This window comes from Patella vulgata, chromosome 1, assembly GCF_932274485.2.
Source record: "Patella vulgata chromosome 1, xgPatVulg1.2, whole genome shotgun sequence".
Classification (NCBI taxonomy): domain Eukaryota; kingdom Metazoa; phylum Mollusca; class Gastropoda; family Patellidae; genus Patella; species Patella vulgata.
The window spans coordinates 72,033,528-72,105,616 of record NC_065879.2 but is presented as its reverse complement, the minus strand read 5'-3'; the positions used below and the strand labels follow the sequence as shown (position 1 = coordinate 72,105,616).

The window sequence follows — 72,089 nt, the reverse complement described above, 5'->3', positions numbered from 1 at the left end:
CAGCAATGAACTGTTCCACTGATTAAGAGATCTAATTAAGGTAATGATTATTGTTAAAATAGCTTATTCATTATAATATAGCTTGTTTTTTTAACATCAAAGCAAAAACATCAACTCAGAGTACAATTTTTGTTTTGACAAATATTTGTAATATTTGGAGATAATATTGAGATTAATACTTGCTTATACGGTGGCTGATAAGGGACATGAAAAATAATATAATTTGTTTTTTTTTAATATTCACCCAAGTCAATTTTAATATAATTTGTTTTTTATAATTTTCACCCAAGTCAACTTTAATTTTTGCGTACGAGGGGCGACAATTTTGTCTGGCAGTTTCGATCAGATTTTCAGAAAATTCGAACTCAATCATCATTAGGGCGTAACGGTGATATATTCAAACGTTTTTTTTTAAATCGGATACAAATTGTGACCTCTAGAGGGACCACAAGCTAAAAACGAGATTTTTCGTACAATCAAGGGTCGTAATTCAGATCCGACAAGCGCGAATATCGAAAGAAACCAGATGATAATTGTGACCTCTAGAGTGTCCACACGCTAAAAAAAGTGACTTTTCGTACAATCAGGGGCCATAATTCATGAAGTTTCAATCCGATACATGCCAATATCGAAAGGAACCTAGATCTTTTGGGGATAAACCTATATTTCAAGTCTCGTCAAAATCGGATAAGATATGGCTAATTGAGATGACTTCTTCAAGTTCACTATCATTCAGTCAAACATTTTGTTATACGCTGTAGCCTGAATGGGATATGGAAGAATCTATTTTAGCTATAGAGAGGGTATATAAGTAGGGATAATAAAATCACCAGACCGTAAAATCTGTTGTTATAAGCTGTAGTCGAAATGGGACGTCGTCTAAGAGAAGTAGGACTCGGTGCACGACGACCTTATGTTGGAGCTATCCTCAGGGAGCGTCAGCGGCGTTTGATATGGGCTCAAGGACACTAGACATGGAGAAGAGTAGACTGGCAAAGTGTGCTCTTCAGTGATGAGAGTCGCTTTCATCTTTATCACGTTGATGGCCGTCAACGTGTGTGGAGACGTCTTGGGGAACGTCTTGCATACTGCTGCGTCTTCGAAACGAATCGATGGGGTGGGGGAAGTGTAATGGTGTGGGGAGGCTTCACATTTCATCACCGGACCGCCCTACACATTTGCAGGGGTCGCGTTAATTCTGTAGCCTACCGTGATGATGGCCCATGGGGGACACACGCGCTACTGACATCTGTGTCGTACTTTGGTTTTGACCCCTTTGACTCTGTTCCCCTGATTACAGATTAAACATCCATAAGTGTACAAATGTGTTGTTATTGATGTGTTCCCATTTGAATATTGTTCACAATAAGAAGCAAAATAAATAAGATATGTTTACAGGATCATTGTGTTATACGAAAAACTAAGTGATGCGTTTTCCATGGCGCTCAGTATATATTTCAAATACAAAGAGGTGGCGGTGGAGCTGCTGACAGTTGAGTTAATAATAATTAATAATGATTTATTCATTTATATAGCTCAACAGAATCCCACCAATAGCTGTGCTATGGCGTTTTACAAAGCTTAGATATCGATTTTGTATTTCTTTAAAAATAAAGATAAATTACACATATGCAGAGTAACTCGAATATAGATATCAATAAAACACACACATCTACACATTTTGAAACAATCTGATTGTATAAGAAAAGTTGAAATAAAATAAAGATAAATTTAGGACTTTAATTTCAGTACAGAAAACTGTTTACTATTATCTTGCATAGATTTACCTTGTATAAAATTAACCACCAGTCCTAGTTGTGTCAACTATGTGACGTTTTATTATGTTTCTTCTGCAGGTTCCTTCATCACCATAGCCATTATAGTTTTTGGAGCCAAATATCCTCAACTTACACCAAATGGTATACCAAACTACAGACAACATTTTCATTTTGGTTTTGGGTTCGAGGTTATTTCTGCTGTCATGTGTTATGTTTGTTCGGGCTTGTTATTTATGGAGTTGAGGAATAATATCATTTTATAAGTGTAAAAGAAGCCTCGAAATATTATTTTATGTTCATCAATCTAAAAGGCTGTTGTTAATCCTTATTAGCTTATATATCTTTAGAGGTGCAATTTTATATTTGTTTTAAATAAAATATTGGATGATGTTCATTAAAACTTTTACGTGATTTAAAAAGACACTTTTGACATATCAAAACCAGTAAATTACTATTGTAATAATGTGTCTTAATAATTGACAGTTTTATAGTTTTAAGACAACGTAAATATATGTTTTGTAAATAAATAAAGTTTGGGATTATAAGATAAGCATGTATGTATTTAAGCCCAGTTTCGTTTTGATATAATATATATGTACAGATGTTATTTGTTTGTTTTGTTCTATATATCATTCGGACCCCAGCTTAAATAATTATATATTTATTATTTTATCGATGGCCTCCAGTCTAAAAAAATTCTAGTTATCTCATAATTAATACTGCACTAATTTGATCGGTTCACGTTTACCAAGAAATTAGACCTTCACACGCGTCATTTCACTGCGTCTCTTCCCGATTCAAGCCAGTGTTATGCTGATCTAAACCACAGGAACCTGTAACGCGGCAAATATTTTTAAAATAACATTAAGATATGACTAAGATATGTCTAAAGTCTGTTACGTCCATGTTGGTAAGCGAGATTATCAATCAACTGGTCTGGTACCAATTTCTAACCCAGGGGCAAATAACTCGTCTGAAACCGATTCTCTTTCAGTAGATATAAATACCAAGGCGAGAAATTAGATAACTGGGATCAAAGTTCACTACTCTAGACTCCATCAACCAGTGGCAATACTCACTCAATTTCGCTAGGTAGACAATCAGTCTAAGATGACTTTTGTGAAATTATCCACGTGAGCCAACAAAGGACAGTGTTATTAATTGCTTGTAACGAGGACAATCAGAAAAGATAATGTGTTTTAAAACTGACGAGGACTCAATGAACTTCAAGGCTTGGTGATGGTATTAATTTTTTATTGCAAACAGTGTTGGAGATAAAATACTTCCCTGAGGAACTCCCATTTCCTCAGAGAATATTGATCCCAGTCGTACCTTAAATGACCTATCGTCCAGGAAATTTTTAATGAAGATAGGTAGGCCGAGGTTATGGGTGTCGCGCATGATACCATGTTTCCACGTAGAATCATATGCTTTTTCCAGATCGAAAAATATTGCAACGATATGTCCCTCTGGATGAAAGCATCCCTGACAAACGTTTCAAATCTGACGAGATGACCACGGTTGTTAAACTCGAGGTACCAAACAAGCCTTCAATTGATCAATTTCTAGTGAATCACGAAGCTCGGCTATTGAAGAAGTATCATTGTAGCATCCATCATTGTGGGACTTAAAAGGGATGATGAATTGAATGAAAATGTACTGGCCAGAGAATTAGCACTATCAGGAAATATGAAGGTGGTATTATCAACATTTAGATGGTTAACTGATAATCCCATGAATCCCAAGCCGGCTATGCCCTTGGTTATTAAAAATGGTGACACTTTCCATAGGTCTCGATAAGGACATTCAATTAAGAAAAACCTCCCGTCTTGGTGAACCATGGGCGAAAGTAATGTGTTGCACAAAAAGGGCCCGCATGCCAAATCCCCACTCAGTTACCAGGATTCCACTCTCCACCGACACGGGTCGTAAAACACGACAAACACGTTGCCCCATTACAGGGATCCTATTAGTCGCCGTTTACGACACGCAGGACGTACGAAGGGTATATTCTTACCCCCCCCCCCTCCCTACACCCCATAAACTCGGAAAGGTTCATTCTATAGAGCTAAAACGACCAAAGCAGATTGATCAAAGTGGGCCATTCTGACCTCCCGTCTAGGTGAACCATGGACCAAAGTAACGTTTTGCAGAGAAAGTGCTCGCAAGCCAAGGACTCCGCTGTCAACCGCCACGGGTCGCAGCTGACAGCAAACAAATTGCCTCACTACAGGGATCCTTTTAGTCGTCTTTTACGACTCCTTATCAACACTCCTTATACCCCAGGGTGTCACCACTCCCTAAACCCCAGGGTGTCACACTCCCTAAACACCCGGATGGGTCATATCAAGAAACAAGAGCATCGCTAACGCAGCAATATGCATCCACATTCCTGCTATGATTGATATGGTACTTTTTAAAATGAAGTGAATGAAATATGAAGTGACTGTAATATGATAAGAGGCAAGGAAAGCTAGGCGTCGGGTTTGTTTTGCCAGACTAAATATTAACAAAAAAAGTGGGTCTGACAGCGACCCAGGGGGCCGGGGCATGCACCAAAATAAATAGTTGCTGTCTTTGTGGTAAACCAAATAAATATGCGAAGTTCCAAGATGATCCATTCTGAATTGCACCCTTTAGACGATTAATACAAGAATTGGATATGGAAAAATATAAATACATTGTAGGTACCACACTGTTATTGAAATGATTGATATGCTGAATTCGAACAAAATTTGTTAATTATTACCAACTGTAGAGTATTTACAGACAAAAAATTAACAAAAATGTAGGTGTGCTACCACGCTCCTGGTGGTCGGGACATACAACAGTTGCTCTCCTTACAGTATAAGGAATAAACATGCCAAGTTCTATGATGATCCATTCAGAATTCCAGCCTGTAGACAACAAACACACAAATTGGGCGTGGTTCTGTCCCTGGGGGCTGGACATGGACCAATATAAATACAGTAGGTACAACCTTATGATGGATCATTACGAATTAGCGTATCTTTGCTTTAGTGTGTTACGTTTAAATTTGATCGGGAGACGTGTTCGTCGACGTCAACATCAACTGACAACGCTCTAAGAATTGGCCGTGGCACTGCAAGAGGAGTGGGTCAGATTGCCCCAAATCGTGATTGGACGGTTTATTAGGAGCATGCCACGACGAATTGCTGAATGTCTGAGGAAAGGTGTAGCAATTACTCATTATTAAGACAAAAATCAAAAACGTCCATTTTCACTTTTGACGGTGTATCTCTTTGCGAGTGAAATGGGGCCGTCAGATAAGCCGCCCATATGAAATGTTTATGTTCATGTAAAGGCAATTGGCCTGTTATTAACATACACTGGTTACCTCTAATAAAAACAGCAGTGTATTTCCGCAGTTTTGTATTGTTTCTGAATATCCCCTACTTTTTTTGAAGAGTATATTATTATTTGTTGTATATACTCTACTACCTAAACTCAGCGGTAGTAAAATGTGCAGGTATTCTCACCATAGTTATCTCCCTTTGTGCTGGTAAGTAATGTTTGACTTCTGAAATGTTCCGTGTTCGAGATTTCAGTCAATCCCGATATATATCAGCTGAGTATTCCTAAAAAGGCTGATGGTAGACCCCTAAATTACCCCCCTTTGTTTTTATTCCTCCTCTTTGGCATTTATGAATGTGTATTTTCTGTAGTGTATTGAGAACTATTCGTGGTTAAATATAAGACTTATCTCCCTTGGATTAACTTATTTCCTGGAGGTTTGGAAACTAGTTAAAGATGCATTATGTAAGAGCTGAATCTATCTATTGCAGGTTTATTTCCACTTCTAAAAATGTTATTTAAACTAGTATCTGGTTTCGATTGTTAAGTACCGTTGCTATAATTATAAACAATCAACAATACATCTTTAAGTAATTAATTGAATGAAATTTTTTGATATATTCATTTTTCTTTATCTATTTTTGAGCTATTATAGCAAGAACGGTCAGCTCGTTATCTAAATCTTACATAATGTATCTTAAACGTTAATTCGGGGAAATAAAATTCAGTAACGTATAAACTGCAAGACGTCACGCGATCTAGTTGAGAATAGATGTTATTTGAAGGGGCGTAAATGTGGGGGTGGGGTGGTGGGTTGGTACACCCGCTCCCCCCCCCCCCCCCCAGGAAGAAAAATAGTCGGTCGCAAAATCAGTGCAGTCGGTCGCAAAATAAGAGCAGTCGGTATCAAAATAAGTGCTCACTGCATACGTCACGCTACTCACGCAAAACTTTAGTATAAAATAACCTTGTCAACTTATCATGTTTGAAAAAATGTTGTGTTTCACTCTTATTCTGTTGTGAGTATGTTTGCCTATGAACAAAATTTCCCCCAGGGAGAAAAATAATCGGTCTCAAAATAAGTGCAGTCACTGCAGTCGGTCTCAAAAGTATGCATCGGCGACTCAATGAATTAATGAGGTAAACAAACAATGCCAGAATAGATCCCATGTATTTGTGTGAATCCGTAAGCCTAAATTGCATTCGTCACACAAAACTATAGTATAAAATAACCATGTCTGCTTGTCATGTTTGAAAAAATAAAAATGTTTGTCACTCTTATTCTGTTATGAGTATGTTGTTCTATGAAATGTTTTTCCCTCATGGCAAAAAAATAGTCGGTCTCCAAAAAAGTACTCACCGCAGTCGATCTCAGACTAAATGAATTAATGAGACAAACAAACAATTACAAAACAGGCGAAATTGACAGAAAGGCCACAAGATTTTGTCTCATTTCTTATCCTCTTGTTAGCGAGAATTTGGTTCCATTTGCCATGACAATGACTAAAGTTTTCAGGCCCAGTTCCGAAAAATTAAAAGCTCGGTTACATATCTGAATTTTTTTCGCGCCTTCGGCGCTGGATTCCGTTATAACATTATTCTTCTATTCCTCTGTTTCTTATACTGTCTCGGCACTATCATATTCACGATTATAGTGCTCTCCCCGTTATACTGGTGTGTGGATCGTGGGGCGTCAGACTATACAAATGTTATGTCAACTCCTGCGAAACAGGCGGAATTGACAGGGGCAGATCTCGAGATTCTGTCCCATTGGCTCACATTTTTTGGCCTCTCGTCCTCAAGATTTTCTCCCAGCAATGACCTCAAATGCTAGGATATTGACTCAATTTTTCAAAATTTTCTCAGGTTGCTCAGTGTTATACGCACAATCATCATATATGACATAAACTTTATGTCAACTCTAATAAAACTATATAATTATACAATACTGTCTATGTTCTAATGGGGCGCTTAATGTTATAGCCAGTATTTTGTTGACATTCATTGTGGGGTGGGATTGTGGATGGCGCCCTAGATTTGGAACCACCCCACCCCACCCCCTATTCCCAGCTTCTAGATCCGCTCAGCACATGGCCCCTAGAAAACTCGCACCTGTGGTGCGCGGTTCCTGACTGCGTCACTCGTACTGGGGGATGTGCATCAGTCGGTCGCATTTTGGCTAAACACCCCCCCAAACAAAATCGTTATGTACGCCCCTGGTTATTTGCGTAAGGAAAGGTTTGTGGTGTCATTATTAAAGTGTCAAATAAATGGGATTTAACGTCCCGCTCTTCTACTCCAACCGATCTAAGGAAGTAATGGCAATAGTACGAAACTGTTGTCCGAAAACTAAAAGATAGCTTACTGTCCCCGCAGCGGGTATCTTAAATCAGAATGGCCATGCAATGGGCTACGGCCTACGCTGTAAAGGATTATTTTACGTGCATGCCTATGTGTGTGTACACGAGACCTCTTTTTCGTGTATCGGAACAATTGGACGCTATTTCCCACATCGCTGACAGTGCAACCCCACCAACCGGGTCTTCTGGGTCAGCGAGGCAACGCCTCACTCAGTAAGCCTTTATTTAACAGTCATAAACAAGTTGGTATATAAAATTCTACTGATTAGCACTGAAAATAATATTATGGTATTGCAAATTTACTGTTGTCCTTTTACCCCCAAGTCACACCATAACTGATATATTTTATTACATGAATCGTGCAGGTTACTCCATCGTCATCTCCATTGCACTTTATGGTAAAAACAGATATTATTTTCACCTTGGTTTTGGGTTCGGGGTTATTTCTGCTATCATATGTTATGTTTTTTCGGGTTTGGAATTCCAGGAGTTGAGGAAGAATAACATTTTATAAGTGTAAAAGAATCCCCCAGAATAATATTTGTTTTAAAAATGCTTCTGTTAATCCTTATTAATTTGTTGATCTTTAGAGGTGACATTTTATACATTCGTTTTAAATAAAATATTGAATGTCTTTCAGTATCTTTTTGGTTCTGTCAGTTAAAATGAAGTTGTAGAAATCTGACTACCACCACACACACCCACATCCACCGGGTCTATAAGGTAATTACTTCGAGACTACTATGTTCATAATATTGGTCAGTTTTACAATTTTAAAATTATAATTGATCCTTAAAGGCTCAATACCACTCTTGTTGTAACTGAATAATATGTCCCAATCTTTATTCTGGTCAACAAATTGTACTATTTTAGAATATTTCAATTAATTGATGATACAAATTTCATCTTAACACACCTTATTTAAAAATTTTGAAAAATTCAACATAATGGTTTGAAACGTCTAACGTAAACCTTTTCAAATGAAACTTCGATTTAAAAATATTTTCGAACCATCTGGACAAGTAAAATAGGATGTAATGGATAATTTACACAACAGGTAGGACACTTAAACATCTAGTACTTAGATAGAGATATTATTTATTTTCTGGAGCTTTCAAGCCAGCAAGAGTGTTATTGTCCCATTAAAGGGCCAATCTCGACCATATTTTAGAGAATACAACTGCTTAATTTTGTGTTAAAGCCCTTAAAATTCCCCACCTTAGGGCCGAGCAACTAACCCGATATACGTGATACGTTTTCGAACAACTTAAACCCGCCAGTGTTCACCTGGAAATGGAGACAGGTGTCCCAAGATGTATTATACGGTGTATGGATAAACCAGACTTTTATTTTATAAAAATAACGTGTAGGTGAAATTCACCCTTCGTTATCAAGTACAGCACGTGGGTCATGCACTGTATAGACCTGTAAAGGAACGTCAATGAACTATTAGTTCGCCCAACGAAAAGATTGACCGGAAATCTTAAAGGGTTACGTGTCCGGATAAGCAGTTTTGACGTTCACGCCAATACGACTCAATATTTGAGCTGAAATTTTGAGTCAAGGTGAAAACACCATTCCTCGATATTTTCGCGCTTAAATTTTATACACACCCAGACTTTTATTTCTGAGACTGTTAAAATCGGAATGTTCCCTTTAATGATCTCTTTATTATATCACCAAGCGTAACACTTCTAACATCAGCTGTCTGAGTGTCAGTCATCCTGAATAAATGTTAGATCTTTTATAGAACAGAAAACCAGAATCATAAACCACAAGTGGTCGAAATTTGGTACGCCTAAAATGATAAACAAACAATACGGGGGGTCCAAACGGCGAGTTGAATTTCTCTCTTTATAGGGAGCCACGGTGGCTAGGTGGTTAAGGCGCTGGCTCGCTAGCCTGGAGGTCGGGTGTCCGATCCCTGCATTGGCCGAGAAAGTTCATCCCGATTTTCCAACGTGGTATCCCCTTGTCAGTGATGCAGGACGGAGGGCCTGACAAGGACAGCTGTCTAGTCCTTCGGATGAGACAAAAAACCGAGGTCCCGTGTAAACATTGGAATGCACGTAAAAGATCCCTTGGCAGTTGGAATTCGATATAAGAGTAGGCGATAGTGAAGCTGCCCGGGCAAAATTTCCCTCATAGCACACTGTATGGCGTATGCCCGTCTTCATTAGCCCAGTATAGGAGCAGAACAGTAGGACGTTAAACTCCATTTCATTTCATTTCTCTCTTTATAAAGCTCAGTGTGTATGTATGCCTACGTAATTTGGAGGTGTAACGGCATCATGCATTCTCAACTGTCAAATTCCTTAACAGGACCCCGCAAAACCTCTCCTGTAAAAACTCATGGATCCGCCCCTGCAATATTTTCTTTGATAGGCATTTAGTAATTGAACATATTTACACAAGGTACAATTGTATGGATACACAATTACTGAGTTTAATACTATGCGACCTTACGATGAGGGTTCTCTCGTCTTTATCTGCAAGCAAATATTAGGATTACTGTGGTGAGTTTCTTTTCAAGATTGGACTTGAATGTACGTAGGCCACTCGGCCAGTTATTCATTGCCACGCAATTTAAATTCTAATTACTCATAATCAGAGGATCCACCATTTGCTTTATTAATGATATCAGAACAATCAGTGCCAAGCTTATTAAATTCCTAGTATCTGGAACAGATGCAACCAGCGAAAGCATAGTTAAAGAGCTTTAACCAAGTGATACCACATCTTGCTTAATTTTATCTGTAAAGTCAGAATATTAATAATTATGTTCGAATATACAGAAGATTTTGCGGGTTGGAGACAAGTTTGTCTTTCAAGTAAAGTGATTTTTCAGCTGTTAAAGATTTTGCTGTTGGTAAGTAAAGGTTGTAAATATTAGTGAAACCTGACAAGACTAGACACCTCGAAGATTTGGTAAAATATTGTATTAATGGTTCGGATTCAGATTTAATTAGTAAAGTTGTTTAGACCCATTGGGGGTGTGGATGATGATCATAATTTTCATCCTAGAAGCGCGTCAGTAATCGCTCGCCTTTCATAAGATCTGAAAACGGACATTAGCACTAAATGATAAATAGGCTTAATTATACGCCATGCCATATTTCGTATTATTGAACTGTATTAAAAACATTAAGGATATCGTTAACATCTCTCAGTTTAAGAAGGAATCTAGATTGGACATCCATTAAATTCAGATAGAGTAATTGCTGATATGCCTAATAGGATGATCTCTTTAGACTCTTTGTGAGCCCGCAGGGAACAACACAACTGTTTCAAAGCAGTGTTTTTCGGGATTCAAATCTCCAGCCTTATGTACTACTTATAAAACTATGTATATGGACTATGTCTTAGTCTCAAATGAAATTCTTTTAAAGTTAAGGCTAGTTTCGCATAGTTCTGAACGTAGTTGCTGAATTTTGGAACCACATAGCTCTAACTGACAATAACCAGATCAACTATATACTTTTCGGTATCTGGTAAAATACAAATTAGGTTACAAATAATCGATAATAAAATAATATTGAAAAAAAATATTTTGATAAAATTCGCAGGTGATGAATGACTTTGGTATATTAATCGAATTTGTCTCAATGAACTTCATTCTTTAACGGAATTTCTTCAAGGACCTTAAATGTCGGTTATTAAAATAAGTTAACTTAAGGATATAATTCAAGAGCTAAATTTTCCTATTACAGGTCTTTCTTTATACCTTACATTTACTAACATGACAAGACCATAATCAATTCTGGATGTCATTGGACGCTCAAGGTTTTAACCAGAGTAGAACGGTTCGGTCATTTAATGTTTTAATTTAAAAATGGAGAAGCAAGGCAAGACTACCAAAATATCAGTTACGATAATATAAAATAGATGCACAATTCTTGATAATCTGGATATCCGGTTGTCTATCCCGATGTTTTCCTAGAAAATTCTTCGTTGTTACCCCTTGTCACTGATGGATGGCGGTGGGAATAAAAAAAAAACTAGGTCCTGTGTACACATTGGTAGCGAAAGGACACTTTTCGCGCCAAAGATTCTTTATAACCCCAGAGAGAGAGAGAGAGAGAGAGAGAGAGAGACCCGTGCTATGATGGGGTTCTCCCAACCACGCCGCCTTTGCTCGTGTCTAAATCTTTGAGAGTTTTTACCAAACAATAATGTTTCCTACAAATCTTGAGCAAGCGAATTAACGAAACAAGTAACAGACATCGCTTCTGTTGATTTGGGAAGTTCCAGTAAAAATAAATATTTATGGTAAGTTTTTATAAATAAACAACTTTCGGTTATCATTAAAAGAATAAAAACACTACATGTTAACGAATGCTCTTCCACCCCAACTGGGAGACCAATGACAGTTGTCTAAACTCACAATATCTTAGCAACGATAATAGGCAATCGTGCAAAACATTAAATCCGCTACAACATAATTAACGAATCTTCCGGGCGTTTGATTTATACTGGCTTCAGGGCAACGTTCGGATAACTGAACAATTTGTCATTACATTTAACAGCAAGTTTTTGCACCCCCTATAACATGAATAAAGCAATCATGGCTTTAATGCGGTTTCCAACTTGCATATTCATATTCTAGTCTTCATTTATACTTCATAATGGCATCACTCAACCATTTTGTTCCTCGCGCAAAATCAGTGGACACCACGCCTCTGTTTAACAGTTAATAACTCTATGACCATTTGATTCTTTCCCGCGTGCTCGCGTTTATTAATTCCATAAGATGAATATCAGCACCGAATCACATTTGACTTTAAGACACCTCCCTCTACGACCCATTATTCATTTCTACAATACTAAAATGTCAAGATATAAGAGCTATGTGGATTTGATTTACTCGTTTATTAAGGGCATTTAGTTTGAACCAACGGGATATATCCATCAATAAGCAACACGTCATAAACCCGTGACGTCCATTAAGACTTAACAAACATACACGAGTAAGTAGTCTTCCTAATATGAAATATGAATACACAGTATTCTAATTGACACTCTCTCGGTTATTGATTCATTAAATACTTATACTCCCCAAGCGCTGGCCCGCTAAACCGAGTTTTCTAATGGACACTCTTTCGGATATTGATTCATTAAATACTCATACTCCCCTAGCGCTGGCTCGCTAAATGTTCCTCGGTATTTTCTAGTGCGGTTCCACCTTGTCAGTGATGCAGAACGGGGGGGGGGGGGGGTCTGGAAAGGAGCAATAGGCCTATCTAGTCGTTCATATGGGATGTGGCTGGTACGTAAAAGAAAACTAACAACTGGAATTCAGTTCATGTCTTGATCAGCCTGGTAGGTGCCGAAAAGAATGTTGTCAAACCCCATTTCATTCCCTTAAGGGATGCTGGTGTTCATATTACATTGTAGCACAAATCAGAAATTTTCTCGATTCTGATTGGTCGAATGGACAATAAACTCCCTCTAAATTATGAAGACTTGTGCTCTAATGATCTTCCTCAACTTGAATCTTTATTGACAAATATCTTCAAGAAATTCTGCACATATGACTACCACACAATTATCATTATGAAAGAACATTCCTGAAATACATAAAACAGTAGAAAATAAGTCATAATAAAACCGTTATCAGATATCCTTTATTTTTCGCAACTAGGCAGTTACGGTATGGGCAATTTTGTTTTCTTTTTTGGTAGGCTAGCTTCACTCACCAATGTTTAGGACTTAATCAGGCGGAATTTTTAAATCACGCTTTGATCAAATACTGACCAGCATGATCTGCCCAATAATAAGTCATTAGTCATGAAAATTTATTAAGGGAGTCGAAAATAGTAGCTGAAATAGGTGTAATAAACATGAATTCTATGCAAAAATTGACATTGTTGACAACACGTCAATACATAGCAACCGCTATAAACCTAGACATCACAGTTGTAAAGGGTATTTTTAAGGACATAAGCATGGAAGATAATTGTCTGAACAAGAACTAACTACAAAATTGTGATAACAGTCTGCAAATCTGAAAACTTACCAATGTTCTTATGAAATTCCCGAAGCGAAGTCACCTTTGTTGCCAAGAGTTATTCCTTTTTGTCTCGGTGAACAGGTCGGAACTATTTCAATCAAGGCTGACAGTGACATTGTCGGATCAAAACACCGTAATAATACTAATTTCCTCTTCTTTTAAAAATCTCCAAACGTTAACAATTTGGCGATATCCGAATAACATTTTCTTTAATAATTCATTCTCCAGCGACGATCGAGACTCAAGCATTTTAAATTTGCAGGAAAGGAGGTAGGACGGACTGAAATGAATGAATGAATGAAGTGTGGTTTTATGCCACGTCAGCTCCTATGGGCTATATTGCCCCCAACATATGGTGACGTATATGAGACATATTAAATAATATCACATTAATGTATTAATATACATCAATAAAAATATGTATCACAATCAATATAATTAAAATTAAATAACATAAAATTTAATGCATATTTATATTTAAAATAATAATAAATCACGAAAACAAAAATATATACAAATTTTAATTTTCGATAAAAAATGTGTCTCTTTTAAAAGGTTTAACGTTTTACAATATAGTTCCGGTTAAGCAAATAATTGACGAAGTGACTGGCATCGGTAATAATTTGATCTAATATCTTTGAGATGCTTGCAATTGATCAAAATGTGTTTAACTGTCAAAGGAACATGATGACAGTGTTCGCATTCTGGCTGAGTCTCTCGCTTCAAGATGAACTTGTGTGTTAAAAAAGTATGACCTATGCCAGAGCGATACAAAAGAACTTCACCCCTCCTGTTAGTTCGACAGGACCTTGGCCAATCCCTCAAGAGAGGCTTAATGTGATGAAGTTTGTTTGTGCCTGCAAGGTCCCAAGAAATTATTTATAATATATTTAAAATCTTTATAAGGTGTTAAAAGTTCGGTTTGATATACATATGACTAGAAAGCCAGCAAAGGACTGTCCTGGTTTATAAGCTCGTAAGATAGTAGCAGACGATGAAATTCTGCTACTATCTTACGAGTTACTAATTGCTTGTAACGAGGACAGAAAACATAATCTGTTTTAAAACTGAAGAGGACGGTCTAAATCTATTGAGAATATCTTGAAAATGTACGCAAGCACGTGGCCAAATAACGCCTTTTTTTAAAATGAATGTAAAAATGTTTTCCTAAATAGTTCTGGAGAAAATCCCTAAATATTTGAGCTACAATATCGATAAACAAGTCCCTGTTTCGTATTTATCGGGGGTTTACTGTCCATTTAACCATGTTTGAATTATCCGTTAGAACAATTCGACGCTGTCGCGTCTCGTGTTGTAATGATTCAAGCATGGTTAATTGGACAATAAACCCAATCTAAATACGGAACGGTAAGTGTTTATCTCCTAATTGCAAGAAGCGCTCCAAAATGCTAGGTTCCTACTATCACGATTCGCGCTACGGTCGGTCATAGAAATCGTGTTGAACGTATCTGAACGTATCTACAGGTATCAGATCGTGGACTCCATAGGGACAATGCTATAGTAACACATAGCACGACAGTGGGAACCTAGCATAAGATTGTGTTACAAAAGCACATTGTTTAATCGTACCAGTCAGAGAAGTCCAGGTTTGCACAGGGTCCACGGAAAAAATTCTCAGATTATTACTCACGATAGAAAATATCTCTGATGTGCTTATTTCTGTTTTTCATGTTAAACATCACCCAGAAATGATATTGAAGACTTTATACAAAATGAGCTTTTTATTTTAGAAATTAAAATGTTGTCATTTGATACTCCTAACGGCCGGTTCATAGTTGTCAACGCTTATGTAATTTATAGCAGGGCAATAATGCTACTCAAGATGGACATGTTGTTTAGATCAGCATACCAAGCAATTAAAATCAGTGAACCAGACCAAACCCAAACATCCAAAATTTAGCACTTTTTCCTAGTTAGTCCTAGCACTGATTAATGTATTCCATGGTTTTTTTTTACAATATTTATTATATTCCATGTGCAGTATCTGTTGTGTTCACCCTTACTCTATAACTGGTATTTTGTGTTTAAAACTTGTAAATAGTATTATATACATGTTAGGAGATAGCCTAAATACTAACAACAAATTATATAATATGAAATTAATGAATTGTTGTTAGTTAGTTGTATTTTACGTACGCTTCCACCGAAGTGAGACCTGCCCAAGTATAAGTTCAATAATAATAAACATAACAGAATGAAACATTTCCGATAAAGAACGAATAGTAATAATAATAACAAAAGTCAAACATGTAGATGTTATACATATTTGAAATCAGCGAAACATACTACATATTTTGACAATACAATTAATTATAAATGAATTAGAAATATATACATTATTTACATAAATCATTCCGTAAATGGACATCAATTTGGTTAATTACCCTTATAATATCGAAGGCGAAACGACTGGTTTGTAAACTGTTTCTGGATTGGTTCGTAGACCTTATCTACAATCAAGGCCAGGGCAGATAATTCGAAATCATGGAAACCCTATGGATTAACCCAGGGTATAGTGGAGTAGAACGGAATGAAAACACTGGGGATACCGAGGAAGTATAGCACCAAGACCGTCCGACTACTGCTCCGTCAAGCGCCTCAAACAGCTGGGAACTGTTAAGTGTTTTAAAGTGAAAATAGATATAGGGGACATACAGTATTGATTGCTAAGTACCGTAGCTAGGATAATAAACATTCTACGATATATATTTTGTCAAAATTTCGAAAACGCATAACTTTGCAGATAATTTGACTGAAATTTTCAATATATTCGCTATTTCATTACCTATTTTAAACTATTATTGTAAGACCACCCAGCTCTTTATCTAATACTTACATAATACATCTTTAAGTAGAGTTATATACTTTCTGTATTAAATGAGGCGTCTCAGTACCAGGAGTCGCGTTTATTCATTGATTTACACTGCTAAAACTACGGCGGCCGTTAAGTGCTTATATAAATTTTTCGTTACAAAGAAATATTAATTCGTTTTAACGAAATATTAATTAATCGAATTAATTATTTATTTTAATGTTTTAAGCGATTTAATAAGTCCGATATTGACCCAAATGCTTCCCACCAAATTAGAAAAATAAAATATGCTAAAATCAATTGTCATCACAAGGTTTCCAGAACGGAATGTGACTATTGGCGGTAACTCTGAAACTGAAGGTCACCGGATACTGAAAATCGATAGGGACCATACATTCATGACTCCACTTGTTAACACTCAATTTAAAAAGTGAAACCATGGCTTCTATCGTGTATACAAAGTTTTCCGAATGGAGACCTCTTTGAATAAACGAGATAATTATTATAGCGGGGAGTAGTGCTCTTAAGAGAGTCGTATAAAACAGCCACCTAAAGGTTTAAAATTTATTCCATTCTTTACATGTTTTCGAGTTATATTTCTTTTTTAACTGAAGGGGGTATAATCCAACAGCCATAGATTGAACCAAAGGAGATCCGGTGTTTGCTGAAACAGTTCCGCAGGATTGTTCTAGGGTGTTGCAGGACGAAGGGCATGGCAAAGAACATCATCTAAGCGTCCGGAAGGAACGGAAAACCGGGGCCCCGTGTACACGTGGGTATTCTGGTAAAATCCACTTCTTAGCATACTGCATTGCGTATGTATTTTCCCGTCTTCATTATCCCGGAAGCCACGGTGGTTAAGTGAGTAAGACGCTGGCTCGCTAGTCTGGAGGTCGCGGGTTCGGTATTGGCCGAGACAGTTCATCGGAAATTTCCGGTGCGGTCTCTTTAAATGGTGTAGAACAGAGGACCTGGCAACAACTGTCTAGTCGTTCGGATTGGAGAAAAAAACAAAGGTCCCGTGTACACATTGGCGTGCACGTAAAAGATCCCTTTGGTAGTTAGAATTCGATATATTATGAGTAGGCCGTTACGCCGCTGTCCGAGCAAAATTTCACTCATAGCGCACTGTATGGCGTATGCTCGTCTTCATAAGCCAAGTCGGAGTTGGACGTTAAACTCCATTTTATTTCATTTCATTTTCTAGGTTGGTGCAGATAAGTTGAACCCCATTTAATTTAATTTAATTTCCTGTCACGTGAACCCTTGTATGGGTACAATAAGGCGATGTAAACATCAGTAAAAATTATAAATATATTTTAGTTTTTCATTATTTTAATAACACAGCACGAATTGTAACTGGAAAATAAAGAACGATACTCTAAAGTATCCATCACTCAAATTAATTATGTGGATCGACCAAAAGCAATAGTGACCTAGGCAAGATAATGTACACAGTTTTATAGACTTCCACACCAGATGCTAACATATGCTTGCAACCGATACAGTCAGTTATTAGCCACTTTTCTATTTAGATTGGTAAATGTCAACCCTAGCCTCCCAGTGATACAATAAAGATTATTTTATTAGATTACCCCAGCCAATGATTTACTACTCCGCTGTTAATAAGCTTCTTCGTAGCATCATCAAAACAAATGCGGTATTCGACTTGGTTACTAAAGATGGATTTCAGACGGTGTATGTAGGACATCTATTAGGTCATTTATCAACGTGAAATATACGTTTATAGAATCTGAACTTCTAAAGATGCGAAGATATTCCATTAACTATAGCAAACATTCATACCCTCTTTGATAAATCAGAAATATACACTGCAGTGCCAACATACAGTTTCTGTGTCAAGCTAGTGTACCTGCATTCTAATGGCCAATTTATCATAATATGGCAACCGGGATTGAATATTGTGAAGGTTCTTCTATATGAACCAACCACGTATACCTCTTTTCATTCATACGAGTTAAAACAATAGTGCCATAATAATTAACAACAGCTGCGACTTTACAATTTGGACGGGTAAAATTGGCTTCTTCTACAATGGGCGGAATGGTGAACTATCGTTTTAAGTCTTGTTAAAGATCGGTGTTAAGCATTGGGGACATACGAGGGCGAACCCTATCGATATTCAGCGTTCCGCGACGTTCCTTTCCGGAGTTAACCCCATTTAAAAAAAAAAAATCACGTGAACGCGATAGATAAGTTTTTAACAGATTTGTTTTCAAATTTGATTTAAAGAACGTATTGGGACACTGAAAGGATGAGCTCTGTTGGTAGTCAGCGTCCCAGAAGATGAGGCCCATTGACAGTCAGCGTCCCACAAGATGAGGCCTATTGATAGCTAGCGTTCCAGAGAATGAGCCGTATTGATAGTCAGTGACGAGTCCCAGTGACAGCCATCCTTCTACAGAATGAGCCCTATGGATAGTTAGCGTTCCAGATTTGAATCAAACTTTTCGAAGACCTTGTGAAAGCGATAGAGAAATGATAGTTACTAAGGCTCGAATCCAATATTCATTTAGTGCTTATATTTGTCCTGAGAAATGATACTCACTAGGGCTTGAATCCAATTTTTACTAAGTGTTTATATTATATAAAGTCAGTTACTAGGGTATAAATTACAATTAAAAGATCCCGAATTCAATTAAATTAAAGAAGCTTATTTTATTCTGAATTCAAATACAATATACGTGCTCTCGATCATAATTGGGTCATACGCTCGACGAACAAAACTTGTTGTTATTTATCGCAAAAAGAGAAAGATCTTTTTGTTTTGAACAGATTCCACAAATGGGGAAATTCAAATGCTACTGTTTTGACAACTTATTGCATTTTTTCTGTGTCGTTTAGCATAATAGCCAGAAATCATAAGTGGCAAATTCAAAATGATTGTTCAAGATCTCAGACTGGGGATAATTAATTGGCTAAACAGAATGTTTCTGTGTGAATGGTCAGTGGCGATATATAAACCACGCGTATAATTTATTCCTGGTATTATACCATTCAGAATTATTGTACAAGAACCCAGACTGGTGAAAAATAATAAACTAAATAGAATGCTTCCGGGAATGGTCATTGACGAAAGGTATTGAATTTCTAAACTGTCAGATATTATAACATAATCCGTTGCCTTAAACGTTTTCTCTTTAAAAGTTTCCTCGATACCCTAAGGCGAAAGTCAATATTCTCTCAACGGATGTTAATGTCAGAAATCTCTTAACTGTACAGATGGTCCCCATAAAATGGAGACAGGCGTCCTTTAGTAGCGTTCAAAGAAGCAATCGGTACTTATAAAGCAAACTTCAAACCTATGTAGAAATTTAATTTGATACAATAAGCCAATACGAACTGTACCCAAGCTGCAAATCCGAGATACCGAGCCTACCGCGAACCTATATAACATTGTTTTTTTTTTTCGAAATTATTTTATGTTCTTCAAGCAATAAAAGTCGTGCCTGGTTTCAAGTATTATAGTCCGCGCTATGGCCTACTCTTATATCGAATTCTAACTGTAAAGGGTTCTTTTACGTTCACGCCAAATGTGTACATGGGACCTCGGCTTGCCAGGCCACCCGTCCTGCACAACTAACAAAAGGAGTCCACGCCGGAAAATCTTGATTAACTTTCTCAGCTAACACCGGCATCGAACACGGGACCTCCAGGTTAGCGAGTCAACGTCTTACTCACTGAGCAACGGCGGCTGTCACTTTAATATTACAGTCATATCCAACCTACACAGAGGACAAATCAATTAATGTCAACGTACTACATACTGACATTTGAAATTCTCTTAATTTATATCTTTCGGATATAATTGACTTTCCGTTGAAATACTAGTATTCCAATGTATTGTAACTATGACAAACTCAACATTGTTAAACTGAATTTAAATACTAAAGCCGGAAGAAGTGTTACTTAATATGTTCGTGACAGTTTGAATCGTGGTCCAATTTCCGGGGGCTACAAGCCCAGTGGTTACTGTGTCTTAATGAAACTGATCTAGTCGTTTTACATGCGAACTATTTTTGATCAAATAGTAGACCTACTCTCCCAGATCGACACCAATTTACTACGTCTAGCTAGTTTTGTATGGCCGGATTGGACATAATCAGACCCCTGAACAATTACGCAACGAAAATGGAACGTTTCCAATAAAATTTTCAGTATAAATAGTTAGAAAGTCTTGTTTCGCATTGTTATTTCCAACAAGATTAGTGTGTATACATTAAACATGCCGTAAAGGAAAGATTGGACCTCTAAGCTCGCGGGGTTGGATTCAACCACCCAGCGTAACTATGCGTTAAGACAGCCCAGCTAGCCATACTAGCTTTGTTTCACTCCTAATATGGTATTCAACGAGCATAGGTTATTTTGTATTCATCCCCACAGTATAACGTAACAGCTTTCAAAAATGCGGAGTTTCAGTGTACTTATAAAAATATTCAATCTAGTCGAGCAGCGAGGCAGTAGCTGTCAGCGTCTAGCACAGTTATTATTCATGAAGTGAGTATTTAATGATTGTACTAAGGCCATTAATAAATAATTTATTACTTTACAACAGAATATATACATATAACATAGCAAGACTTAATATAATTAACAGTAAATAAGGCATGATATACATTATTATTACTCTACAAGCGTGATTCCCGCTTGTCAGCGGTGCGGAACAATGGACCTGGCACAAAGTATGGTGTATGCCCGTCTTCATTAGCCCAGTCGGAGCAGAACAATAGGATGTTATACCCCATTTCATTTAATTTTATTTATTATCTATAGAACATTTGATACCAGTACCACCTCTCATTTGAGAAGTTCACATAGCCGATATTTTTGCTTGTTTTTATTTGACATACGTACAGTTTTGATCTACGTGGAATTTTTAATTGTATATACTGGTCCCAAGTTCACAAAGCATTCTCAGACTTAAGTTTAAAAATTTACTCAACTTTCAATCACTGTTTATGAGAAATATCTTTAATCCAGAAACACTAAGCCTAGTACATAGTTTCTCTTTGACGTATTTGATATATTAAAACAACAAACGTTTTATAAAGGGCTATAGTTTAGTTAAAATGAGGGGAATAATTTTGAGTAAATACTTAACTTAAGTCTGCGAATGCTTTGTGAACTCGGGGCCAGGTGTCTTGTTACATACTTCAAGATCCGGTAGTTTTTAATATGTCCCGTATCCGGTGCATAAAAGTACGACTTTAAGCCCCATTTTATATAATTTCAACATGTCCTCGTACTGTCTAAAATAAAATAATCACCGGGGAGCCGGTACTCATGATTTAAGTGCATTCATTCATCTACATTCTACATTTTTGAAGATCCTCATCACTACCTTTTGCGATGCTCATTACATTCAAATGCACGAAAGGAAACTATTGACAAATTACAACACGATCATAAAAACATTAACTATCTCTTGTTCGTGTCCACAAAACACTGTACAGATGTAAACAACAATATTTGTAATCAAGTCCACAAGTTTATTGACATGTCAAACAGATTTTAATCTTGCTTATTAATTGTTTTAATTTACAATATTAGTTTCAAATTTACGTGATGATGTAACCTATAATATATATCGTACATTGCCATCCGTCTCATGATATGTATTTACATATATTTATGTATGTGTTTGCCATTTTAACTGTGTATATACACCCATTTTGTTCCTTTGTTTTAATATTATGTATGTATATTATCTAGAGCGAAGGGTTTTACATAGGCTAAGCCTGTTCCCCAATCTCATTCAGACAAACTGAATAAAATATGGTTTAAAAAAAAAAAAAATCTACATTCAACATAACCCTTCACATTCAGTTATGTGTTTCTGTCTGAGTCTTCCACCTTTTGAATCGATTTAGTCCAAAACTTATACAGTATGCCTAATAAAAATTCTAAAATCCTTACAACATAACATTCTGTTATCCAATGGCGCGGTTGCTTAAAATTGGGGCCCGGGCACGATTAGTAGCTTGTGACAAGAGCAAGTATAATAAAATAAAATGCTTCGTTGTTTCACACTGTGACGGTCTGTCTAAAAAAATAATCCCCGTGGAGAAGGCTTAAATGGTACCCATGATTCATCTGCATAACCCTACCCATACGGATTATTCACTTCTGCTACATTCAGTTGTGGATTATTGTCCGAGATTCTGAGTCTTCTACTTTTTAAATCGATTTAGTCTAAAACTTAAATTTCCAATGAAAAATTATAAAGTCCTTACCACTAAACATTCTGTTATCCGATCGGGGGGTTGCTTAAAATCGGGACACGGGCACCTTTAGTGACACGTGATAAGGGCCAATAAAGTAAAACATGATTCGGTGTTTCCCTCTGTGACGCAAAACATCGATAACTACAAAATTAATATTGATTTTACAAAAAGTAAACTTCGCATAAATCGGATTCGTATAAATCGGATCTTCGCTCAACTCGGATAAAATCGTTTGAACCCTTTGATCCTGCTCGTTTTTCTTATTAAATTTCTGCGCGTAAGTTGGATTTCCTATGTCGGATCTTCGCTCAACTCGGATCAAAATGTTCGGTCCATTTGATCTAATTCCGGCTTTTTTCCTTCGCCTAAGTCGGATCGGCAGTATGTTCAGAATTTGTGTTCAGAATTTGACTAAGTCAGTTTCGTCCCGATGATCTAAAACACAGTTAAGTATTCCATGCACACAGCCCCAAAATACTTCCCCCTATTATATCATTTGGCTCAAATCAGCCTATTTGACACGACGCAATTATAGAATTTTCCCGGAAAATTCGAAACTCGCTGTCTGCTGTACGAGACACTTTCCGGGAAAATATAGGACATTTTCATTCAAAGCTGGTGACAAAACGGAAGTTGTCTACTAGCTTCAAAAACGGAAGTTATCTACTCGCATGTACGAACAAATGTGCCTTTGAATCAATTATTATCCGGTTCTTGCAGCTTATTTCTAATCGAGCTAAGATTGAATGTCGGTCTTCGGCAAACTCGGATCTTCGCTTAGCTCGGATAAAATGTCCCCGCCCCCTGCCGCTCTCGATCGCCTTACTTATGACATAATGGGCGAAATATCTCTTAACGTTAAGATGACAGAAGGATGCTTATGATCGTCTTAAAATCAGACGTAGTGCCCATGTCGCCGAGCCTTGTAAATCCTTCGAGTTTTAGATGCATATATATATATATATTTGGATCAGTTACTGTCCCTGTCAACAAAACTTTTTGACGTGGATAGCGTAGTGAGATAGGGGACTGCGTATCGAGAGCGCGGAAAACGCCAACGCTCATGCTCTCGCTGCGCACACCGCGTCCCGACCAGACTCTTTCTGTGCCTAATCAGCCCCCTCTCTACGCAATTTTAGCTCAAGGCAGAGAACTCTGGATTTAACTGATGTGCACAGAATATTCTGCAAATTGTTTTACGAAACTTTCGGCTGAAGAAGGAGTAAAGATAGAAATTAACAGATGCGTTAAGTTGGACCAAAAGATTACAAATATTTCCGGCTATTCGAATGTCGTTGATTGGTTCCGGTAAGTCATGTGCGGATAAATACGTCCGATATAATAATAATGTCGTCCATGGTAACTGACACAACAAAAATATTATCACTATGGTTACTAACATTAACGTCACTTTATGTTGTTCGAGTTTACGTTTTTTTCTGGCACGGTCTGATGGAACCAATGTTAGTTGTTCCCTTTTAGCTTCCAATAAAATCTTGATTAACAAGGAATTACAAACAAATAAAACACAACAGGGAATAAACGTAAATATAGTAACGAACCACCAGTAATACCCAATCTGATAACTAGAATGCTGATTAAAAGTTGTATATTGACACCTATGGTCTCCATTTTGACTCTTAATGATTTCCATTTCGAAGAATTCGGGAAGGGTATTCCCCAAGCAGAAGATAAAAGTTAGAAGTGAAATAATTTTAGCTTTTTTCACAGTACACCATATTCTACCTTTAAGCGGGTATTTAACGCCGATATATCTTTCAATTGTAAAAACAACGGTAATCCACACAGCAACATTTCCGGCTAAATCCGTTAAAGGGCGAGCATACACTATGAAATAGAACGCAGATACATGTTGGTCGATGTCACTACAATGTTTAAAAGACAAACATAAAGTAAGTATCAAATACGTCATGTCCACTAAGCACATAATAAACAGATAAAAGTTTGTGGAAACTCCTTTCATGAATGGATGACGTAACACTAATATGTTAAGAGAATTCCCTAATAAACCGATGGCTGTTATAAACGGTACTAAGATTTTTTGCACAACGTATCGAGTGGTTTCTAAGGATTCTGGTATATCCGAAAATGACATACTAGAGTTATGGTCCTTGGCTAACGCATCGGTAAGATTGGCCATTTTGATTGTTATTGTTATTAATTATTTTGTCAAAAACAATAGTTCCATAGTACCACTAAAATTTAACCCGGTTTCAAATCAACAAAATAATCCGCATTTATATTATAAAAAGAACCGAAATTTAAATCTAAATAAAAATAATAATCCACTAAATAACAAAAATCTCCGTGGCTTTGATCGATTAATTCCTTCAAATTAACTCCATCTTTTGAAGAACACTATTTACGATTAGTAATTTCAGTTATGGGAAATAAAATACAGGATCACCCATCTTCAATAGAACGGAAATTACCATTGTCAATTCCAGTTATCGACGATAACATATAGCACCATCCATCTTAAATAGAACTGAAATGACAAAATGACCAACAGGTTTAATAGAACTGGGGTCTGTTTCACGAACTTTTAACTAAGATAAAAATCCAAATTTTAGTAATTTGATTGGATAATATTAGATTGATTTTAGTGATCAGCCAATCAAAATTGAAGTATCTACTAAAATTTGGATTTTATCTTTAGTGAAGATTTCGACAAACAGGGCCCTGGACTTTACCATTGGGGTATATCAAATTGGCGGCCATTTTCTTATAACTCCATGGGATGTTCAAGCAGCGTTTGTTTTCAAAATAACAATACATCAAGGGTATTTAAAATAGATGCTATTCAGATATACATGTATACGTTCAATTTACAGGTAAAGACAGGTTTATAAACGTTTTAAGCACTTAAACGAACACAGGCGCAAAATACCCAACTACAATTAAGTCAGTGCTCGAATTTTCATTAATTAAGCTTATCTAAGTTTAACTTAAATATATTTTATTCTCACCAGGAAAATAAACGCAATTATTCTTGGAAAATATTATCTTTTTTATTTTTAAATGTCTCTATGCGGCATTTCAAGCAATATTATGAAAGATGAACCCCCAATAGGAATATCGGACTAAAAATGGTTCAATTCCGTTCAGTATTTACAAAGTTATGTTGAATTAAAATTTCATCGATCTATGCTGCTTGCTATTGTAATAAACCCGTCGCCATTTAGTTGTGGGCGAATATAAATGATATTCCTTTTTTTAAAATCAAATTGAATCCAAGCCGGGAAGTTAATTAGCGTTGCTATTTTAATCATGTTTTCTTATTAAAGTAGCTAAGTCTCTAACTCACTATCATCCAAAGTCTTCAACATTGAAAATAATTATTTGTAAATTTAAATCAATATTTATGTTGTGATCTTACTGGGAAGAGATGGGCTTCTGATATCTAACATTTAACCATTGGTACACGAATCGTGTACCATAATGCGTTTATAACAAGGGACTCGAAGAACGAGACTAGACATATTCCACAAGTCATGTCAAACGGTGACCTCATATTCTTATCTGGAGAGCATGCGCACAAAATACTATCGGTGTAAACTGGAATAACCAGACGCTAGAGATTGCCATTCGATTGCGCGACTTATGGCATATTTCGCCGAACGTAACTGATTAGAAATTACAGTAAAACGGAAACGATTGAATGTAAATCAGTTTATATACATTCATATTACATTATTATATGCGATGCGACCCATTTGTATCAATTTCTAGGTCCCGAATATTAGCGATTTAGCTCCTTTAAATATTAAATAATCGGTTGGCCTGGCAAGGGACAGCGTCTAGTCATTCGAGTGTCTCTTCATAGCACACTCCATGGCGTATATACCCGTCTTCATTATCCCGGATGGAGCAGAAAAGTAGGACGTTAATCCCTATTACATTTTCATTATTTTCAATTATGAACGCCCGCAGCCTCCAAACTGTGGGCGAAATAAATATAAATTATTCAACTAATACTGAGAGAAAAGGAAATATAGTTTCATTATTTAACGGTTGCTAATAAATATATCACTCCAAAATACACTAGCGTGCACACAGATGATTGGTCTGTCAATATTTTAATAATTTCCAAACGTTAAAAAAAAAAATACCGTATTTGCATCGCATCTTAAAACCGTTACATTGACATGAATGTTTAGATTGTTAACTTTGGAAACTTCAAAATATTATTTCGAGGAACTTATTAAAAACGCGGAGAATAGTTTTACTGTCTACGGTTTTTCACAATGGCAAAAAAAAACTATGAATGTTACATTCCTACTTACTGTCTGTTTTTCCTGTTAATTTCGCTGCAATGTGTTGTGATGAAATGAACAAAACATATTTGATTCCCTCTCAATCCGTGACATCTGAAGTATGAAACCGCTCTTGTTTGCCAGTCATGGAGACCTACAGATTTCTCACGATTAATTTAGTTAACTCCTAACAAAAACATAGACAGGATAACAGCACAGGCATAAACCTTTGTAAGCAGAACACAGAAGCGCCAATCAAAGCTAAAAACAAGTCAAGGTAAATAAAGCTGAATGTGAAATGCCCCAACAGACAACCACAACGCCACGTGTTAGCAGTCCGGAATCACAGCCTACAAACAATGTACAAATACATCAGAATACCAAACTTAAATATTAAAGTCACGGTAAATGAAACGGTTAGCTGCAGCTGTCAGAAAGTCAATTATTAAGTCATACAAGTTCTATCGTAAAATGACCAATAAGATGATTGGAATATTCTCCACTAAAGGGAGTCGCGTGACACATTAATTGATTGCCCTTTCTACGCACTGATGTACAATCACATCCGTCGCTTTCTATATATATATATATATATATATATATATATCCTTCCGCAATATGGTGATTCATTAGATATATAATACCTATAATTTAATCAGGATTATACAGATGTAAAGATTTCATTAACGTTTAATTTAACGACCACATCACTTCATTAAAATCATTGACATAAAGCCCGACACGGCGATCAATATTATTTTTATCTATGCTATCCAACAGCTTTAATAAGGACTAGAGTGGCTCTCAAGCTGTTAGAGGACTGGATCCCAGACGACTAAATGTCCCAGTTTCTCGTTGGCCGAGAAGAACGTATCATTCGTGGCCGGCTTTCATCTACGAATGCCATGAATGGCCCCGTATCCAACCCTTTTTTCCGATTCGTAGCCCTTTCTTATCGTCCGTAACAGCTTCCTATTCGAATCTTTGACGAATAGTGCCAAATATCGTAAACTTTTCGTAGCTTTATCGGCATAATTCGTGGAGAGCGTAGTGTATTGGTAACTGAATTCGGCATATCTCTCAAGCTGCGTTCACACTGCATGCGCATTCATTGCGAATTCCGGAGACCTTCGGATTGGGTTTTCCCGGTTTAAAAGCGGTGCGTCACATTACAGTTTATTCGGATTGAATTCAGAATGAAAAGCGCCACACTGAATGCGCAGTTAAGGTCATTAATATCCAAGATGGATGCGCCAGACATTCGTATTGGTGATCTTGTGTTGCTTATGTTATTTCCAGAGGCAAGCAAGGCTATATCAGCGACCCCGTGTCTTACATCTTCGACACCTTGCCATGCAGCGCCGGGCACGATTTCGTTGGCACCAAAATCAAATGCGAATGGGGATGATTACTCTTTTGGTAGCTTCACTCTTGACCCTGTATTTGAAATGTTATGAAATGGGGTCAAATTTCCTACTGTTCTGGTCCGACTGGGCTTATAAAGACGGACATAGACCATTTTCCCGGGATAGCGCCGCTACGGCCTACGCTTTTATCGAATTCCAACTATCAAGGGATTTTTTTACGTCCCCGTCAATGTGTACACGGGAACTCTGTCTTTCGTCCAATCCGAACGACTAAACAGCTGTCCTTGTCAGGCCTTCTGCCCTGACATGGAGAAACCACGCCGGAAAATCACGATGAACGTTTTCGGTCAACACCGGGAGCGAACCCTCGACCACCAGGCTAGGGAGCCAGCTTCTTACTCACTGAACCATCGTGGCTCCCATTTCATAATTCAAATCATTTCAGCACTAAACATACATAATGTAAAGCAATACAATTTGTTGTCATATGCAATACATGCTAGAGACTAGGCCCCCACTAGACTCGAGACGACTAAAGCTTACCTGCCCTGCCCCTAAGGTCTAGACCGTGAATGTTCAGCTGTGATCTGAACTTGTGTGGTCGCATATTGTCGTCGCCCCCGCCCGACGAGCTAGAGGCTAATTGTTATTACATCCCACTTCTACTCGTTGCCACTGGCAACCTTTGATAAAACTGTCCTGTTTAATTCCAATACATGGTTAAAAGTATCCGTGTATCAGAAATGTACAGAAAGAGTACTGATCATTTCTGATACACGGATACTTTTATACCGTTTTAGATATCTATCAAGCAATAAGTAGCGGACGTTTAGTCCGACCCAGATCGCAATTGATAACGATCCCCTAACCAATGTACATGAAACAACTAGTCAAAATCATAGTAACAAAACAAAATGGGGGGAACTACATGGCAGTTCAAAAACATATACAATGACATTAAATTAACATAACAACATATTACAAAAATCAATTATTATATATACCAATTGGCATCTATTTCATAATTTGGTTTGATTTATATTAATATGCAAAATATATAAATTAGAATATTGAATAATTATTTTAATTAATTGTGATGATAGAAGGCGCAGTTCTCTTGCTGGACACTGAAAATAAGCAGGATGAAAAAAAAACGCCTAGAAAGTCATAAACTTTATTACAAATAAATTTCAACGGAAGAACCACCCGCCGATGCATACTTTCACCAGGAATGACCCACGTTTCGCATTTCCTTTACACTACATTTAATAATATCGCAGTCCTCTACGCCATAGACATTGTTTTGACGATGTGGTCTAAACAATCACGTGATTGTTTTACGCTCAGAGTATCATAGCAAGACGTACGTGTGAATACTACTCAGGTCGTCTCTCCACTGCGAAATCATTCTACCATGAAATGTAACGTGAGGCTCAGAAAGGGATAAATAATGAAAGAACAGAAAGTATTTGTCACTTTTCGGTTGAAACGACTCGATAATAAATACTATTTTTCACATTTTGCTTCACAATACTCGATAGAAATGTGATGTAAGTAACTTATTAGCACCTTTCCTCGGTGAATATCAGGACAGTGGGCCCCTCGACCAAAACTGTCCTGATATTCACCGATACACCTCGGAAAGTGTGCTAATAACTACTACATATCTGATTGACTTTAAAATTTATGCAAAGTGTTTAATTTAAGTCATGGATGAAGAATCAAATTGAATTTGAACGATTTACAATAATTACTGCCAAAGATATGGCCCATGATATTAAATGTTAGTATAGGGCAGAACTCGTAATCAGAATTTAGTGTGTTGTAAATGTTTGCATTACTAACAAAAGTAAAAGTATGCCACAACCCTTGTTGACTGCTCGGAGGACTTAGCTACTGAGGGCGTATGTTCCGTTGCCTGACAACCTATTGTTAGCTGGTTATGTTAACGCAGATTAAACCCCTAGTGTGAACGCAGCTTAACTCATTCGTAACTGAATCGCTTCAATTCGTATACATGATTCTTTCATTTCGTACTACCTTGACATGCGGCATATTTTTCACCCGATTACCCACGAATTATCATAACACTTACGAATAATTTACGAAACTGCTTCGTACCTACTCTAGATTCTCTACGTTCTTTTTGATTTTTTTGCCGAATCGCCACGAATTTCCATTTGCCACTATTCGGTGAGATTCTTAGCAATCGTTGCCAACGTGAAAGAAGGGCATATCACAAATGAAATGAAATGGGAGTTGATGTCCTATATTTCGGCTCCGGCTGGAATAATGAAGACGCTATGGTCTACTATTAATTCAATTCCACCAGCCAAGGGTTTCTTTAAATCAGGGCCGTATCTAGCGGGGGTGCAGGGGATACATTGCACCCTCAAAAAAATAATACACTTGATTATGTTCACACAGTGATGCTCTTAAGGTACTCATGAGTCGGTCGGTTTTAATGGCACCCACACGCCAATAGGTACCTAATTCGTTTGCCCTGATCCAAACTTTCTTATATCACGTATGTGGAGGCTATGGGGCGCCACGCGTTTTAAAGCTCGTTTGCGGCAGCCTAATTTTCAAAATTGTCGGTGGACACCCCCCCCCCCCTCCCACACACACACACACACCGCTGCGCGAGCAGGCTCCCGCCTTTGCCGGTCGCCGCTCCACGCTCAGTAACTGGGGCATTATATTGGCGGCCCCACCACTCTGCTGCACCCCCACTTTTAAAATCCTACATACGGCCCTGCTTTAAATACATGTCAATGTGTACACTGGGCCTCGGTTTTGCCTTCCATCTGAACGACTAGACACTGTCCCTGCCAGTCATGCTACACCGAGCCGGAAAATCACGAGGACCTTTATCGGTCAACACCTGGATCGAGCCCAAGATCTTTAGGTTAGAGACGGGTCGTCTTACTCACTGAGTCACCGCAGCTCCCATGTTATTTTAAAATCAACTTTTCGATTAATTAGCATTCAATAAATTTCCATTTCGGGCTATACATTTAATGTGTACATATATTGTCACCGCCGTGGGTTGCCGACAGATTATCATGAATCCTCTACATGTCAGGTTTTTGGTAGTATATTTCTAATTTGCAAGAACTATTTTTTCGGTCATAAAAGGAAAGACATTATTGAAATTACCAAAGATTTGAACGCATATCATGGTGTTCTCTTCCCATGTAAGTTCAAAGTTGTTGATAAAATTGTTATAAACGCGATGTTATACTTTATAAGAATATAATAAATTTCAAATTTTTCTGATCTTTTGTTTTCGACACCTGCTGACTATACAGTTAAATTACAAGCCTCCTTTGTGTCCTGCTATTAATCTTAATTTATTATAGTTCTTTTGCCAAGATTTGAGTGATCTGGATATACATTTACAGCCTAATAGAAATCGTAAAAGACTGTTCAGAAATGATTGATTTACATGTAGGATGTAATAGAAATTTATATTTTATTTTGTTTTTATACGAAAAAATATAGTTTAATTTACTTTTATAAAGATCTGTCGCTTTTGCACTGTTTGTATTGTCTTGATGTATATTAAGACTTCTTATGCTGGGGGTACGTAGCTCGAATACGTCGAATCACAGCGCATATATTATGTGACAAAGTGCACTAATGGTAAGCTATTTCACATTATCATATTATGCATAAAAGAAACACACATAATCATATTACTATACATAAAAGAAACATACAATAATTTACAAGCGAATATAAAGTATTATCATACTATGTGAATCAGTGTACTAAACTATTTAACGTCATAATATTATGCATAAAATAAACATAAAATATACTTATTGAATTATTAGGCGACACAAAAACTAACTCCCCAATAAGAAATATAAGAACTAATTATTTGAAGCCGATCTAGGTTTGTTAACGAATGAATATAATTGTCCGAATTTCGTCTCTTATATTTACACCCAGTAGCTATCTCCAACTTAATACCTTAATAATAATTAAGCTAGAAATATTTGAACATATACATGATAAGTGTTAAACATATAATACAAATGTGATATAAATTTACATATTTACATTACTGCGACGTAACTCAAATATGGGTACATACTGAATCAGTGACTAAGATGTATGTTAAGTAATATTAAATTATTTTAAGATGGGTGTTCTAATTTATAAAAGGAACATTTAAAACTTATCTTTAAGTGGTCTTCCATGGAAATATTCAATTGTTTTTCGGACAACTAGTTTCATTATGTATAACAATCGTTGTTAAACTAAATCGGAGAGATTTCGATTTGAAAGTTTTTACGTATTTCTGAAACAGGTTTCGAAGTGTTTTGTTTCTGTTATGCAAGATATTTTTCGACGTTCCACAAAGTAAATGTACGGTGCTAAGACCACCTAAAGATAAGTTTTAAATGTTCCTTGTATTAATTAGAATAGGTTTCGCTTTAGTTTTTATATTTTACGCTGACATTTTATTGCTTTACATATTTCCAGTGCAAAAACGGACAATTTAACCTTTTGGCCTCCGGGGTCACAAAGAAAAAAGGTGAATTTAGCAAGTTAACATTTTTATTGAAAGGTTGATTACTTTCGATCATTTTCAGCGTGTCGGCTGCGCATTCACTTTCAGTGCAAATGACCTCATTTGACCTTTGACCCAGAATATCTCGAAAACGCCCCAACGGCGGACTGATTACCACTCGGCATCGTATTCTACGCAAAATTTTACTCTAGAAATGTTGGGCCTGGTTTTGTGCCCCCCCCCCCGCACTTAGCCTCCAATCTACTATAATAGTTCGAAAATACATAATGTAAAAAGAATAATAATTTGAAAATGTCATTCAAATTACTCTATGGGAGCGAAGATATTAGCCTTTGACGGTTTGACAAGACGTGCGCAATAATTGCAACCACCGTACTGGTTCCTCCATTTTTAAATAAAATCAAAATATGGCTGAGACATCAGACCCCGCTGTTCACAAAACATTCTCAGACTTAAGTTAAGAATTTACTCAAAATTGTTTGCATTATATTAACTAATATATAGCCCTTTATAAAATTTGTGTAGTTTCAGTGTATCAAATACATCAATAAGAAACTATGTGCAAAGTTTTGTGTTTCTGGAACCTAGATATTTCTCCTAAGCAGTGATTGAAAGTTCAGTAATTTCTCAACTGAAGTCTGAGAATGCTTTGTGAACTTGGGACCAGATGCCATCGAGAGTAGATTATGGCCCGGATCAGTTAATTAATGTCTAATTATTAAAGTAGATAACATTTCAGGCCTAAAAAAAGATCTGCAATAGGCAGATTTAGCTTTTGCATAATGTATGTTTAAGGGAAATCAAGTATCTTAACTAATCCTAATAATTCTCTACCATTTATAATTTTCGATAAAAATTTGTCCCTTTTAAAATTTTTTACAGTATAGCCGCGGTTGAGAAAATAATTGACGAAGTGACTGGCATCGGTAATAATTTGGTCTAATATCTTTGAGATGCTTGCACTCAACCAAAATTAGATAACAAACCTTAATCTCTAAACCCTCCGTGTTTCATGATAAGAGATGATGGCATTACCTTCAATGTAGCGCATGCGGGAGCGATTCGCACCCGGCATTTGTAAACAAAATTGACAATATTTTTTAATCAAAAAAAAAACGATTGGTTATTGTTATTTATAATATTTCTGTCACACCCAACTACAATTAAGCATATAATCCTACCTGAAACGGGGGGTTGGATGGCTGAATGGTTAGCGTGCGCGCGCTGTATCATAAAGTCTGTCATTGAGTCGACTGGCGTGGTTTCGAATCCTCGGTTGTACGTGACAAGGAATAGGGTCGCCTGTCCAACCTCGTGGGTTTTCTCCGGGTCCTCCGGTTACCTCCCACTGCTAAAGACCCCTACGCGCAAGCGAATTATTGAAATAAAATTAAACCATATGTTAGTTCCGAAATGACCTAGTTTGTGTCGAGTGGACGTTAAACCCAATATATATCTCTCTCTCTCTCCTACCTGAAACGGGTACAAATCCCCTCTTTTTAAATCGAAGCGACAGTAGATTGCTTTTTCCGACATTTAAAATTTACGTCTGTAACACATAAAGGCGGGGCCTTGTGTGCAATAGCCAATCAAAGTACCCATCTGATCAGAGTTGCGCAGTAGTAATACGGCGTAATTATGAACGTCCGAATCAATTTTGATAAAAACAACGCTTGATTTACTTTATTGTCAATATTTGCTGATAAATGAATGTTGTTTCAGTAGATTGGACTGCGTATGTGTAATAAGTACTAATAGTATAAAATTAACTTATTTTTAAGACGGTACATACATTAATAAAGAAATTGAGTTTGCCACTTTGGAACTTAAGGCATCCAATCGTAGCTAAAAACAAGCACATCAGTATATCTAAGCGTTTTTAGTTACGTTCTCGTAGCTAAACCAAAATGTGTTTAACTGCCAAAGGAACATGACAGTGGTCACATTCTGTCTGAGACACTCGCTTCAAAATGAAAATGTATGTTAAAAAAGTATGACCAATGCGAGAGCGTTGGAAGAAAAGAATGAAAATGACAAAGATAAAAGCAGTGCTGAATTGCATCAACGACAAGTAGATTACAAGTACCGTATGGCCTATACTATCATTGAGTGTGTTTGGATTGACTATACAAATAATTAATGATGTTTAAAATGGCGTAATCGCCTAAACCAAAACGCAAAGAAGGGTAATATGCAGTTAACGTTTTTGTGTAAGGGGGGCTAGTCAGTTGCCTGTGAAATTAAAAATGGTGTCCGAAGAAAGGTTAACGCGTTACCAGAAAAGGCAGACCCGATTAATACAAGGCAAACATTTTAACCTCTGGAATACGTATAATGAAGCTACTAAAGAAGTATGAGTCTATATATGGTCCAAGCAAGTAGATGAACCTGTACCTCACATCTAGTAACGAAGGCATTTATGTTTGTTACTTACCTGTAAATTATGGCTATAATATTGTTCTGTTACCGTGATTACTATGCTTTAATAATAAATAAATAACAATAGGCCTATATTTATTGTCAGTATTTTATTTTTAAAATTTCGGCTATCGTTTCTGTGAACAGCCTGCTAAATATTGGTCCAAGTGGTCTTGTAATATAAAATAATTGGCCCTAGTCGTGTGTTTGTTTGGTCCGAGTGGTCTTTGGCTGGGTTGTCTGGGTATCACAACTATCGTGCTCTTCAAATCTTGGTCCGAGTGGTCTTTAGTCCGAGTTGACATGCATTCGGGTAACACACTTGATTAATGTACTCGAATCATCTACCTACAAAACAAAACGAAAAAAAATATTGAGTGATAATGTTCGACGAAGTTCCTTGTCCGTGGTCATATTTAAGCCTGTTAGGAGGTTTGTAAAACAATCTGAAATGTAAATAATGACGTTCTATTATAACCCAGGTTAAAATGATGCAACTTTTATTAAATTAAGTATTTCAAGATAAAATGATGCAAATGTTGATAAATGTCTTTTATTCTTCACATGTGAGATCCATTGATGATGTAATTTGTGATTCAAATGAAGGCAGTCTGAGTTCAGAGATAAGCAACATATTCTTAATGAAATGAAATGAAATGTGGTTTTATGGCACGTCAGCTCATATTCTTAATGCACAGCTCATTAGACTGAAAGAGCTCAAAAGAGCGACCAGTATATCCTGTTCTGGTAATTTATTATAACTATTTAAAATTTGAATTATATCTTCAGATTGACGAACTCTCGTTTGCTGACATGGGAAAGACCAAAAACAAAAAACGGGGATGGGTTCTATTATTACATATTTCCCGTAATATTTAATATGCACTCAGTAGCGCCAGTTTCCATTTCAGCACCAAACCACGATATTTTCGTGTACGTAGGCATATTAGACCCTAAACGATTATCACTGGATACAGACCGAAAGGTGTCTCCATGCACAGATATGTCAAAATGCCCATGTCCGCTGCAAAACGAACCGAAAGTAAGAAGCTAGTCATAATTTGCCCTATATAAATAAATAAACGACTGATATGTTTTTAATTTAAAGTATTTCAAGATGAAATAATTAATGTCTTTCAGCGTCCACATGTAAGCGCCATTGATGGTGCAATAGTAGAAGAACCGAGTTCAGAGGTAAGCAACATTCTATCTAGGGCTTATTAGACTGAAAGGACACATACGAGCGGCGGATATTGTTCAGACATTCACGATTATTCTAATTCACATTTTAGAACCAGATCTTGAGCCTTGTAATTAATTACACGAATCAACCTTTCCCCCCAGAAACTGTTTCGGGCGTGATACTTTTAATTTCGTATGTTCTGTTTCAGGTCTTATTCTGCATCCCCCGATTTAGTAAATTCACTTGATTTCCAAACCTTCTAAACCAGAAGTGTGAGTGGATCACCACAGAAAATATTTGGCCATACTGGCCGACAATCCATGGGTGAAAAATGTATCTGGGTTGATAAATTTGTTTCCAAATGTAGGCCTCGATAACCGTGTAAACCAATTGAATGTATGGGCAAGCCATAAACCAACATCACTGTGTAAACAAAAAGGGCGGTACCTATGCCCTAAGCCACGTATCGCATCGAAACAAAGGTAAACAATTTGCTATTACTAACTCTTCTATTTTATTTTTCAGTGGCATGGTAACTGTGGAAATGAGTTCATTCCAACAGGGGTATAACATTATATACTTGTACTTTTTCCATTTATACTATAATATTGACAAGGACATTGTTTTTTGCTGGCTCCACAGTCACGTTGATATAAGGGGGAATGCTCAAGCTGTTGTCTGTGATATCACCTCGGTGGAAGCGGACGTAAAATACAACTAACTAACAACAACAACTGTTGATGTGAGGTTCGTCACAGGTCATAAGTTGTAAATATGTCTATTTACATCTCGTGGCCTGTGACGAGATCTGCAAGGGCCTGTGCTTTTATCTTTTACTGTATAAATATGGTTTTATATGAACTACAGCTGTCCAAGTTTATTGCGCCCGTCGGGCAATGAGGGCCCGCCACGTATAAACTGTGCACGGGAGATGTTCGAAATGCTCCTAAACTGATTCTTGGTTATGTGTAAGGTGTAAAGCCCCTTGAGATAATATTCCCAGATCGACCAATATATAATACACCCATATTCTTGTTTTGATCGAATTAATGCTCAATATAATTTGAATTTCAATAGATTCTTCGCTTTACTAATGTAATCAAGGGCCGGAATTTAAGAAGAAATTAGCAGAAATTGTGGGGTTTTTACGTCAGACTGGGCTAACGAAGACGGACGATTTAAATAATGTATGTAAATTATATGCTGCCAATATCAAATGCTCTGCTAAAATGCAATTTTCCATGTAAAAAGTACAATGTACAAACTCCTGTTACCGGTAATGATTAAAGTTAAATGTGAAACTCAAGTTCAATGTATCAAATGTTTAATTGGAAAATGCTGTTTTTTGATGTGTCTATATTTTACATTTGCCGCATTACATTTTACACTCTGTGAGAGACAGATAAATGCGGTTTTAACGTCTACTCGATACAAACTAGATCATTTTGGGACTAACATATGGTTCAATTTTATTTCAGTAATTCGCTTGGGGGTAGGCGTCTTTAGCAGTGGAAGGAAACCGGAGGACCTGGAGAAAACCCACAAGGTTGGATACTAACTTTGATGTGCTAATGTAGGATATCACATGACTTATTAACATAAGTTAACATACATGTAAGGGGCCAAGATCAACCTGGCACACTATAACAGAGTACAGCCCCAGAGTTGCGTAACAGCCCCAACATAATACACCCACATTACCAGCGGCTGCCAGGCAGGATACGCCCACAGTTTGCAAGAGATGGATAGAGAACAAGCTAAAACAAACGTGATTTTTTTTAACAATTAGGGGCAATAATCCAGAAAGTTATGGCCTGAAATGTGCAAATATCAAAAGGGACAGAGATCTTTGGGATATAAAGATATGTTTTAAGTTTCATCAAAATTGGAAAAAAATTGTGACCTCTTGAGGATCCACAACCTTCGTATTACACACTTCTACACAATTTGTGTACGAAGAGCAGCCATTTTGTCGGGCGGTTTCATTTTGATTTTCACAAAATACTAATTCAACCTTCATTATGGTAGAATGTTGATGTATTTAAACGGTTTTTAAAATCGGAAAAAAATTGTGACCTCTAGAGAATCTGCAAGCTATAAATATGATTTTTCGAACAATCAGGGCCCATAATCCAGGAAGTTAAGTTAGGGTATCCGCGATTATCAAAAGGAACCAAGATCTTAGTGTGTAATGGTGATATATTCAAACAATTTTTTGAATTTGATAAAAATTGTGACCTCTATGGGGTCCACAAGCTAAAAACGCGATTTTTCGTACAATCAGGGGCCATAATTCAGGAAGTTATGGTTTGATATGCGCGAATATCAAAAGTAATCGAGATATGTGGGTTATAAACATGCATTTCAAGTTTCATCAAAATTAGATGAAAATTGTGACCTCCAGAGGGTCCACAACAATGATACACAATATTTTGACACTATTTGCGAACACGGGCGGCTATTTTGTCAGTTCTGTTCGATTTTACGAAATTTGAACTCAACCATCCTTAGGGTGTAACAGTGATACATGTATACTGTAACGTTTTTTTAAATCGGATAAAAATTGTTACCTCTATGGGGTCCACAAGCTAAAAACACGATTTTTCGTACAATCAGACGCCAAAATTCAGAAAGTTAGGGTCCGATATGCGCGAATATCAAAAGTAACCGAGATCTGTGGGTTATAAACATGCATTTCAAGTTTCATCAAAATCAGATGAAAATTGTGATTCCAGAGGGTCCACAACCCTGATACACAACATTTTGACACTATTTGCGAACGAGGGGCGGTCATTTTGTCCGTCAGTTTCGGTCCAATTTTTACAAAATTCGAACTCAACTGTCCTTAGGGTGTAACGGTGATATATTGTAACGTTTTTTTTAAATCGGATAAAAATTAAAACCTCTACGGGGTCCACAAGCTAAAAACACGATTTTTGGTACAATCAGGGACAATAATTCAGGAAGTTATGGTCCGATATGCGTGAATATCGAAAGTAACCGAGATCTGCGGGTTTTAAACAAACAAAATCTGCACTCCTTTACCATACTTTTTCCCCCAGTGAGTAAAAGAATAACAGCGGTGATAGTTTCCAAATGAAATTAAATGAAACGAGGTTTAAGGTCTTACTTTTATGGGGGATCACGGTGGCTAAGTGGGTGTTCGATCCCTGTATTGGCCGAGGAAGTTCATCCAGATTTTCTTGCGTGGTTCCCCCTTGTCAGTGATGCAGGGCAACTGTCTAGTCGTTCAGATGGGATGGAAAACGGAGGTCCTGTGTACACACTGACGTGCTCGTAAAAGATCCCTTGATAGTTGGAATTCGATATACGAGTAGGCCGTAGTGCCACTGTCTGGCAATATTTCCCTCGTAGCACACTGTATGCCCGTCTTCATTAGCCCAGTTAGGAGCAGAACAGTAGGACGTTAAACCCTATTTCATTCCATTTCCTACTTTTATGCTCCAACTGAGCTGATGTGCTGTGCGAGGGAAATTTTGCCCAGACAATCACACTGTATCCTGCTCTTATATTGAATTCCAATGGTCAAGGGATCTTTTACGTGCCTACATTTACATAAGCATGAGAGACATAGGTTTTCAATGTCCACTCGACACAAACTAGGTCATTTTTGGAATAACATATAACATACATGTATTTCAATCATTTACTTGTTCATATTGATCTTTAACAGTGGAAGGAAATCATAGGAACCAGGAGAAAAATTCATGTGGTTAAGAGGTGACGCTACTCCTTGTAACACATGAGTATTGGGATTTGAGTTTTATTCAATTGTATAAGTTTTATTCATTTGTTTGGCCTATGAGATTTCATGTGGACCCTTAAATAGTCTTTTCTGGTAAACAATTTATCACAAATTTTACACTTCTCAGATTGAATTCCTTTATGGTTTAATTTGTGCAGACCAAATGAAGACAGGTATCCAAATCTTTTACCACAAACATCACATCCATAGGGTTTCTCTCCAGTATGAATTCTGCTATGTTCCTTTAGACTTTGAGGCCTAGTAAATGATCTACCACAAACATCACATTTGTAAGGTTTTTTCTCAGTGTGAGTTTGAAAGTGTTGTCTTAGATTTCTTCTATACATAAAGGTTCTACCACAAATCTCACACGAAAACATTTTCTCTCCAGTATGTATCCTGATGTGTTGTTGAAGATTACAATTTTGGGAAAATAATTTATCACAAACGTTACATTTAAAAGACTTTTTTGGTTTTGGTATGTGGACCTTGCTGTGTGATATTAAACCACTCTTGCTTAAGAAAGTATCATCACAATGTTCACAATTATAACAACGATCTTTGTTATGAGTTTTTAAATGGTACTTAAGATAGGTTTTACTTAGAAAAGATTTACCGCAATCATCACATTTAAATAGCTTTTCTCTTGTGTGTTTCCTGATGTGAAAAGCTAATTCCTGTTTTACTTTATAGGATTTCCCACAAATTTCACACTTAAAAGGCTTTTCTGCATAATGAGTATTAATATGTGCAGTGCAATACCGTTTCTGAGTAAATGATTTCTCACAAAAATCGCATTTATAAGGTTTTATACCAGTATGTAGTTTTTGGTGAAAACATAGTTTATATTTTGTAGTAAATGATTTGCTACAAACATCACATTTAAATGGATTCTCTTCATGATCAGTCTTTAAATGTTTTTCTAGCTCATTACTCTGAGTAAAGGGTTTATAACAAATGTGACATGTTTGTACTGAATGAGACTTCATATGGATGGTAAAGTTAGCATTTCGAGCGAAAAATTTACCACAAATATTACATTTATATGGTTTCTCTCCACTATGAGTCCACATGTGGATTTTAAATTTGTTTTCATTGGCACAAGATCTACCACAAACATCACATTCATAGGATTCTTTTGAATTTAGTTGTGTTTTTGAATCCACATTGAAGCCCTCTTTGAAGTGTATTTTACTGTGTTGATCCAGATCTTTATAAAAGTTGAAACTCTGGTAGCACACCCCACAAGAAAGGGGTAATAACTGTTGATAGTGTTTGTCTATAGCATGTGTTTTACAGTGCTCCACTAAATTACTGTATAAATCATACTTTTCATCACATAATGAACATTTAAAATAAAAAGGTTTTAGACCACAATCTTTTTGAGGATTCATATTTATTCTGCTATTACAAACTCTTTAGTTTTCTGAAAATAGAAAAAAAAATAGAATTTAACTCCTAATTTTGCAAAAATTTGTAATAAACAACAACAATATTTCCCCACTTTTTTTTTTCTATCTGTACTGATGACACCAAACATCAGTCAGCTGGACCTCCTATATTTATAGATGACTTTTTGATATACAAGGATGGCAGCATAGAACCTGCAATACTGGTATGTACATTTATTTGTTAAATACATATCTAAACATCGTAATCGCAGTTTAAGACATGATATTTTTTAACTTTCAGATATATCTGGTCTGAGTAACAAAGCGAAATATTGGTCCGAGTGGTCTTACAATATAGATTAATTGGTCTGAGTGGTCTTTATGTTGGTCCGAGCAGCAAAGCTAAAATATTGGTCCGAGTGGGCTTTTGGGTTGGTCCGAGTGGTCTCTATTTTGGTCCGATTGGTCTCATTTTTGGTCCGCCCAGTCTTGCTCCGAGTGGTCTGGATACCGTATAAAAAGCTACAATATTTGTAGCTGTAATAATTCTTATTCACAGCTACAATTGATACACTATTCGAGGCTTTGAGCATGTAAAATTAGGTTCAATTGCAAAATTTTCAACACATATCATCACAGTTTGCATGGAAATAAGTAATTATGTTACAAATAGTGAAAAGAGTGGAACACTGAAATCTTAATCTTATCTTACCAAACAGTTTTTCTGTATTTTCAAGTAACATGAAACCACTGTATGAGTAGAGCTAGTCCAGCTCTGTACGTAGGTCTCATTACACTCACAGCTCCGTAGGGAATGAATAGTATTATTCATGAATTTCTGTTCAATCGGAAGTCGGTGCTCTTAACATAGATGCGGTTGAATATACATTTAAGACAAGGATCAACACGAGTAACCCACATCTGAGTATACGAGCCACATTATATTCCGGGGGGCGGGATAATATTTATAAAGAACATTATGATCCATTTTGGCGGAGAAAAAAATGGAAGCCAGTATGAGCACTGCCACTGCCTAAACACTCACTAAATTCTAGTCTAACATTGTTCAGTGTACTAAAAGATTATTCATTTTTCGATACCTTTATTAACACGCTTGTCACTTTGATCAATACAAAAGTCATTTTTATTTCAATTTACTAACACCGACATGAGCGTTTATTATTTTTCTGCTAATATCGCCAAAATAATTGCAAAAAGTAGCCTACATATGCACATTCTAAGCATAACAAAAATTTCATTTATTTCATATATAAATAATTAAAAAATTATAAATAAGTGAAATTGACAACCTTTGGAATAAACGAGTTGCTGACATTTGAAAACTTTTGCGGCAGCAGAGACTCGTTTACCACTGGTGCGGAGCTAGAATGGTTATCTTCATGACGATGATGAAAGAAAATTATCCAGCGCTTTATAGCGAAATGCTAAAACATTAAACAGTATGAGAGAGAGAGAGAGAGAGAGAGAGAGGGAGAGAGTTTAATGTCAACTGGACACAAATTAGGTCAATTGGGGACTAATACCTGGTTAAATTTTATTTCAATAATTTGCTTGTGCGTAGGGGTCTTTAGCAGTGGGAGGAAACCCACGAGGTTGGACAGGTGACCCTACTCCTTGTCAAGTACAACAGGGGAATCGAAACCATACAGTTGACTCTATAACAGACCTTATGATACAGCGCGCACGTGCTAACCATTCGGCCATGCAACTCCCCTAAACAGTATTAGGATTGGCCGACCATTATCCTAATAATATAATTCGCCTTATGGAGATTGGAGAGTATTACCAGTTATTAGTGTTGACTAGTACTGTGAGCAGGGATTTTCACGACAGAACGTGATAAAAACTAAATTACGATACTGGGATGAGGTCATAACGGCCCTATGCCTTGGTCAAAACGACCCTAATTAAGTCATAACGGCCAAAGAGTGTGGTCATAACGGCCAAAGAGTGTGGTCATAATGGCCCAAAAATTTAGTTGCAACGGCCAAACATTTTTAATTGAATGAAAAACAAAATATTTAAACAAAACATCGATGTGGTGCTACAGTTATACAAATCATGAGTCCTAGAGACATAACAACCAAAGCAAACCCAGAAAACTGCATATTATAGTTTGTATTATGTTAAATGTCTATGTAAATTTACGTATTAAATTAATGTTTATGTAATGTATGTATTTATATTATGGTATTATCTATTATGCAATATTTATATTAAAAAATATCAGTTTGTACATGTAATAAATGGTATGTTTTTTGTTTTTTTTGGCCGTTATGACCAATTTGTATGGCCGTTATGACCAAAATTTTTTGCCGTTATGACCAAATATTTTGGACGTTATGACCAATTATTTAGGCCGTTATGACCAAAAATGAGATAAAATGAAATGGGGTTTAATGTTCTACTGTTTTGCTCCGAACTGGACTAATGAAGACGGGCATACGCCATACAGTGTGCTATGAGGGAAATTTTGCCCGGACAGCGGCACTACGGCCTACTCTTATATCGAATTCCAACTGTCAAGGGATCTTTTACGTGCACGCCAATATGTACACGGGACCTCGGTTTTTCATCTCATCCGAATGACTAGACAGCTGTCCTTGTCAGGCCCTCCGTCCTGCATCCCTGACAAGGGGAAACCACGCCGGAAAATCTGGATGAACTTTCTCGGCCAATGCAGGGATCGAACACCCGTTATGACCAAATAGGGTCGTTATGTCTATAACCTACTATACTCACCGAGTATGAAAACTCCATACTAATTAATGAGGATTTCCATGGAGGGCCCCCACTTAAAGAATTTCAACCTGCAATTGCTTTAAAGCCTTGCAAATGCTACAAAATCCGATAACTGATTATATGTGTTCCTTTATTTATTAGTGGGGATATAAATGCCAATGTAAGACTGAATTTCAGTGTGACTGTCCTTGACCCAATTAAATACATCAACATCTCAATGCAATGTTGTATGGCGCCTCTCTCTATATCACAAAAAAGTGTCCATAAAGTGACAATATTAACATTTTTATTGGAATTTCTAATTAAATAAATTAAATAATGAAATGAAATGGGGTTTAAAGGGACAATAACACTCTTGCTGGCTTGAAAGCTCCAGAAAATAAATAATATCTCTATCTAAGTACTAGATGTTTAAGTGTCCTACCTGTTGTGTAAATTATCCATTACATCCTATTTTACTTGTCCAGAGGGTTCGAAAATATTTTTAAATCAAAGTTTCATTTCAAAAGGTTTACGTTAGACGTTTCAAACCATTATGTTGAATTTTTCAAAATTTTTAAATAAGGTGTGTTAAGATGAAATTTGTATCATCAATTAATTGAAATATTCTAAAATAGTACAATTTGTTGACCAGAATAAAGATTGGGGCATATTATTCAGTTACAACAAGAGTGGTACTGAGCCTTTAACGTCCTACTGTTCTGACCCGAACTGGGCTAATAATTAAATTAAACCTGCACCTGTTTATTTATTTTTACTTTTATTATTATTTTGTCATCTGTGAATCAGACATTTTTAAATAACTTCTGCATCATCTCTGGGATACATGGGTTTTTTTTTTTATAAATTACAAATGCCCATTACGTCCATAGAGTACATGCTGCCGCATACTGATTTTAAAATGTGTACTGTGTCTTAACCAATGGCTATTATATATGATCACATATTTTCAAGGTAATATAGAAGCATCAATAGCAATATGGAATAATTGGTTTCTATAAACCAAAAAAAAAAACAAAAAAAACCCCCAAAAAACCAAAACAAAACAAAAAACCCCCAACAAAATTGTGCATCCATAGATTTATACCAAAATCTAAACATTTACATTAGATTTCCAGGCCCAGCCAGTTCAAATTAAAAGTACAGAAACCAATTCAACTCTACTACAATATAATAAATCATTAATGTTGTATATGTATACTGCAAATTGATGAAAATGATATTACATTATCTTACATGTACCGGTATATAGCTTACTCAAAATTCAAATTAAAATATATCTTTTACAACATTTAAGAATGAAACAGCCAAGTGAGACAACTATTTCTCTAATCTATAACCATTGCTCTAGATTCTTAATATTCCCTAAATAAAATACACAGCAAAATGGCTCGCATTAATTTACACCATTGAGCACAGCTGTAATATCTGGTGACATCGCGTCGTAATTTAAGTGTTGAATTGACGAGACAAGCTCTGTGAGTTACACGTATATCAGAATGCACTTTAAATAGTATTGTACTCAGATAGGCATTTCCTAACCCAAATCCTGTCTTCCTTAGGAGGTTAATGAATCCATGTTCATTTCATTTTAACAAAAAACAAATCAGTAATGTGGTAGTTACATGTGCACTCCTAGACTTGATACCCTAGTTGTCTTCCCCCCTTCCCTTTTTTCAGTTTCAACTTCTCAGGGATCTCTTACTGCACTTCCAATTTATACATATTGAATTGACGTCCTACCCAATAGAGATAGATTTTAACACCCACTTTTAGCAGTGGAAGGATACTGGAAAAAACTGAGGTTACATAGGTCGACAATTATCGGTTTCCTTGCCAGGGCTTCTCTCCTGAAACATTCTATCTATAATCGTTTTATTCTCAATGTATTTTTGTGTGCCTGTGGAAACTATCTTTTCTACTAAATGATTTACTACAAACATCACATCGAAAAGGTTTTTCTTCTGTATGCATTATTTTGTGCTTCCTTAAATTACTGTTTGTTGAAAATGTTTTACCACAAACAGCACATTTATAGGGTTTTTGGTTCAAATGAATGGTTTTGTGTCTGTGTAGAGTACTATAAGAAGTAAATGATCTCCCACAAACATCACATTTAAAACGTTTTTCTCCTGTGTGTATTCTCATATGTTCTTGTATAGTATCACTGCGATTCGATTCATAATCACAAATTTCACATTTGTAAAATTTCTGTACAACATGAAGTGTTTTGTGATTCTCCAGTTTGGTACTTTGAGTAAACGATTTTCCACAGACATCGCACATATATTCTGCTGTGTGAACCCGGCTGTGTATCTTTAAGTTACCATTATGAGTAAATGATTTATTACAAACATCACATTTATATGGTTTCATTATATCTTGAATAAGGACTTACTATTAAACATAATATATAACAGTAAACTACACATGTATTTGCTATGCCTCTTTACTTGAAACAGTTATCTCTAGATCACTTCACTTTAATTTTCTGTAACAGAAAAAGTTATTTATTATTTCATAAAAAGTAACACTGGCGTCAAGCAGGATATGGTTACTTCTTTAAAGATAGGTTGCTAGGCAACGAAACATACTCTCACAACAGCTAAGTGGTCCAACAAGTAAAAAAAAGAAGTGTCTAACCTGATTGCCCCAAGCCGTCGCTCTGTAGAATGTACTAGGACACAAAGGTAGGTTGTATGCTGGGTGAATAAACAACAGAGTATTAAACTGGGAAAGGGTATATTCTACAGAGCTAAAAATGACCAAAGCCGATTGATCAGAGTGGGCCATTCTGACCTCCCGTCTAGGTGAACCATGTGCCAAAGTAATGTGTTGCAGTGAAAGGGCTCGCAAGCCAAATCAACTTATCTTTGTGTCTGAAACGTCACCTACCCGAGTCCAAAACTTTGAGTCCGAAATGACGCGTGACCGAAATGACATGATCAGACATGTAATCGTCCTGATTACCGATCTTTAAGAGGCATTTAGTAACTGGTGGAGCAATAAACTATAACACATACTTATGGAAAAACAATTACTGATTTATTTAGGCGACGTTTCGATGAGTACTTGCTTGAAAACGTTGAGAGAATACTCTTCGAAACGTCACCTAAATAAATCAGTAATTGTTTTTCCATAAGTTATGTGTTATACGTAGTTTATTGTCCTGATTGCCCTTCGATCATCAGCAGCAAATTTACTGGATATTTAGTTTTCAACGCATGTGAACTATAGCTTCTGGTGATTGTTAGGGTACACAGCACAATAACACTACTAACAAAATAGGGCACAAAGCACAATAAACCTAATAATAATACAAGAAACAAAACTGACCTTTCAGAGGACCCTTAGTCTAGGTTGTATATATTACGGCGGCTTGGATTTCATCAACCCGAGTAACTCATGATTTGCTTCGACGCATGCTTGTTTTGGTGATACTTGATATAACGAATTCTTTTTTTAATGTTTCAAAAATAAACAAATATGAACTGAATGTTTAGCACTGTTTAATTGACTGTGTAGTTGACTGGACAATCTAGTCCATCCTTTTTTCCAATGTATTATATAATGCATTCAAAGCTAAAAGGTGTCAATCTGTGTAAAAGAATCAGTCATTTCGCGAAGAGCCCGTGAACATTAGACACTACTTGTAATGACTGAAAATTCCAGACATTATACGAAATGACTAAAATTGCTGCCTATTGTTTACTGTGATAAAATGTATTCCATAATCGATAGGTTTTTTTTTTCTTTCTAGACATTGCCAAGTCAGGTGTTAATGAATATAGGTGTTTTCACAACCCCGTGGCTTCGTTACATTCACGAATAGTCTACTTGTTAATAAGTTTCCAATCTTAAAACTCCAACCCCCGCCACAGAGTCCAATGGTTAAATGTTAAAACGTTATGCAGAAATATCAGCAACAAAAGCACACGCCAACTACATGAAGCCATTAAGACACAAACCAACGATGAACACAGATCAAGGGTTATTCCTTGTATGACAATCTTATTACATAATTATTTTCAACTATGCTAAGTATAATATATTCTATTAAATCAATAATTAATATTTAATAATAGTCTCACTACTATCTAAGTTTAATATTCTAAATTATGATCACAATAATCTTTTTAAAATAGCATTTTTAAATAGATCTGTATTTTAATCAGATTGATATTAAAATATCAATCTGATTAAAATACAGATCTATATTTCGTTACCAATGGAACCGATAAACAGATTTCCACATGAACACTGCAGACAGGTTATAAAATGGACGCAGAATCAATCAAAGCCAGCAATATCAATTCTATTCATACATTTGTTACCATATTCACACATTTGTTACCATGTGTTACATAATTGTGTCAAAAAAGTGATCCTGACAAAATTTGTTACTAACTTACCGCTAAGTAAGCTGACTTTCTAATGGGAAATTAAAATGCGAAAAAAATCTTAAAAAGTTATTCTGACAAAATTGGTTATTTCTCGACAAGGGAAGGTGCTAGAAGCAATTTTTGGACATCTATATGATCGTATTGATCCAATCTATATGCCCAGTATAATCAAATATCATAATATTAAATGAATATTAAATGTAACCCACTTCAAAAAAATATTTGTTTTGAAGGCTAACAATACAGTTTTTGCCAAAATGATATTACTTCCGGTGATAATGGAAATGTTAAATTAGTTCTATGAAATCATAAATGGCTTAAGGCATCACATCCTGAAACTTTTATGAAAATCGAATAATAATTGACACTTTTTATAGACCAAAAAACTTGAAAAGTGACTTGTAGAAAATTACCATTTCTCTGCAACCGTATAAGTTAGGAAACATTTTGTGGTATCTGTATGATCGTATGGGTTCTTTCTATTTGTTGATTGGAATCAAATGTCATAATTTTAAAAACATTACTAATCAGACTCATTTGAATAAAATATCTTTTATGAAGGCTATAAATATAGTTTTTGCCCATACGACGCCATTTCCGATGACAGTGAAAATTTGAGAGACTATTTGAGAGAATGCCAGACTGTCTTCGTGGGTCAGTACTTGAATACGTCAACAAACTCAATATCTGGGAACATCATGGTCTGGTAAATGAGCTAAAACGTCGCTTCAGTAGGAAAGATGCTCCCGTCATCTCGCGTAGAGAACTTCAAAATGCGAAGCAGTTGGAAAGCGAGTCGTTAGATAATTTTGCCAAAAGGGCTATATATTTTTATCTCTAAACTCTACTTTAATCTGATTTGTTGAAATAAGTGTCCTTTTGTCTGTATGCAAATTAGTTTGTTTAAAAGATCCCCTACACAGACAGAGGGAATGAAAATGAAAAATATATAGGGACATCAGATGAGATAGGCTAAAGACATTTAGTAACCCTTTGATATGATCTTGTAAATAATGTATTTTTAAACTGTATATAAAGTAATGGATTTGGAATTGGACTTATAATGCAGTGACCACCTTCACTATAATACTTCTCCACAAATGAGCTATACACCCCCAATCCTAGCTCATCTACAAATATTACATATGTAGCACCTGGGTGCATATTCAAACCAAGAATAGCCCCGAAACTGTGGGTGATACCTTACCTGAAGACCAACATCTTAAGCGTCACGTTCTGCTGGTTCATTTTCCATGGTTTTTCTATGGTTACACGGCATGTTGGACCTGCCAGATTCAGGAGGCTGTTTCCTGTTTCATTAGGGCAAGCCATACACATTTAGGCTCTGGGTCAAATGTTAGTAATGACAATCTGTGTCGGTGGTTATATTTGTCTCTAGGATAGTTGCATTGTGTACGCGAGTATTTAAATCTTCACGATTTGGCTGAATTATTGAATTCTGTAATCCAACATGTTCTTTTTACTCCTGAATGGGGGGTGGGGATATATTTAAGGTTTGTCAAGAAATAGAATAATAACCAACTCTAGAGCTAGTAATAACTCCACCAAACTGTGTATTAGTCTATATAAACACCAACGTTATTCTAATGTTGGGGGATTTCTTGATTCGTCCCTTTGACTCCTGTGGTACAAGTAATCTCTGACTCCCACTGTCATTTTTTGCTTGATAAAGACGAGAGTATCCTCGTCGGAACGTCGCTTAGTATCAAACTCAGTAATTGTGTATCCATAAAATTGTACCTTGTGTTAACAATTTTAAAGTGACTTTTAAATACACAAGAACTTTGTATTTTTAGTGTTTTTAGAGAGAGAGAGAGAGAAATGGGGTTTAACGTCAACTCGACACAAACTAGGTCATTTCGGGACTAACATATGGTTTAATTTTATTTCAATAATTCGCTTGCGCATAGGGGTCTTTTAGCAGTGGGAGGAAACTGGAGGACCCGGAGAAAACCCACGAGGTTGGACAGGTGACCCTACTCCTTGTCACGTACAACCGGGGATTCGAAACCATTTAGTGTTTTTACCTATCTTAATAATAATAATAATGAAGTTTTATATAGCGTCTTCTCCATGTTGACACATGCTCAAAACGCTTTTTGTAATGGCTCTATTGGTAAAACTGTTGAAACAGGAAAGTCTTTAGTGCGGATTTAAATTGATTAAAAGTTTGTTGATTCTTGATCTGTTGTGGAAGTTCGTTCCATAATCTAGGACCAGCTGAACTGAAAGACCTATACCCATATGACTTCAAATTATATCTTGGAACAACTAGTGACTGTTTATTTTGAGAGCGAAGTGATCTAATAGGGTTGTAGTCATATAAGAGTTCAGATAAGTATTGAGGAGCTGCATTATTGCGACATTTATACACTAATGTTAGTATTTTGTATTTGACTCGCGCCTCAGCAGGTAACCAATGTAAAGAAGCCAGCACATTCTGGATGTGATCAAACTTATGTGTCCTTGTTACTATTCGGGCTGCAGTATTAAGAACCTTTTGGATCTTGGCTAGAAATGCTTGTGGGATTCCATAGAGTAAACTATTACAATAATCAATCCTTGATAAAATAAGTGATCTCACAAGTAGTTTACAAGCGTCAGCAGTGAGATAGTTTCTGATGTTGCATATACAGCGTAGATGATAGTAGCATGTACGGCATACCATATCAACCTGAGCGTCCATTGTCAGAGAAGGATCAAATATCACTCCAAGGTTTCGAACATTTTTGGAGAAATTTATTTCTGAATTACCAATGGTGATTTTAAGATCAGGTAGTAACTTGAGTTGTTGTGATGAACCTACTAAAAGAGCCTCTGTTTTATCGTCGTTCAATTTTAGTTTGTTCGCTTTCATCCACTGTTAACTGCCAGCGAACAGTCAGTAGTTTTTTGTAAGGCATTTCTGATTAGCATAGGACTAGACACACCAATGAGTTGAGTATCATCGGCGTAAGAGTAGTGCCTCTGATCATAGCCATCGATCACAGACCCTAAAGCGGTTGTATAAAGAACAAAGAAAATGGGTCCTAAAACACTGCCTTGCGGTACGCCACAGTCAAGTTTAAACGGTAGAGATTTAGCCTCACCAAGTAGAACTGTTTGATGTCTATTACTAAGATATGATGTGATCCATAAAAGCGGTGTACCGGAAATCCAAAACTGGTTTTTAAGTCTATTGTATAGAATCTGATGGTCCACAGTGTCGAACGCTGCAGATAAATCCAAAAGAGTCAAAGATGCTACGTTCCCTGTATCCACTGCACACTGTAGGTCGTTGAGGACCCTCAACACAGTGGTCTCAGTGCCATGGTGGGGTCTGTAAGCAGACTGAAACTTATCCAACAACTCATATTTCGAGAAATTTTGGAAAGGAATGACAAGTTAGACACAGGTCTATAGTTTTTGAGAATATTGGGATCAAGAGACTCCTTTTTGATTAGTGGTCTCACCACCGCCTGTTTGAACACCGATGGGAAACATCCAGTACTTAAACTTAAGTTGACTAATAGAGTAATAACAGGAAGTAGAATGTCTAGCAGTTGAATGAGTAGCTTGGAAGGTATTGGATCAAGTGGACATGTCGTTTTGTTGGCGGATTTGATGATCTTTAAAATGTCATCCTGACTAAAACTCTCAAACTCGTTGAGTGGCACGACACCAGTCAAGTTCACGGGTATACACGTATTTGTATCACTAAGGACTCCATGATCAGTAAACTCCTTTCTAATTTGGTCAATCTTTGAGGCAAAGAAGTCAGAGAAAGAGTTTGCCAATTTCTCGCGATCATCTGAATGTGGCTGAGTGGCTGTGGATTTGGTACCAAGCAATGATTTCATGAAGGAATGACACTTATCAAGAGAGTTGGCATCTTCAGTCAGTTTTTCAAGACAGTAACGTGACTTGGCCTCTCTGATAGTTTTAGATACTCTGGCTCTTTCATCGTTATATAATTGCCGATGTACCTCAAGATGAGTAGACCTCCATTTCCGTTCAGCCAAACGACGACTTTTCTTTGCATCGCGTACCTCGGTGTTATACCAGTTAATGCCAGGTCGAGGTATAATCTGTTTTGTAACGATTGGAGCATGCTGATCCAGGATAGTGAGCAGCGTCGTGTTGTACAGGACAGCAAGGTCATCTGGATCTTGAGGAGGGTTACAAACTAGGTCAGATGAAGCAAGGTCAGTGCGGAAAGCGTCAAACTGAATGGATCGTATCTTTCGAATAGACTTTAACTGTTTATCGGGTTGGGGCTTTTCAAAATTCCATTTTGAAGATATAAGGTAGTGATCAGCGATCTGTATATCTCTTATTTTGACGTCTTCTATCAAGGTGCAATCTTGGCGAGTGACAATCCAATCAAGGATGTGGCCTGCTTTATGAGTTGGCTGTTGAACATGCTGTTGAAGATCGTGCAGTTTTAAGATTCTGGCGATTTTTTTGACAAATGGAGAATTTGGGTTGTCGTAGTGAAATGTTAAAGTCACCAAGTAGCACAACATTCCGTTTGGAATTCTTCTATATATTACTCCATATTAAATTAACCTATCCATAATATCATACCTTATGTATTTGTAGTAGGGTGTTTTAGCCCCTTTAAATATTTTAGTAGGGTGTTATAGCCACTTTAACTATTTCAGTCAGTCTCTATTGTCTTGAGTATCCAGCTAGCCTTTTCTTTCCAGTGGTGATATTTACTTTAGTTTAAAGTTTAAAAATGCTATTGTTATAAGGTAGTGAGTAGATTTCATTCCCTTGGAAACCTGCTTTGTTGATTTTGGTTACTAACTTCACTCTTCTATTTTCTACCCATCTTTAAACAGCTCTTCTTAATTACAGCACAAATTAATCATTTATTTCAAGTGTTTCGTATTGTGTTGACTATAAAGTGTATAAATCATCTTTATTTTCCTGGAAAAAAAGCACCTGTCTTAGGTGTTTTTGTTATGTGTATGAAGTGTATTTTGTCCTGAAATAAACTGTTGTATTGTTAATTGGAGTCAACTAGTCTATACAACTTTACCCACGACCTGGACTGCCGGATAGTCTGTCTGTCCGTCAAAACTCCTGCTACATATTGGACGTTAAATTTGTAATAAACAACATTGTATTTTATGATTGCTTAATAATGATTAGAGAAGCCTTGTCAAAACGTCGCTCAGTAATAAGTAGTAATTCCATAGAATTGTGACCAGTATATTCTAGTTCAATTATTAAATGTCATTGAAACAAATTACTTGATATCATCAGGCGAATACTGCCTCGGATTTACTCAATGTCCTCTTGCAAAAAAACCTATGTGAAGGAAATGGTGGCAGCTCTGCTCAGATAACACGAGCTCAGCCTATGGTCAAAGGTAGTCGAGAAGAACCAGCCAGTGGCCAGGTGGGAGACAACGTAGCTGTACCTAACCCTCCAGTGGATAGGGGTCGTGATGATCCACGTAATATTCTGGGAATAATCATCCACCGCGATAAGAATAAGATGTACACAATTTGTGCCAAAGCAAGGATTCTAAAAGGAAAGTTTTCGCACAATCAGTTTGATTTGTGTCCCCAATATTTACTTACTGACTCTGATGTAGACCGTACAAAGACGGTAACACTTCGTCAGGCTGTACATAGAGAATCCAGCTGCGGTGGACAGGGGTATGTGTCAATTGTTATTTTTAACTGTTTTGAATTTTGGTTGGTTTAGTTTATGTATGTTTCAACACAATCCCATTGGTATATGTTTGTCCATACCTTATGAATTTATGTTAGTATTCCTTTTTCATATAATATTTTATATATGCTTCACATCTATGAAGAAAGCTGAAGATAGAGACTGTGACACTGGTAGCTCAGTTTCAGGAATTTATCCGGTTGGCTCTACAACCCGTTGCATCAAAAAAAAAAAAAGAAAACTGGGTTTTCTCCAAATACCACCAATAAACTCCTGAAATGAAAATTAACCATGCCAGTACCCAAATGACTGAGTTTATGTCGAGTTAGCTGTAAACCCCTCTTCTCTCTTTATTTAAAACATATCTAGATTTCATGCCAGACTATGAGAAATTCATCTGAAGTATACAGGAACAACTTATCTCTTATTTTGATGCAGTTGATAACGACGAATGTCATGATATTCTTTTTACAGAATCACTGGTGATATTAGGAATTTCAACCAACTTCTCTTGATGTATGCTGGGAAGAGGTTTTCATAATACTGCAAGACATATACTGGCAGCTCTAGGGCACAACTACCAGATAGGGAGGGGAGACAAAAATAATGCCAATGGTGAAATAAGGTAATGCAACACTATTATAGCACCTCGTCACATTCTGTACTTTGCTACAAGGTTTGGCTTGATTTCATAGCATCTCATAGTAAGCAAGCAGGTTCAAAGAAGTAATAAAAAGTAACCATTCAGTAAAACACATTTTCTATGCAGTAATTCCATTCAAACATTTTTTTTAATAAATTATATTTTATTCAATAAGAATAGGATTGGGGAACAGACTAGGCTTATCACCCCTCTCACTTCAACAAAACGATATAATTACAATTAGTTTACTTAAATACATATATATAGTCGAAACTATTCATATTGTGTTATTAATTAATAGAATTCTGGAAGTATACAATAATATTTTTTTTCAAATAAAAAGGTTATTTGAAATACATAATGAATAATTTTGGTTTAAGGCTTGAAAGTGTACAAATATATATGTAAACAGAATCTATTACTCAATTCTAAAAAGTTTTGCCCCTCAGTGTTTTCATGGTTGTATTTCGTGCATCTGAGTACAAGGGACATATCAGCAGAAAGTGATAAGGGTCTTCAAAATTGTGTCCACATCTGCAGGTTGGAGAGCCGGTTATGTGTCTTAAAAATGCATGTACATTTAGATCACTGTTTGATAAACGAAGTCTTGAATGGATGATTTGAACTTTTCTTTTACCAATAATGTAATAAGAAGTGATCATGTGTAATATAAATAAACCGTTTGTGGTGTTGCTGCTGTGTCTCCTTATGGTTTAACCCAAGGATCGTAAAGGTGTAAGTCAATCTGGATACAAAATGGTATATACAACGTTGTTTAAAAGGGACATTATTCTGTGCTTTGTGTATTGATTGGATTTTATTTCGCGGGAATCAGGTTTTTTCTATCCGCACTAATGAAGCCAAACATCAGCCAGCTGGACCTCCTGTTTTTTTTTTATTATGACAAAGGGAGAAGATGACTCGCCCTCTCTTCTCGCAATAGCGATTTTATAAGTGTGTTTTAAATTGAAATTTTGATATACAAGGACTTTTTTATTTTTACCAATTTCAAGGTGACTTTTGATACACACGGACGTTTTTATTATGTGTTTTTACCAATTTTCAACCCATTAAGTGTAAATAATTTAATTAAATCAACCTGTCCATAATATCATACATGTATTGGGCGTTAAATCTTTAATAAACAACAGAAGTCAGTTATCAAATCATGAGCCACGGGTCTTAAGCAGTCTTCATCGACGTCAGATAAAGAATGTCCATCTGATGATATTACATCCCTAGATGTTGAAGTGACGTCAACTACCACAATAGATCTACATGTACCCCCAAAAGACCACGGTAGAGAAAAATTTCGAAAAACGTAAATTCTTAAGTGCATTCGGAAAAGGTAGATCTTTCAGGGATGAATGGAAATGTTCAAATCCTTGGGTTAAGGTATGATTCAGCTACCAAAACAATGTTTTGTTCTACATGTGAATCAGCTAAGGTCACAAATTCAATCACAACTGGTTGAAATGTATTAAATAAAGAAAGTATTACTGCTCTTCATCCAAGTAAAGGTAAGTACGTGTGTTTGTTTTGATCATGAATATATGTATGCTATTTTAAGTTTTGAATTTGAGTTTTCTGACAGATAATTAAATGGATTTTAAGTTTTCTATGATGGATAATTGAATGTGTATTGTATTGTGACAGTAATCACAAAGTTGCCCTTCAAGTATTAGAAACTGGTAAAGATATGGTTAAAGCTAGAGACAAGTCCATCAGAAAGTCAAAAGAAGCTGTTTTCTCTGCTATGGAGAATGTTTTAATCAGGGCACAGCATGACCTACCCAATTCCATTCTGCCAGTGACTTACAGTCCTTAAATGTCGATAAACATACAATTTATACTCATAATGATAGTGTTCTTAAATTTGAACAAGCCATGGCAGAAGTAGTTTTAGATGAACTGGTGGAAAAAGTTAAATAGTCAGGTTATTTTAGCTTGCTAATTGATGAATCAACAGATGTTGCAGTAGATCAAAATTTGATAATTTATGTAAGATACTTATTTAAAGGTAGTACAAAGACTTTTTTTAAGTATAAGGAAACTTAGCACAGGGTTAACAGCAGACAAATTATTAGATGTATTGATACTAGGTTGAAGGCATTAAATCCTGTTATTTTGGACACTCACTGTATTTCACACAGGCTGGCGCTTGGTTCATGTGGTGCCGCGGATCAGGTACCTTACCTCATTAAATGGCATATATAAGTATATGTATTTTGAAAATTCACCCAAAAATATGAACTCAAATATATTCACCTAATGGCAAGACCACCATTCTATTTCTTTTGCATCCCGCATTGTTCTATAAATTAACAATTTTTACACTAACACTTAGATGTAACATCTCTCCATTTCTGTACTTCTATTGTCATAAATTATTTTACATTTACTAGGTATATATGCATTTGGTTTATGATATTCGTACTTTGTATTAAATTGATCAATTGTCGTATCCGTAGTTGATATTTGAATTTGTTTTATTATAATCGGATAACGTTTTGATAGTTGTGATTTTGGTATATGTCGTTGATTAATTTTCGACAGGTTGTGTTTTATATTACAGACTCCTTGTGTTTTTGGACTTCTAGATTTGTTTATTTTTTGACAGGGCTTTAATTGAATTTGTTAACATTGTGGTATTGGTATTTCAGTTTAAGAACTTAAGACTTATTTGAAATAGCTTGGTTGATTTCTGACAGATTCTGAACTTTGATGATAATCCTTTACAGTTTGTTTACTATTTATAATTTCACTTAGATGTTTTGTTATTTTTAAGTTCGGATGATAGTTGTATAATGTTTGGGGTTTTTTTTGTATCCAACTAATTTCAATTTTTCATCTTGTGAAAATGGCGCAATCTCGGGATTTAAACTTAACTACAAAAGTCATTGATGAAATTAAAAGCATTATGTCAGCTTTGAATCTTGAGTATCAACAGGAAATTTGTTGTGGTGTTCTTGGATATGATCCATCTGGTAGGCCCAATCATTCTTCGCCAGTTACTAGAATAGCTAGCTCCATCATAGGCTTACAATTTATTATATTTAATCTTATCTTTATGTACTTGTTTATATTTATCGTTTATTATTTTTGTATATCCCTGGGAAAGAACTTATATAGAGGCTTTGTCTGTTGTCCAATCCTTTTCAAATGAATAAAATATTGTTTTAAACATTCCTGGCAATGACACTTTCACTCCGCGGCCGATCCTCCAACGTAATTTTACTCCTACTGGCATTTTGTTGGTTCACATGGTAGTCCCCCGCCCTATTAAGCAACTACAGTTCATCAGGCAAACAGTAGTAGGCCGTTTCATTCGAATCCACCATTGTGATATTCTTCATATTCCCAAACATATTTGACATCTGCTTTTTCAGCATCTAGATTATTCACTTCTTCTGGAGATGGTAATAAGGGTGATGTTTCATATAACCAGTGGCGGTTAGAGATTCTTGGTTTACAGCAGGAAGGTTATTATATACTGTTCTTGGGGTATTCAGGGATACTAAATCCAGTCTTTGGAGGAATTATTCAGTTATCTTGGCACTTTATTTGGCTATATTCTTTCTTCAGAAGTGATACTTAATAAAACTTCACACTTCTAAACAGATTGATTGTGAAACTTTCATCAGGTATTTGATAAATTCTTAAAGATAAATTTTGGCATGGACTTCATAATTCATAGTCTCGATTCTTGTGGGGTTTTTTTGGGAATTGATGACAGCAGTAAGGAAGTGTGAAGAATTAAATTTAGTTTCATGTGTTCAAAATAGTGAAACTTTCATCAGGTATTTGATAAATTCTTAAAGATAAATTTTGGCATGGTTTCTTTTTTGAAATTGATGACAGCAGTGAGAAACTGTGAAGAATTAAATTTAGTTTCATGTTTTCAAGATAGTTCAATTCATCCTTCAGTTATTCTTTCCACACCCGTAAATTCTTCTAATAATTTCCAGAGCAGAGTTCTACAGCCGATTTCAAGTCTTTCAGATCAAATTAAAAATATTAGTTTTAGAATAAACGATATGGAACAATTGTCGATTTCTTGCCCAAGATCATATCCACTTAGATTTCCTCAAGCACCGAATTTTTCAGTTTCTACTCTCACATCTTCATTAAACCCAGCTTAACCACGATTTACTACCTCGTATTAATCCTACTTGTTTTAAATGCCAACAGCCTGGACACAGACAAGGTGATCGAATCTGCCCTTAAAACTATCATGGCCTTGCCCCACGAGTCCCTGATGTTTTCTGCCAGAAAAATAATGCCTCAAAATTAATTTCTAATTTAGTTCGAAGTTTAAATGTTGCTGATATTTTAGTTAATAATATTTCATGTCCCTCATTATTGGATTCTGGTTCTATGATTTCTATTTTGTCGGAAGATTTCCATCATTAATTTTTTTTATCAGAATTTCGTATTTATCCTATGAATGATTTGTTAGATATATTTATCCTATGAATGATTTGTTACATGTTCGTGCCGCGGGGGGGGGGGGGCAAGTGGTTAAGACGCTGGCTCGCTAGCCTGGAGGTCGGGTGTTCGATCCCTGCATTGGCCGAGAAAGTTCATCCAGATTTTCAGGCGTGGTTCTCCCTTGTCAGTGATACAGGACAGAGGGCCTGACAAGTACAGCTGTTAAAAGTATGGCCATGCAATGCTGCAATGCATACAGCCCAGTCTTGGATTTCAAAAAACGAAATCCATTTTCGGTTGCCCATTGTTAAAGTGAATTCAAACAGCTGCAAATTACGTTCGATTATCCGCATGTCTGTAGAACCATAGCACATCCGAAAGTCATCAACATAAAAGAACGACATTTGTACCTGGTTTAAGGCACGCTGGGATCGGGTTGATTTTTATAGCAAAAAGAGCAGGACATTTTTAATGAAGACCGGTAAGTGACCTCGTAGATCGAGGTTATGGAGGTCGCGCATGATATATTTCCATGTGGTATAATATGCTTTCTCCAGATCAAAACATATAGCAACTAAATGTTGTTTCTGGATGAAAGCATCCCTGACAAACGTTTCAAATGGAACGAGATGATTTAGAGAGGTCCTTTGGTACCGAAATCCACATTGGAGGTCAGTAATGAGGTTGTTGAACTCGGGGTACCAAACCCGCCTTCGATTGATCAATCTCTCCATAGGTTTGCAAATACAGGTAGTTAAAGAGATCGGACGAAAGTTGGTGGGATTCGTATGATCTTTACCCGGTTTAGAGATGGGAATTATTGTGGCTTCATGCCACGAAGAAGGGAAATTCCCATCAACCCAAATCCGGTTAAAAAGATCCAGTAGTATTAAAAGTGTTTGAAAAGGTAAATGCTTAAAAATCCGGTAGTGTATTTCATCTGGACCAGTTGCAGTGCCTCGAGCTCGCTTTAACGAATCACGAAGCTCTGCAATGGAAAAAAGCCAATGTAGAATTCATCATTGCGGGACTTGAAATTTCAGTGCTTCGAAAGGAGAAATTGAATGATGGATTGGATGAAAATGTACTGGACAGAGAATTAGTAATATCAGGAAAAGTTAAGGTGGTATTATCAACATTTAGATGGTGAATTCAGGGCTGAAATTTACGGGCGACTGAGGCGAGATTCTCGCCCTACAACACTAAACTTCGCCTGAAAACTTGACCAGGGGGATGTCAACTTCGCCCTACCAGTTCCCTAGAAATGATAGATGTTTAATGTCCCGACAGTAAAAGGCATGCATGACAGAAGTCAATAAATGTCAGCCATGTTTAAATTTACACTCTCCTGTCCGTTCTGATGTTGTCGTAATTTTATTTAACTTTGAAGTTGTCGTAATTTTATATTATGATGTAATTTTTAAACAAACAAATTCAGATTCTTTTTTCCTTAAATGAAAAAATAACTATAAACTGAGTGTGTGTTGATACTAATTATATCAAACTTATTAGTGTTTTTAATTCATTTGGGCCAAGAACAATGACGGTATAGGGGTCAAAAGATCGAATACTCAAGTATCGTGTCAGCCGACATCTTTGTTTACATAATAATACATTCTTTTGTTTTTCTATGATAAATTATATCCACTAGTGTGTTATTTTTAAATTAATTAACAATATATTGTGATGATAGTCAGAATTTTAACAAAGAAAAACAATAGACTTTCAACTCAAAACTTTCAATTCAAATCTAAGTAAATATTTTTTATTTTCTTTGTTGTACCGGAAACGTAATTTGTTAACACAAGGGCGTGATTAATTTAATATTATTGAAGTCAATTTTACGAAATATGGAATCAGTATATAAAGGCAAACAACCAAGAATTAGTGTCATTTGCTACATTGAAAAACTTAGAATATGGAAAATTGGCTGGAAGGTTGTTCACCCAAACCTAGGTCAAGTCCACGAAGTTCCAAAAAACGGCAACGAGATGAAGAAGAAATTACAAGTAGTAGTACTGTTTGTTTGGATTAATTGGAATACATTGTGCTGGAAGGTTGTTCACCCAAACCTAGGTCAAGTCCACAAAGTTCCAAAAAACGGCAACGAGATGAAGAAGAAATTACAAGTAGTAGTACTGTTTGTTTGGATTAATTGGAATACATTGTGCTGCATATAGATGTGCTCTGGCAGCTTCCCAGACTGCAACTTCAATTCCTGTCTTAAAGGAATATTCTAGGACAGTGTCTAGTGTATTTTCCTACTTCAGCAATTCAGCCCTCAGAACAAATCGGCTAAGATAGATTCAAGAGGCAATGGATATACTTCAGCTAAAATATGCTGAAGTTCATGCAGTTCGTTGGCTAAGTCTTGATAGAACTGTTCAAGTTATTTATAGGACTTATCCAGCACTGGTTGAAGCTTTAGCAATTGAAGCTGTGGGACATCCAGTTGCCAGAGGGCTGTATGCTTAAGTAGAACAATTTAAATTCATTGCTATTACTCATTTATTAATGGATATATTACCATTTTTGTCTAAATTATCTAAAGTTTTTCAAACAGAAAATCTGGATTTCAGTTCAGTATCTTGTAATGTTGACAGCTTATGTGATGCATTACAAGATTTGAAAGAAAATGAAGGATCTTTTGTAAGCAAGTTAAAAGAATTTATTATTTTTGCTGATGGTAAAGCCAAATACGCTAGACCTGTTGAGGAAAGTACTTTCCGTAGTGTTAAGAAGAATGTTAATGAAAATTTAGATGGGTTTGAAGGCTTTCGATTATGTGACAATGAACATGGTGCTTTTTCTGACATAAATGTAAAATATTATTCCAACCAAAGAGATCAAATTTACAAAATATCTGCAGAATATATCACAAATATAATAAACAATCTATAGGACAGATTTTCAGACAAATCTATTTTAGTATGTTTTGGGCCACTATTGCCCTTAAACATTGTAAAAAATAAAACGAACCTAGGTGTGTATGGAAGTCTTGAAATCGATAGATTAATAGAGAATTATAAAAATAATTTTATACTAAATCCAGATGAGTGCAAGTCTGAATTTATGATTTACAAAAGATTAGTTCTTGGTAGTTATTCAACTTCCAGCTTTCAAGAATGTGCTGCCAAGATTATTGAAAACCATTTTCAGCTTCTTCCAAATTTCATTAAAATATTCAAATGTGCTATTTTAATCCCAATTACAACTGTTGATTGTGAAAGAGGATTCTCTACACAAAATCGACTTAAAACAAACTTTAGAAATTCCTTCAGTGACTGTTTTAATTGATTTAATGCGAATCTCTGAAGATGGGCCCGAATATGAGGATTTTGATTTTAAACCTGCATTAATTAAATGGAAGTCATTGAAGCAAAGGAAAATATTTACTTCATAATTAATTTGTGATTGTATTAAATTATTTTTTAACATTCTGACTTCTCTTTGAATTTACTAATTCTGTCTATTTTGTCCCTAGTTTCAGCCCTGGGTGATTCCATGTCAATTTTCAGAAATTTCGGAAATCGACCCACTCGAAATAATCTGGAAATAGTATATTTGTTATTGTACATGCAAAACCTAGAAACTGCAAAATTTGTGGTCTGTAACTTAAAAATTGACTGAGATACGAGCGATTCCATGTCAATTTTCAGAAATTTGGGAAATCGACCCACTCGAAAAAATCTGGAAAAAATATATGTTATTGTATATGCAAAAACTAGAAACTGCAAAATTTTGTGGTCTGTAGCTTAAAAATTGACTGAGATACGGGCATTTGAGTTTTATGAATTACCGATAAGTTTTCGAAACATAATATGTATCAATAATTTACTCAAGTTCCAGATATCTTGTTTTTACCTTTCTTGTAAAGAGATACAGCCCATATTTGGTAGCGTTTGAGAACTTTTGTGCGTAGATTACCAATCTGCAATCAGATGACAGGTGAGTGATAGGGTTCGCATACTACTTGGCCATGAAAACCGAAAACAATTTGATGTAATAGTATATTTTTTTGATGTTGTGCTCCAGGAGCTACAAGGTAATAGATATATACCAATTTGGCCTATCCAGAGATTGCCAGTAGCACTACATAATATGAAAACGCACCAGTCTTCACTTAATTCCCAGAAAATTGGCCTCGAATATGGTTTTAGACACACATTTTCGAAAATTGCCTCGTATGTTCGAGCCGAAAGAACCCGGTAGATGAACACCTAAAATTCAGACACTTTGTTTTAATTATAGTTTGTAGTCATGTCTCTAACATATGTTTAAGCCATTATTGTCCCATGCCGTCTAGAAATTTTTTCCATTTTTTTTCAAAATCTGTGTTTTGGGTCAATCTATGTCAATGATCATATTTTCGAGCCGATTCAACCTGGTAGATGAGCGCCTAAAAATCTGAAACTTAACATATGTTAAAACCATTCTTGTCCCATGCCATGTCAATTATCACCCAATGAGTTAAACCGTACCCACCTCGATGTTGCTGAAATATGGCTTATATGCTTATTGGGACTGAACAAGCTGATATTCCAAATTTTAGCTTGATCCGACTAACGGTTCCGGACATCCGGTCCACCAAAATTTGGGGATCTCGGCCAAAATGGGCGTGGCCGCTATTATTCCAAAGACCATAACCCAGTACCGATAGGTCAAATTGCTGGAATAAGTGTTTCTGGAATGGGAAAGATGATGTCTTGCTGTTTGAATCATAGTTATCTATCTTTAATCATAGTTATCCAACCAGACGATCTCACATTCAGACCAATGATTTCTAGTCCACGCTGTCCTACTAACAGGCTATCAAATCTCATCGATATCTTACTCAAGGTGTACGTGCCAAATGTAAAATCTGTTAATTGGGATGACAGATTTTGTTGAAACATTACCCCAAAATCTAAATGATGGCATTGATCACGTCTTCTTGCAAATGAAAAAGATGAAATGAAATGGGGTATAACGTCCTACAACGTCTTCTTGCACACAAGGAAACAATTTCAATCAATATACCGTCACCCAACTGGTGTCGCATGACTAGTAAAACATGACTAAATACGTCCTTTTTAATTATGCTTTACTCGTCCAAACCCCAGAAATTATGTTATGATTAGCAGAAAGTTATTTGCAGTTGACCTACTTGATTTTTAATGAGCAGACCTAGTTTTGAAGTTTGTTAATGTGTTCTATTTCTAACACGCCTGTCGGGTAATGTATTGAATATAAAACAAGCGGCTTAATTTCTTCTGTTGGGTTTATAGAAGTCTCATGCATACGTCATCGGTCTTGATGTCGACATTTGATGTTTCATAGTTACAATGGATTGTGAATTAGCCGTATATGCTCAGCGATTGGTAATTGTTGGGTTGTTTCTTATGGTATAGATTATTTTATACCCTTAATATAAATATCCTTTCGAATTTTTGGGGCAGTTATGTCTTTTTTTCAAATGCGGGGTTGGATGGCCGAATGTTAAGCACGTGCAGTATTTTAAGACCTGTCATTAAGTCAACTGGCGTGGTTTCGAATCCCCGGTTGTACGTGACAAGGAGTAGGGTTGCCTGTTCAACCTCGTGGGTTTCCTCCCACTGTTAAAGACCCCTACGCGCAAGCGAATTATTGAAATAAGATTAAACCATGTTAGTCCCGAAATGACCTAGCTTGTGTCGAGTAGACGTTAAACCCCATTTCTCTGTTTCTTTTTTCCCATATTTTTTTTCTGTTTTTGAACCAAATACACAGCAGGCCATTATTGTTGTTAACTACTGATACTCAATGTATGCATGAAACAAACTTCATCGCCTACGACCGTTTAATGGATCGTCATGAGGTTAGTCATTTTAATGCATAATCTATTGTGTGGATTCTTACGTGTTTTGGTATTTTTTAATAAAGAACTTCTTAATTCAATTACCTACATTGCAGATGCTTGCGACTATTTACGTATAGCATCCACAAACAACTTTGTACATACCCAAAATGCTGAATGTAATAAGGCAAAGACGGTTTTGCTCAATGTAAGTCGATATTGTTACATAATCCGGTCGGTATATAATATATTCTAGTATAATAGACTCACTGCGGTTGAGCTCTTGAAAGTGATGGGGAAGTCTCGTGCACGGCGTACTCTCACCTGTCACAGAAATTTGTAGGGGTTGTAAAAAAACGATCGACGTTGAGGAATAGGAATGTTGGTGTCTGTTGTGGACATGACTTGGGTTTAACTGTCCACTCACACCAATTAATACCGATACATATTTTTTTAATGAATATTGTTGGCATGCATGAAAAGAGGACAATTAAAAATATCTTTAATATTATGTATAACATAATAGATTCAACTTAATGTACAGGGAATTTGCAATTGTGTGGTAGTGGGATCATGTATTTTTTTTTTTTTTTTTTTTTTTTGCATTTTCTTAGTGTGCTGTTCAAAATGTTCGCGGCACACTTGTTGAGAATCGCTGGGTTATGGTATGATTTAAGTATTATTTACAATAAATTTATAGATAGTTAATGATAAAGAATTAATGAAAAAGAATATATTTACATTATGAACAATCAAATATTACACCATATCACAGTACGGTCGAACGTAGAAGTGATGATGCGCATTTTACGAGATCTTACAGGTTTTTTAGCATTATAAACCCACCTACAAGGCACTTTCAGGGCTGCCACAACCTGCTTATAGATGCCATTGAAACGGTTATTATTGGATTGAAAGAATGATATCAAATTGGCAATACAAACATGTAATTGTCGTTGCCCAAACTCAAACGATCGAAACGGTGGCACTTTGTTTTGAATGCAACGCGTGATTGTCAAAATAAAACCACCTCCGCAACAGCTTCGCTGGTTTCGTCCAACACGTGACGAAAGCTATGTTGTCTTGAACTCCGTCAAAAACACAAGTAAATAGTCAAATTTTCAAGAGAGACCCTTTTTATTCGTTGGAATATTTAATTGTAGAATGGATTGTATAAAACTGGAGGTGATTTCAAACACACAGGTCAGTTTATAATAATAACCAAAGTTAAGTAGTTTTTTCATAATCAAGAAATCCGTTTAAAATTAACGATGGTTCAGACAGTAAGCAATGTGCTTATTAACTGTTCGATCTTTTGTCTTTCTATGAAACTCCCTGCACCAATAAAACAAACTAATTACTCTGCGACCAAAACTTACGTAGTAAAACGGCATGCGTTTTAAATTCTCTACATCTTCTATAAGACTGGCCATTAACTTCAATTTTTTTATCAAGCAGCGTTTTAAATATCTTACTGTGAGAGAGAGAGAGAAATGGGGTTTAACGTCCACTCGACACAAACTAGGTCATTTCGGGACTAACACATGGTTTAATTTTATTTCAATAATTCGCTTGCGCGTAGGGGTTTTTAGCAGTGGGAGGAAACCGGAGGACCCGGAGAAAACCCACGAGGTTGGACAGGCGACCCTACTCCTTGTCACGTACAACCGGGGAAATACCTTACTGTAAAGAATAATATCGGTACACTCCAAATATACTCTTCAAAAAAAAAGTAGGGGATATTGAAATGCAAATACCTATGCATGTTACGATATGATAAATAGCCATGGACATGCTTTGAGAGTATGTTATCAGATGAAGACCTTATCGCCTCAACAGAACCACTGAGCTGCACATGCGACACACAATAGCGCCATACACGTGTGGGGGGGGGGGGCTAAATATTGACACTACAAGGATGGGTTGATGAAAACTGTCGCGTGCTGGTTTATCTATTCATGTTTGCTTTCCTATCGGTTCTTGCATAATTTACTGTTTAGTGTGTTACGTTTAATTTGACCGGGAGACGTGTTCGTCTACGTCAACGTGATTGGATAGTTGATTAGGAACATGCTTGCTTTCCTATCGGTTCTTGCATAATTTACTGTTTAGTGTGTTACGTTTAATTTGACCGGGAGACGTGTTCGTCTACGTGATTGGATAGTTGATTAGGAACATGCCACGACGAATTGCTGAATGTCTGAGGATTGGTGGAGCAGTTATTAACATACACTGGTTACCTCTAATAAAAACAGCAGTGCAGTTTTGTATAGTTTCTGAATATCCCCTAAGTTTTTGAAGAGTATATATAAATAAGATAAAGGTAACGTTCCCGTGTTTTTCGTTTTTATGCTTTTGTAAGTTTTAATGTTTTATGTATATCTTTTTGATGCTCTCATCTTTTGTATTATAACTTTATTTTATACCCATTTAGCATCCATCACTTTTTGTTTTATCAGCTTTGTATTATACTTTTCCTGAAGGGCAGAGGGTAAAAATGCTTATGCAGCCCAATCCTTTACCCTTCTCAAATAAAGCTCAAGTGCACAAGGTCACCAGACGAGATTTTCTGTACTTATTATAGAAAGTGGTCACTATACAATATACAGACAGGGAGAAATGGGATTTAACGTCCACTCGACACAAAGTAGGTCAATTCGGGACTAACATGGTTCAATTTTATTTCAATAGTTCGCCTCCCTGTGGTGTAGGGAGTGAAAAGAATATACAATTCGTATGTCCTGCATGTCGTAAAAGGCGACTAAAATGATCCCTGTAGTGGGGCAACGTGTTTACCGTGCATTGCGACCCGTGTCGGTGGAGAGTGGAATTCTGGTAATTGAGTGGTAAACTTTTAAACCTTTACTTTGTCTAGGTATATCCCTGTCTGCCATCGTAGTGCGTATGCGCTGGATATCCGCAAAGTAGCCAACATGGATACTTCATACCCGTTTACGGTTGTAAACAAAAGTAACTTTGGTTTCGGTGTTTTACGACTTGTTCACGACTTGACTTATTTACGACACTGCCGTGAACCTTATTTTGCACAGGTTCAAATAGATGGAAAGATGGTCGGTGCTAGAAAGAAAACTTTGGAGGAAGATTGTGACGATAATTTATTAGATGACATTGACGACGATAAAAGCTGTGGTGCCGCGGGAAAGGAAAGGGTAGACTTTAAATCTTTAACCAAAGAGTGTTAAAGCCGGAGGTAGCTCCGGTCGCTCAAGCAAGGACACGGGCAACAAAAACAATCTAATTATGTTGTGAAGCAGACTTAAGTATTGAACATGGAGCATCTAGTTCAAGGTATGTCTACAAATGTCGGCCATGATGCAATCAAGGCAGTATTGAAAGGCAAACAAGGAAATGGCTTGTACTCACTTTCCGTTAGAATCCAAACTATCGAGAACTATGATTATGACAATGAAAATGATAATAATCCACATGGAGAGGATGACATTGATAATTCTAATGCCCTCCCGAGAGAACATCCATTGCCGTAGAACTTGCCGTGGACCGAGCCTCACCATCGACGTGAACTGGTGACACTGGCAATGGAGAACTGTTCTGTTCACATATGAGATTCGGTATTGCGTATCAACTGCAGATGGCAGGGCCAGTGTTATACTGACAAATGTGTCATGGAACGAGACTCGTGGGGAGGTCCACGTATAATGGTTTGGGGTGGAATCGGCCTGAACCAGAGAGTGGGTCCTGTGGTGTTCCAGGGAGAGGAAGCGGCATCACAGCAGTGCGCTACATCGATCAAGCTCTCAGACCCCACGTCATCCAAACAACGTTTTCCAGCATGACCACGCCCGTGCCCACACCGCCAGAGTTACTCGGGACTTTCTACAACAGAAACGATATGCACTGGCCAGCCCTTAGTCCGGACTGAAACCCGATTGAACATCTTTGGAATGAAATTCAGAGGAGACTTAATAACGTCATACCGAGACAAACACAGCCGATGGTTTGAGCCAGGCTTTTCTGAGAGTCTGGTTCACTGCATGTACAGACGCTGCGCTGCTATTTATGACACTCGCGGTGGACACAACAGATACTGATGCAGACTGTGTACAGACTACTCTAAACCTTCTCGTAATGTCTTGGAATTGTGATGAATTAATCACTAATGTGTTAACATAATGTTAAAAAAAAATTGCTTTGATCCATTTAGTAAGTCTTTTTCTAGAATAGTGCCTCTCTGATTTTGAAATCGTACTGACTTTTTTTCTGTATATTATCTCCCACATTGTTTTCTATTAAAATTAATACGATACCGACGTGCCTTTAAACCTGGCGTCAAGGACTCTCTTTATGTTGATTACTTTCGAAGTGTTACGGATCGACAATTGCAGCTTTGCTTGAATTACTTTCAGCTATGAGCAATTAACAATGGATTTCGATTTTCTAAATCCAAAACTGTGTATGCACTTTTGTAAAGAAGAGGTTTACATCCTGATCCGGAACTTTCACCGGATTGTTGTCCCGTTCCAGTTGTAGATGAAACGAAATTCTTGGGTTTGATATTTGATAGATTGTAGTCACATTCCAGTTGTAGAAGAAACGACATTCTTGGTGGTTTGATATTTGATAGATTGTAGTCCCATTCCAGTTGTAGATGAACGACATTCTTGGGTTTGATATTTGATAGATTGTAGCCCCATTCCAGTTGTAGATGAACGACATTCTTGGGTTTGATATTTGATAAAGTATTATTTATCCTCCATATAAAAACACTTAAGAAGAAACGTCTGAAAGCCCTCGACATATCGAGTCTTATCAAACACTGACTGGGAATCAGACCGTAAGGTGTTGCACAGATTATATCGAGCATTAATAAGATCTAAACTGAATTATGGGCGTATTGTCTTTGGGGTCAGCCCGCGAGTCTTATCTCAAAGAGCTTGACACCATACACAACCAGGGACTTCTCTACATCTCAAGTGCAGAGTTATACGTCGAGGCGCACGAGCCCTCATTGCACGATAGATGTGATAAACTGGCACTGCAGTAATCAACAAAAATTGCATCTCTGCCTCAACATATTTCATACAACACTATATTCAGACCATATCATGAACATCTATATTTGCTGAAAATTAACGTTATTCGAGTTTGAGCCGAGTATAGGATTTCCTTCACCTGATACCCAGCTTGCCCCCATTCCTAGTCTAAACGAAGTGAACAAAAACATCTTGTAAAACTGACGGGTGTTTTCGATAATTTGCAAACTCGTTTTTACGAGAGGTCTATATTTGCGACTTCAAGTGAATATGGCTAATTTAATTTTAATCAGATTGGTGTGAACTTGCCGTAAAGTGCATATAGTCACCACTGCCTACAAGTACAGATAATTTTGTATGATGACCTTATGTGTACTAATTAAAATGATAACGGGGTGTATCTTTGTTTATCGACATTATTCAAAATTACTTCGTTCTTATTTAAATTAAATGGAAATTGTCCTCAAGTTCTAAATCAGACATCCAAAATGGGTTTATGGGGTACCAATACGGATTTGTATAATACCTCATGGAAAGTTGACATATTCCAAATGATATTTTTCTCAATATTGTTTTTCGCTCTCCCCTTTTTAAAAACCTATTCTAGAATGATACTACTAGCTTAAGCTTTATACGTGTATGTAGATATTTTATTGAGTGTTTTTAACTTAGCGTCGGTGATTCCTGGTTTGTCGCTGTGTTTAATTTGAAAGGAAAACAAAATGAGCGCATTTAGAAAGATTTTTTTGTACAGTTTGTTTAGCGGAAAGAGGCACTATTTAGAAGAAACATCATGTGATATTGTCACCCAGGCAGGGGATTCCCGACATGTTGATCACGTGATTTTAGATGTCATGTAAGACATAGCATGGCATCACTGAATTCAGAGTCCGTGTTGTATTACCGTTACCAGCCAATACGTCAAGTATTGTCTCAACTGGAGCCACGATAAAGAGTTAACATTTTAAATTGTATTATGATTTCATTTTGAAATTTTAAATATTTATATACATAAGCCTATATATTTGTTTTCAGTAGATTAGTTTTTCTTATACGCCCAAAGATCATAGTTCCTTGCGATATTCGCGCATATCGGACCGTTACTTCCTGGATTACGGCCCCTTATTGTACAAAAAATCATATTAATTTTTTAGCTGGTTCTGTCCATCTCTTGCAAATTGTGATCGTATCTTGCATAGCAACCGCTTGTTATTTATGTATATAGATTAATTTGTGATAACCATTTTAATTTGTCTTCGACTTGATCTCTATATGTTTGGCTCAATATAATCGGGTTCGGATAAGCTGCTGTGTGGGCTCTTTTCTGCGCTTCGAGTGACTATCTCTTACATTTTCCTCCCGGTTTACATGACCAATTCTGTTGATAATTTGGTCTACAATCGAAGAAAAGGGGTTGAAATAACATTTTCTGCCAAATTTCGGTAAATATTCGCAATTTGTTGGCGGAAGGATAACCGAGTTGAAATGTTGGTAGGTAAAGTGATTTGTACGGTGGATAGTTGCATGTTTTTAGTATGTTACAGCAAGTATTTCAAAATTTCATTTGCCAACCTCATACAAAACTGGAGCAAAACATGACGTCAGCCCAACAAAAGGTTGAAGCCATCCAAAGAGGCCAGAATTCACATTGAAGTCAACGGAGAAATAATTGGTCTGCATCCAAATGCCAAATTAAATAAGGAGTTGCCCCCCTTGTATCACATATTGTTGCCAATGAATATCGACGATCACTTTCCGGTTCTGTCGGCAATTGTTTGGATTTTTGGCTGCGCATGTACGACATCGACATTGTTTGGATTAACCTTTATTTTATTGCCTTACTTGGGA

At 36.4% G+C, this 72,089-nt stretch overlaps 2 protein-coding genes across 3 annotated transcripts; both read right to left on the bottom strand.

Moving 5' to 3' along the window:
• Positions 1-23,676: 23,676 nt before the first annotated feature.
• Positions 23,677-24,657, bottom strand: LOC126809508 (FMRFamide receptor-like). The gene has a single exon (XM_050534132.2). The coding sequence runs from the start codon at positions 24,655-24,657 to the stop codon at positions 23,677-23,679; it is 981 nt and encodes a 326-aa protein (XP_050390089.1).
• A 13,027-nt stretch (positions 24,658-37,684) lies between these two features.
• On the bottom strand, positions 37,685-46,690 carry LOC126815851 (zinc finger protein OZF). Of its 2 annotated transcripts, none has more exons than XM_050541850.2 (2): positions 46,648-46,690; positions 37,685-41,521 (listed from the first exon to the last, which is right to left on the bottom strand). In XM_050541850.2, exon 2 carries the CDS (start codon positions 41,487-41,489, stop codon positions 40,137-40,139), a length of 1,353 nt encoding a protein of 450 aa, XP_050397807.1. In that variant the 5' UTR covers positions 41,490-41,521; positions 46,648-46,690; the 3' UTR covers positions 37,685-40,136. The 2 variants fall into 2 exon arrangements, with proteins under 2 accessions (XP_050397807.1, XP_050397797.1); XM_050541840.2 differs by lacking the exon at positions 46,648-46,690 and adding an exon at positions 42,199-42,566.
• Positions 46,691-72,089: the final 25,399 nt, after the last annotated feature.

Excerpts from the sequence above, each read along its gene's own strand:
- LOC126809508 (XM_050534132.2), bottom strand. The coding sequence starts at position 24,657 with ATGTCATTTTCGGATATACCAGAATCCTTAGAAACCACTCGATACGTT.
- LOC126815851 (XM_050541850.2), bottom strand. The coding sequence starts at position 41,489 with ATGAATCCTCAAAAAGATTGTGGTCTAAAACCTTTTTATTTTAAATGT.